This window comes from Phocoena phocoena, chromosome 4 (genome assembly GCF_963924675.1).
Source record: "Phocoena phocoena chromosome 4, mPhoPho1.1, whole genome shotgun sequence".
NCBI lineage: Eukaryota > Metazoa > Chordata > Mammalia > Artiodactyla > Phocoenidae > Phocoena > Phocoena phocoena.
In genome coordinates this window covers 78,616,804-78,677,751 of record NC_089222.1, presented here as the reverse complement: position 1 = coordinate 78,677,751, position 60,948 = coordinate 78,616,804, and the positions used below count along the sequence as shown (strand labels likewise).

Sequence of the window (60,948 nt, the reverse complement as noted above, 5' to 3'; positions counted from 1 at the left end):
AAGTAATGACCACAGGCATTACTGATACTAATCTGTAGTGGCATAGTGAAAATTCCAGATCTGCCACTTACTGGCCACATGACTTTGGACAAATTACATAACCTCTTAGGACATTAGTTCCTATAAAATGGGGATAGTAGTAAGAATTAGAACATGTAGATATATATGTGTGTGTGTGTGTGTGTGTGTGTGTGTGTGTGTATAAACCTTCCCCACAATAGGTGTGCAATAAATGGTAGCTATTATTACCCTGAAATCGATTTCAAAATCTGCTCTAAGCTATGTTCCAGACATTGTGTTCTTAACTAATTTTCACTCATTTGAAATTTTCCAGCATTATACTGTCTCATCCAATGATGTGTTATTCTCACTTCCCTGTGACATAAATGTTCTTTTGAACTAGTCTCTGAGACCCAATCCTTCCTTTCTCTATAGCTTTCTGCTTTGCAGGCGGCTGCTGACGCCTGACACCCACAGGGTTAAACCTAGTTGCTGAAGCCACCCCCTCTTCCCCTCCCAGTCCCCCTTTTCACAGTAGCCTGGCAGCTGTCCCAACTGCCTACCGAAGCCAAATGCTTGAAGAGAGAGAGAGTAAGGAGCCAGCCATGAATCTCTTCCAGAAAAATGAGTTCAAGGAAACTCCTTTTTTACCTGTCTCCCCTGAAGAGGTACCACCTCGACCCCCCAGCTTTCCAAAGAAGCCATCTCCGGTGAGTCTTCAGATTCAGTTCTGTCTCTGGTAGGAACAGACTTACTCCTTTGGTTCTCCTCCTTGGCCCCTGGAGCTTCACGCTGAGTTGTGTTAGAGTATTAAAAACTATTCTCTCTTGGAGTTAGAATTAACCTGTAAACCAAACCTAAACAGAAGTTTCCTTTAACTTAGGAGAGGAAGCAGCAGAAAGAGGTAGAGTTCTTCAGTTGGTATCCAGGACTTGGCTATATTTCATTGTATATTCTGAGTTTCTCTGGGGTGGAAAAAAAGCAATTTGAATGTCCAGGGAAACTTGGCAAGTACTCCTTTCTGGAGAACTGTGTGTGATTGTTCTTTCTTCACCAAAAAAAAATCTCAGCCCTTAGTTTCCCCTGTGCACAGAATCTATGCTGACCACCAAGAGAAGTTTTAGAATAGATCTAGTTTCTGTTACTGTGTTCCAGTTTACAGTGGGAGAAAGGACAGAGAAACAAGGAAGTAATAATAATGTTTTACTTTATACACTTGTTAAAGCACTTGCCAATTCTTATTCAATCCTCATATCAAAATCCTGTAAATGGAGAGGATACAGACATACTAGCCAGTATTTACTGAATTCTTACTACAGACAAAGAGGTAACTGTAGTAGTATTCTAGAGGTGGTAGTTTCTTTGGAATAACAAAACTGAAGTATAAAGCCAAGTATAGTGACATGGCCTGGATCAGTATGTTAACACAGCCAGTGACAGTGTTACATAGCTAGTAGAAATGTGTTAACTAAACTTCAGGTTGCATGATTCTCGAGCTGTGAGCTGGGAAGGTAATAAGACTAATTCATATTGTCTTCCAAGCAAGTTTTTATCATACGTTAATGTATATTAATATTTTGGAGGGTTGTTTTTATATATCCATGTGGATAAAAGAATGAATACATTAATTTATTTAGTTATACATTTTCTGGTCCCAAAGAATTTGAGGCTGCTTACAAAGATGTATGTACATCTTATGAATAAGAAAAGGCAATAAAAATCTCATGATAAGATTCGATTGAACCAAGACACATATCTCCATCCCCTTCTCATATTGACTGGGCTATCATAATGGGTAAGGATTTGAAATAGTACATGATGTTCCTTTTATTCTGACTGATACAGTGCATGAAATAGCGTAGTCCTTTTAATGCCCAAAAGGATTAGCATGAAAATGTTATAGAATCTCTCTTTCATAGAAAGAATGGCCATTTAATTTGACAAGATTTAAGAACTCTCTGCCCAAGGTCAAGGTGATCAGTCATCTTACCTTTAGCAATCTGTACTAGGCTCTGTGCCTGGCTTCAGTAGCCACTGAATGGGAAACCTTCATGTTGCTAGGATTTTTCCCAGCACAGTGAATGGGGCAAGTGGAAACAGAAAGGTTAATCCGCACAGTGGAGCTAAGCAGGATACTGACATGTGAGTGTGACTGCCTGGACATCAAGTGCTCCATAGGCCAACTCTTTGTTCTGTTCCTGAAAATAAGTATGATTATTCTCCTCCTCAGAGCCCCAGGCTTTTCATTTAGTACTTGTGGGAAGATGAACAGGTCCTGGTGTCTAGTATCAAGGAATGCCTGAGCAGTTTCATGTTAAATGAATTGAGGAACAAAGTAATATTCAGAATAGCTTCTCACTGCTAAATCAGCGATGCAAGCACTTTTAGTGTGATACTGGCTGTTTCATGAAGAGCAGGGGCCATTGTTTCACATGACCTATCATGGCAACTTAAAATAAATGATTTTTTTCTGTTGTGGAGCAATCTAATGGTTTAAACAGGGAAATACAGTTCATGCTTGAACCATTGCCTTTTTGTTTCTTAGAAAATCTGTGGCTCCAACTATCCACTGAGTATTGTCTTCATTGTGGTGAATGAATTCTGTGAGCGCTTTTCCTATTATGGCATGAAAGGTAATTTTGTGTCCCTGAGTCCTACTCTTCTCCACTCACTCTCACCCCATGTTTGTAACAACCTATCTCATATGCACTTATTTCCCTTATCTACTCTTTCTGCCTTCATCCAATTGGTCCTTTCCTTTGGTGAAGACTTCCAAAAAATGCCTCACAGGATTTCACCTACTAACTCATACAGGCCAAGAACAGAAAGACCAAGTGGAAATCAGAACACAGCCTATGAAAATATAAGTGGAAAAACTCTCATCATCGACATTCCATTCTTCATTTCTGTTCCTCGGGTCTATGGGTTATATCATTGCTGGGAAGGAGAAGGAAGGGATATTAGAAGCCCCATGTTATCTTTTGGATTGGCCTAAATGATGCTATGTACTCCTCATAGGGAGGAGTATTGCATTTGTATACTAAGCATAGCCCCATTTACTCCCACAACTCCAAGGGGCCCTGCTTCTACTGCCCAGCAATCACCCCTCATCACTTCACTGACAGGAGTGTTGAAGGTCAAGATCAACTTCAAAGACCATATCAAATGTTCTTCTGCTCCATAAATCATTTTAATGCATCTATTTTGTTTTGTCTCTCTTTTTTTGCTTCAGCTGTGCTGACCCTGTATTTCCTGTATTTCCTGCACTGGAGTGAAGACACTTCCACATCTGTATACCATGCCTTCAGCAGCCTCTGTTATTTCACTCCCATCCTGGGAGCAGCCATTGCTGACTCATGGTTGGGAAAATTCAAGTAAGGATGATGGGAGGTCACAGTCCAAGAAGCTGCGCATATTAATTGTGCAGAGACTATCACTTCTAGCCTCTTGCTTCCAAGCAAGAACATGCTTATGTCATCCATGACAAATAAGAATCTCTCTCAGACTGACAATACAGAAAGGTTTTGTCTCTTCATTATCAGTTTTTCCAATATTTCTATACCCTTTTCTGTCAGCAGGGTTTTTTTCTTTTATCTAATTTTAATCTTCCATTCTGTAATTTAAGACTAGTTCTTGTTCTGATCTCAGGTGATAGAGATTGCTACCCACAAGAAAATTTATAATTCAATGTAGTTATTTAATATACTATCCATCTCTTCTCTAGATTGAGTCATCCCAACACTTTTACTATCTTCTTATGAATCCCTCTTTTTAGCTCTTTTACCATCTCTGTTTCTCTTCTCTAACCTTCTGTAGTTTATTTCTTAATAAATATCTTCATGAATTAGACTAATGGTCTATTCAGTTCAGTATCTTTTAAGTCCCTGAAAATAGCACCAAGAGATATGTTTGGAATAGTGTTATTTTTGTCCCCTATAACATCATTCTCATGGGCTAGAGATGGCTCTTAGATATCCATCACTCAAGTATTTTCTGTGGACTTGTCATCTATGGAATTGTCTAAATTAGCATTTCTCAAACTGCATTCTGTTGAAAATTGGTTGTATAGGATCTAATGAATGTTATATGGGAACATAAAGCTCTCATAGTCAAATAAGTTTGGAAAATGCTAGGCTGAATAAAGCTAAAAAGGTATCTTTACTGCATGACTTCTTACAGCCTTTAACTTGTGAACTCATACTATAAAATATCCAAGAGGAGGTTATGGTATGTAGTATTTTCCAAACTTATTTAACCGTGGAATATTTTTTCAGGATTTCTTGTGGACCTAGTGTTCACAAGGAATCCTTGGTTTCTATCTCACTTTGGCCTAGATATATTCATTCTTCTAAAGTTTTTAATCAGCACCCAATATAGCACTACAACCACAACTTAGTACTATACACAGTTTCTTGCCTTGGGAAAGATATGGCAGGTGGCTGAGATCTATGTTTGCTCCTTATGTAGTAGTAGTTACCGAGTCCATCCAGATAGAGGGTTGGCACTATGTGCAGAAAGAAAGTATAAACCATGGTATATAGTCTTCATTCAGTTATAGAATAAAAGACTCACATATATCACGTAGTAATTTTATTTATTTTTAAAACGACTTCCTTTAAGATTGAAAAAGTATAGATCTGAGATTTGGTAAGTAATAGCTTCCTGACTATTTCAGAGGAAATTTAGCAACCTCCACTTGTGCCCTCAATCTCAATCCTTTATGAGGTACTTTTAATTTTTTTTGAATTTATTTTTATTGAGGTATAACTTACATAAAGTACACAAATCCAAAAGCCTTAAATGTACAGCTGGATGAATTTTTACAAATGTATCACCGTCACCTAGATCACTCTCCTTGGTGTCTTTGTACCCTCAATACCTCCATCTCTTTCCTTCAAATTCTTCCTCAGAGACACTCTTGTCCTGTACCTAAAAGCAAGGGCAAATATGAGACCTTTAAACAAACAAAATTATTGTTAACCTTTCTTTTTCTATCTTCTTTGTCTTATTACCACTACCTTCAGATTTTTAAAAGAATCAATTATTATTTGTTGCCTTCCTTTCTCACTCTTCATTATCACTCCTTAGGGTAGAGTAATGTAATGCAGTGCAGTAGAATCCAATTAGATTCAACTTAAGCTGATCGGGTTTAATTCAGTAAATGTTTATTGAGCAACTTCTATTTGTCCAAAGAACCATGAGGGATAAAAAGATGAATAAGACATAATACCTGCTTCATGGTGTTCATATTCAACTAGCTTTAATACAAAGCAGATTACAGTAAGTGAAATAATATATAGTATGTCATCTTTTTATCCTATTGAAATTCTTCTCTCTTAGATCACTGGTAATGATCTCTTTGTTATCAAACCCAGTGGTCTTTTCTAAATTCTTCTTCACTTTGAACATGTTTTAACATTTTAGTCTGTTATCACTCCTAAATTCTTGAAACTTCCTGGGCTTCTCTAACACTGTATTTTCTGGTTCTTTTACTTTTTTGGATTCTTCCTTATTTGGCTTTTCTTTTGCTTTTTGTTTACTTTACTCTTTCCTGAATGTAGGCATTTCCCCAGTGTATACCTTTTTTTTTTTTTTTCTATATATTAATTTATTTATTTTTGCTGTGTTGGGTCTTCATTTCTGTGCGAGGGCTTTCTCTTGTGGCAAGCGGGGGCCACTCTTCATCGCGGTGCGCGGGCCACTCACCGCCGCGGCCTCTCCCGTTGCGGAGCACAGGCTCCAGAAGCGCAGGCTCAGTAGCTGTGGCTCACGGGCCCAGTTGCTCCGCGGCACGTGGGATCCTCCCAGACCAGGGCTCGAACCCGTGTCCCCTGCACTAGCAGGCAGACCCCCAACCACCGCGCCACCAGGGAAGCCCCCAGTGTATACCTTTTACCCTCTTCCCTTTCTCCAGATTCTCCCTTAGCAGGCTCTGCGGTGTCAGTTTTACCTATATGCTAATGGCTCCTCAAACTCTGTAATCTTAACCTGTCACTCAAGCGCCCTTATGCATTATAACTGCATGTTAGCATTCATCTCCTGGATATTCCACCTTATCCTCTCTCCTAGCTTTCCTATACTCCCACATCCAATCAGTTTTCAAATTCTGCCAATTCTATTTCTATAATCTCTCTCACATTCTCCCTCCTCAACACTGAATCCCATGGCCATCAATCACCACTACTCTAGTTTTGGTTTTCATTAGCCTCTAAATTGGGCTATTGAAATGGACATGTATGATGTTTTCATTGCTTCCCATATCTTTTGTTCACAATTGAGTCTATGCACTACTGTCAAATTAATCTTCCTAAAAGAAATCTCTGTTCATATTACTACTCTGCTCAAAAATTTCTGCTAACACACTGTCTACTAATCTCATCCAACTTACCTTTCTGCTCTTATTATCATACTCCCTTTCAAAAATGTACACTAGAGAAAAACAAAATACTAATACTTACCTAATGATAAACAGGGACATTTCTTTTCCATGTCTGTTTGCATAGTTTCTACTTCATGGAATCTCCTTCCTCCCCAGCCTTCTATGTCCAAACCCTTTAAGGCTCAGTTCAAATTCCACCTATGCAGTGGAGTATTCTCTGCCCCTCACCTTTCACCACTAGCCAGAAGTAATCTAAAGTTCTCTGAACTCCTTATTTTTTACCCTCATGTGACATTTACCAAACTCTGTCTTATCATAACTATTGTATATGAATTTAATACCTTCTTCAGACACTTAGAAAACAAAGTCTCATTTATATTTTTATCCACAGCACCTAGAACAAGTGCCTGGTACATAACAGGCCCACAGCACAGCAAGTGTTTCAATTAATAAATTTAGTCACCCTCAGATACTCAAATGTAGGCACAAGACTGAGGTAGGTGTGGGCAGGTGTGAAGATGACTTATTTTGTTGTGGGTATTGTGATTGCTTTTTTTTTTTTTTTAATCTCTACTTCAGCTACTTTTTTAAAATAAATTTATTTATTTATTTTTGGCTTAAAACCAGATTCATTTATTATATCACAATTCTGTAAGTGAGAAGTTGGAGCCAGTCAGTTGGCTCACAGGTCTGGGTGTCTCCTAGGTTGGACTCTGGGTAATAATCTACCACCAGCCTCATTCGTTGTTGGCTGAATTCATTTCCTTGTCATTGTAGGTGCTTATTTTCTTGCCATCATTCAGGTGGAGGTGTCCCCTTTCCTTGACACATGGTTCTTTCCATATTCAGGCTATCAGTATGGTATATCAAACCCTTCTCGAACTTTGAATCTCTTCCCCTTCTGTTACCAGAGAAAAGTCTCTGCTTTTAAGGGCTCATATGATTAGATCAGGCTCATCTAGTTAATCTCACTATCTTACTGTCAATTGTGTCATATAATATAACATAATTAAAGAAGTGACATCTCATTATAGTCATAGGTTCCAGGGATTAGGGTGAGACATCACTGGCACCATGGCATATGACAATAAGGGGTAGTGACAAAGAGCATTCTTATGTCAACATCTGCTTTGTGCCTCAAGAGTAATAGCCTTGATTACCTTTGACACTTGATAATAATAAAAGAAATATTTTAGGTCTTCCCTGGTGGCGCAGTGGTTGAGAGTCCGCCTGCCGATGCAGGGGACACGGGTTCGTGCCCCGGTCCGGGAGGGTCCCACATGCCGCGGAGCGGCTGGGCCCGTGAGGCATGGCCGCTGAGCCTGTGCTCCGCAACGGGAGAGTCCACAACAGTGAGAGGCCCGCGTACCACAAAAAAAAAAAAAAAAAAAAAAATTTAAATAATATGGGCATTTTTATTTGATGATAACATTTTAAATTAATTCCTGAAATAGAAGAACACCAACATTTGTGAAAATATGAGAAAAGTTCTGTCCGTTTATAGTAAAGAAAATATTTCCTCTTTTTGAACAAAGATGATTTTTTGAAGCTGTGTAAAAAAAGAAATAGGATTATAAAAATATCTAAGTCCCAAGGTTCCAATGATTCTGCTAGGTGTGTGACTTTCTGGATAGTTTCCTTTTTCCTAAGGAAGGAGCTATTTGAGCATCGTGTAACTTTCCACCATTAATTCTCTTGGAGCACGAAATTATCACCTCTGTGTATCCTCTGTACTGCATCCAGGGCAACCACACTCACATATTAAGGTAGCAGGCCCAGCATTTATCTATAAATTTAGAGCCTTTCTCACTGTGAAAACATTATGGACTAATAAAAAACATCTAGGAATTGTTATGAGTTGCCTGAGATACTTTCCCCATAAATTTTTAAATTATTACTTAATTTTGATATTTCTTTCTTTGGAAATAGATTCTCTGTTGATTTTACAAGAAACCATAAATTCTTAAGGAGTGATCAGTCAACTGTTTGCTTTGCACTATTTCAAGCAAACGACAATATTACATGACAATAAAGCAGTGAACTTCTTAAATTAGACATGTGCATTAAAACAAACCCTTCCTGGTTGGAAACCCAAGTGACTGTCATTAGCCACTTTAGTATCACAGCAGGTTACACAAATTATTATTACATTTAATTAGCATTCTGACAAATTGAGGAATTCTTTACCTGCATTCAGATTACATACAGAAAATGATTTGAAAGCATTTCCTGCTGTGAAAACACTAAAGCAAATCAAAGAAATCAGCTCCAATCTTATCTTTATCTTGACTGTGTTGGGTCTTCGTTGCTGTGTGCGGGCTTTCTCTAGTTGCGGCGAGCGGGCTTCTCATTGCGGTGGCTCTCTTGTTGCAGAGCATGGGCTCTAGGTGCATGGGCTTCAGTAGTTGTGGCACACGGGCTCAGTAGTTGTGGTGCACAGGCTTAGTTGCTCCGTGACATGTGGGATCTTCCCGGACCAGGGCTCGAACCTGTGTCCCCTGCACTGGCAGGCGGATTCTTAACCATTTTGCCACCAGGGAAGCCCTGTGGTTGCTTTTTAAATAACAAAACTCTTTGGGGATGAATTGGTATCTCTTTCTGAGAGAAAGTGAGTTGGAGAAAACATGAGTAACTTGTTCTATCGGAGTGTGTGTGAGCTCACATGTACAAAAACAATGATGACAGCAACATAAGAATATAAGTATTTAAAACTCCTCTCCTTTTCTTCAGATGTTATCTTCAGGATGAAAAACATCCTATAACATTAGAAACATCTGAATTTAGTAAACAACTTCTATTAAAAGTGCTTCCTCTGTTTGCAGTCACAGAATCATAGCTTTGTTAAGAGAAAATGGGTACCCAGAGTCCCTGACTCTTGTATAAGGAACTCGCTATGTCAGGAAAGAGGTGAACCTTCCTTCAGGGCTACACACAGGAAAGAGTAGCCAGTGGATATACAATGGAAAAGAAAATTTTTAAGCATGGACACTGGATTTTCATTATTTCTATAAACATCTACTGAGAGGGTTAATTACATGCTCAGATGCAATTTTTTTTTTTTTTTTTTGCGGTACGCGGGCCTCTCACTGTTGTGGCCTCTCCCATTGCGGAGCACAGGCTCCGGACGCGCAGGCTCAGCGGCCATGGCTCACGGGCCCAGTTGCTCCGCGGCATGTGGGATCTTCCCGAACCGGGGCACAAACCCGTGTCCCCTGCATCGGCAGGCGGACTTTCAACCACTGCGCCACCAGGGAAGCCCCAGATGCAATTTTTGATGCTTAGTTGCTTTTAAGAGAGAATAACATTTTTAGTCATAGTCCCTAGTGTTGGTTTTTACCTTGTGACCTGTGCCTATTACTCTGGACTCCTGATCATGGCAATCACTAAAAGCCACTCTCTTAAATGTGTTTATTGCCAAATATGCTTTTGGATGTCTTCTCTACAATTTCTAGGGGTTTTTTGAGTGTGTCTATAGCATGTCCTTCCCCCACTATTTTTTTTTTTTTGTCTCATCAGAGCTGACCCTCTTAATGCTAGGTCTCTTCCTCTGCCATCAGAGGAAGTATGTATAATAATATATGCCTACTGCACATACTCCTTCTCAGTTCCTAAGCTTTAATTAATGTCTCTGGCTTTTGATATTCTTACAGTTAAATAAAATTTAAAACTTCTTTCTCTTCCCTTTCCTTTTTCCACATTAACTTGTTCATGATAAAATTGAAGGAATGCTGGGCTGTAAGAAAGTGGAAGTTCTAGACCTAGTCCTAATACTAATTAGAATGTCACCTTAAAAATATCCTTTGACTTCTCTGGATTTCACTTTCCTCATTTGCAAATGGAAGATTGGTCAAGTCTATCTAAAACAGATCTGTGTCCTGTGGTTGGGATTGTAATGACCCCAGTGACTCCATTTCAAATGCAGAATTTCCAAGTCTCTCTTGACTTCTCTCTCCTTCTGTTAAAGTTCTCTGCCATTAGCTTCCTGTCTTATATTCTTCACATTCTAGACTAATTCCCTGAATCTTTCACCTAGAAGGTTGCCTGTTTTCCTTTTAAGGCACTTACACTTCTCTCATTCATTTAGTCCAACAACCTGATATTGCCCTGTTCTCCCAACGCAGACTATCACTCCAGCTCAGACTCCTTTTGTTTTTTCTCTGTGATGATTTAGCATAGATCATCTATTTTGTGTTCATAATTTTTGGCCTTTTTTTCAGTCCCTTTTTATTCCCTTTCTTTCTATTCATTCTTTTTATTCCAATGAAGGAAACTTTTCTCCAGAAGACACTACAAGGCCTTTTGGAAAAGGCTGCCCCTTCCCCTAATATTAATTAGCCCTGGTTTAGTCACTCAGCTTTCTTATCCCCTGCTTCCCATTATAAACCCTCTAAGATCCCTTCCCTGGAGAGCCAACCTAGGAAGATTAGGCATTTAGAATGAGAAATCCACATTCTGAGATTTCTGACATCTCCAGCCTCTCTCTGCTACCTTCATTCCATTCTTTATATTCCACATTAGCATATAACACTTCAAAGTCACAGAAGTAAGCTATATAATTTCCAAGGTTCCTTCTAGTATTAATATTCTACTTATATAGAGAGAGAATACTGGTGTCCTAATACAAATAATACACATTGTATATTTGGTAGTATGCCGTGTTTCAGTGTGTATATCTCTACATATGTTCTTACTGGAATTCCTCACTCTTCTACTTCCTGTTTGTCATTCAGATTTTTTGGAAAAAAAAGCATAACAACAAGTCCCTATCAACTGCATAAGCTATATCACTGGAAAGTCTGTTCAAAGACCCTGGTTCCTTTCTTACCCTTGGGAAATTGTCCATGAGGAAACTGTGGTGGGGATTACAATTAACCCAAGTGTTCAGACTGAACCTGAGAGCCCTTTACCTCTCTATATATCCCAGTGATTGTGTTTAGAGAAAGTTCTTTGTGTTAACCATCCCTTTTTTCCTGTTTGTGTGACATTCTTTCTTGACCCTTATGGATTTCTAGAGCCAAAGACATTCCTTGGAAGAAACCTCAGGTCAAAGTATCCTGTTCTTCTGGTTCTCCTTACTTAAAACATTATCGCTGGCTACAAATCCAACCTGGTCATGACATATCTACACAAGATCAGGGGTACTCGGTGTTTGTGTGGGGTTAGTGAGGGAAAAGAGAGAGCAGGTATGAGAAAGGAATGTCCATTATCTCTAACACTACAGGGTAAATAGTTACTGTCTCTTTTTCTAGACTGTTTGTTTCATTCACCATTATTATTTCTATTTGCATATCTCAGGTAATTCTTTCCTCCTCCACCCCCTCCTCCTGCCGCTCCATTTATCCTGGCACTGAGAACAGTATGAACTCTGAGTCTGTAATTACTCAAATCTCTGAATTCTGTTTGTAGACTGACTGATTTAACTCTCTCAACAGGACAATCATCTATCTCTCCTTGGTGTATGTGCTTGGCCATGTGATCAAGTCCATGGGTGCCTTACCAATACTGGGGGGACAAATGTTACACACGTGAGTAAAATCATGGAATAAACTAAACCACTTTTCCTCCATTGGGCAAGTAAATGTCTCACACATTCATTACAGATGTTTTTCTGTCTTCTTACCAATGATGTCCCTTTATTTTCCAATCTGTTTTAATACCAAATTGGTTAAGGAAAAAACTTTGACCAGTTGAACTCTCCTGCTTTATGTGAGCTCATTTGTTTTTATTAAATATCTGGGGACTAGTAGAATGCCCAGTTAGTATCCTTTTGATAAAAACTCTTCATGTGCTTGAAGACATTAAAACCTTCATGCCCTCCATATTCCCTCACCTATTCACCCATCCACACATTGTACCTTTACCAGAGTTAAAAAAAACTGTCTGTGATATTTCCTTATAATACATTGTAGAATTCATTTTCAAAGCTTGGATTATTTCCATTTATGTGTAGTTCCATATATTCCAGTTTCTCTCTCCCTCTTTATTAAGCTCTTGATGTTTATGATGCCAGAGACTCTGGAAAGATTCTGATGTCTCTTGGTTCAGTCAGTAGAGAAGATTAGAGTTGTTCAAGAAGCAGGTTGTACATATTCATGTTTATACTGTGCCTATTTGTGTATTTTCCAATGAGTTAAGAATTTTGTTTGAAATTTAATAAATATTAGATACTTCCTTATTTTTGTCCCCTCAGAAATCAGTGACACTACTCCTATTAGTTATGACTAGTTTAACATTTTATTTTGTGGTTACTAAGGATATGTGGGATAAGGGTTCACAAGGTCATTCTATTGAAGTGTCCCTTTGACTAAGACAAGATTGAGAACCAGTGCTTTAACTTTGGAGTTCCTTCAGTATCTGCTTCTATCTGTTGTGCACAAGGGGTAAATGAAACTATCAGGGACAAATCTCACCATGTAATGTATACTTTCTGGCAGAAACTCAAGGATTATAAGTGTACCTGAGTCTCCCCTAGGACTGAAGGCATATGGAAAATGCCCACAGTGTAGAAATGTGAAGGAGGTCTTTGCCCTTGTACACATTTTTTTTCTCTTGTAGCTCTATATTTTATTTCTACAGTTGTGTTTAGTATCAATATGGTTAGTACTCTCACCTCTCCATTTCAGAGTCCTATCAATGGTCGGATTGAGTCTAATAGCTTTGGGGACAGGAGGTATCAAACCCTGTGTGGCAGCTTTTGGTGGAGACCAGTTTGAAGAAAAACATGTAAGAGTCCTGTAATTTCTGTGTTTTTCAAGAATGTAGAGCAGGCATCAAACGGCAGGTAACCATTTGCCAAGATTGAAGTGATCCACTAGTCAGATCATATCTGAGGAGCTGTGTTCAGTGCTGGGTACTGGTCATTAATAGAGGGAAAAACTGCAACATTTCAAAGGAAAGTGACCAGGGTGGTAGATGGACTAAAAGATGCTCTTATGAAGAAAGGTTGAGGGAAATGGTGATATTTATAGCCTGGATAAGATAAGAATTAAAGAGAATATCTTAGTTGTCTATAGATATTTGAAGGATATCAGTAATTAAACCAAAGATCAATGGCTGAAAGCTATAGGAAGCTAGCTTCTGGTTTGATGGAAAGAAAAACTTCAAATAGTTGGAAGTAGCGAGTTTACTCTCACTTGAGGTACTTAAGAAGATACATGGTAATTACTTTGGGAATGGGAGGTGATGAGTAGTACGGAGATGATTTAAGCATCTCTAGCTTTGAGATTCTATGAAAGGGGAAAAGGACCATTTGGAATAAAACAGAATGAGTTTCTCTAGATGAACCTGTCTGGATGATCATTCCTTCTTTTCCTAAATACTTGCCACTGTCAGTGGGAGGGGAAAACAGTATGAATAAAGGTAAAAATGGGCCTGTATAAGGAAGCAGTGACAACTAGGCAAGGGAAGTAGTCTATTCTTAGATCAGCCAACATTTCTAGCTTCCTCTTTTTTCCTCTCAGTTTTCTTTTTTGGCTGTCTTCATGTATTATTCCCTCTTCTGTAGCTGGTTACCATGTTTCTGGGTTTTCACTCTGTTCTTTCTCTGTGTCCTGTCTTCCTTCATGTCTCTAACCCTTCAGACCATTTGAGTTATTTTATATTCTTTATCTGCCTGAGGGTCCATAGATCATAATTGCTTGCTGACGTTGGAGAAATAACCAACCTCTGGCAAGTGGGATTCTATGCACAATGAACTATACCCATAGATTGGTGTAATGAGTTTAAATGGGGACCAGAAGAGGAAGCAAAACACACCATAAATAGAAAATGAGGATTGTGCTGATGTGTCAGGAAAAGATCTGGGTGTCAGAATGAAGCACAGAAGTGCACAATGAATAAAGCATCAGCAACTGTATTTGAAAATTGCTTCATTTTGTAACTGCTCCACAAAGATATTTCAATAATAGTACAAACCCACCTCCAGGTTTCCACCAGCCATTTCCAAGCCCACAGACATCCTTTTATACTCTTTGGCAGACTTCCCATAAACATTAGGTAAATTATCCTGTTTGACGGACAATTTACTCCACTGTCCCATGTTCTAGTCCTATTCCTACCACACATTCCATAAAATCAATTACTTAGTTTAATCACTCAATCACTTAATAAATTCAGTTAATAAACATTTATTGTCTGTAGTATAACAGGTACTATGCTAGTGGGGATTACAGAAAATAATAAGATACAATTTCTGCCCTAAAGGAACTCAACCTACAGAAAGAAACAGACATTTAATGCAAAGAAACTAATATTAGAATAGATATGTATAGGACACAGTACATAGGCATAGTGTACAAGATGATCATTTTTGCCAAGATAAAGGGGTAAAAAAATGTTAAAGATGCTTGTACTAGGGTTTGAAAGATAGGGAAATGTTTGTCTGGGGTCAGCGAGATATGTGTTAAAATATCTGATATGATATTCACATACACATTCTCAGAGGCAGTGCCTGAATCTGTCTCTGTGTATGTACCTCTCGCTTAGTCTGAACGTGAGGTAGGGCGTGGAGCTAGAAGGCATATTGCACTGATGATTTGGCCTTTTTTTTTTCAGGCAGAGGAACGGACTAGGTACTTCTCAGTCTTCTACCTCTCCATCAATGCAGGGAGCTTGATTTCTACATTTGTCACACCCATGCTGAGAGGTTGGTATCTTTTCTGAGGGACTCTGTATAAGCTTTACTCAGGCCAGCCAGAAATCTGTTCAAGGCTTCCTCCTGTCCATCTTCTCCTTTTATAAGGGTTTGAAAATCTGAGAGAATTTCTTTTAACCTTGCTTTGTCTGGCCCAAAAGAAGGATTGTGGATTAGGTGATGGGAAGAAAGAGGATGGCTATGTCTATGACCTCAAAAACCTGAGCTTACAGAATAGAACATCAAAGACTTAAGATTCCGAATTAATTTGTTTTGTTTTGTTTTGTTTTCCTGTAGGAGATGTGCAATGTTTTGGGAAAGACTGCTATGCATTGGCTTTTGGAGTTCCAGGATTGCTTATGGTGATAGCTCTTGGTAAGTGCAGTGGGGCAAAGGAAACTAATAGCCACTGATGCCTTCCACATGTAAAGGGTGATGTAAGCACTTTACACAAACTATTTCATTCAGTCCTCACACTAACCTATTAGGTAAGTGTTATTATAGGGGTTTTCCCTAGACGTTGGAGATAAATTAACTGAATAAAGTCAGAAACCTCAAAAAAAAAGTGCCCAAGGTTACATAACTAATAAGAAGTTTCCTAGAGAGCTTTAAGAAAGACTGATCCCTGGACCCTATGTAGGACTAATTAAATCAGGATCTCTGTGGGATAAGGCCTTGGCATCTGTAATTTTTTAAGTATCTAGGTGATTCTAATGTGTAGTCAAGGTTGAGATGTACTGATCTACACTACAGTATATAATGAAGCAAGGAAAATAATTAATCCTTCCTTTTGAACTAGCTTATTTCATCTGATGGTTATTTATCTGGTAATTGAAAGACTTTTAAAATTCGTTGGGCCTTTTAAAGTAGCTTCTAGGTTTAGCCGTTTCTGCCCTGCTCTGCAATGCTCCCAAGAAGTTTGCTCTTAAGCAAAGAGAATAAGAGGAGTTGGATAAGTAGGGGGAAACTGATGCAACTTAGATCAAGTGGCATTCTCTTTACCACAGGGAACCCAGCAATGGAAGTGGAAGGGGGATGTGTGTGTTGCTTAGTTTACACAGCCTAAGGGGAAACTTGGACATGATTGTTTCTAATCATTGACCTGGAAACCTGTTCTCACACTGAGCCTTTGGGTGACACCCCCCACTGGAAGATATCCAGTCCAAACACATAAAGAGCTCAATAGAGGATAAAGAGCCCAGAGACTCAATGTTCCATCTGATTATTTTCTACTGGGGGTTGGGGGGGGGGGCTAATATTATTATATCAGATTGCAATTCCAATTCCAAGGAAATTTATACGTAATTCCTGGAGCCCTGTGATAATACATTCTCTGCTTCCTTCTCCCTTTGAAGCCAAATATTTTCCTGGTTTTCCTCTGATTAGTACTATGTCTTTTTCTCTGGATCATTGCACAATAATATTATTTACATATCAGAGTAATTATGAAGATCAAAAGAGATGCTGTAATGGAAATGTTTAATAAATTATGAAATGTTAAATAAGTGTTAGCTGTCATCATTAGTCAGCTGCTTCAATTTTCTGGGTACTAATAAGTCAGTTCTCTGACTTTTCACTATAATTTAATTTATTCATTTGATTTTTTCACTCATTAATTTGATAGACATTGACTTAATGAGCCGTTTATGTGTCAGATTCTGTGCTAGGTTTTGGGGTCACACTGGTGAATTAGATAGCTACAGAATTCATGCTTTCAAAGAATTTATTTGGTCCAGCAGGAGGAGGGAGACAGATAAGAAAACAGGAAATTTCAATATAGTATGATTACTGTCACAGCTGGTGAAATACAGAGAAAGCTATAGGAACACATAAGAGGGATATCTGACTAAGACTTCCAGGGTCAGGAAAGAAATGATGTGTAAGGTAAGACCTAAAGGATTAGCAGCAATTAATTCAAAGATTAATCAAAGAAAAGATTGAAAGTGAAACAGAAATAGGACACGGTATCTGTAAGACAAGGAGATGAGAAATAGTAGGACATATTTGAAGGCCTTAAAGGAATTCAAATTGCCTGGAGCATAAATGGAAAGATAGAGAGGAGAAATTGACAGAAACTAGATAATGAAGGGCCTTTTAACCTACTAAGGAATTAGAACTTTATCAGGAGACTAGTAGGGAGCTTCAAAAGGATTTTGAATAGAGGAATGATGGTTAGATTTTTATTTTTCAGTGGTATTTCTGACTGTAATGTGGAGAAAAAATGGGTTAAGGGTGAGACAAGGATACCCTTTGTCTTGATTACTGAATTTTGGTACTCCCTTAAATTTTGTGCTCAAAGGTGAGTGCCTCACTTAGCTCACCCTCCTTGGCCCTGACAGAATTGACAAACTTGATATGATAAGATGTGTGAAAGTAAGGGTGAAGAAAAGCCAAGATTGAATGTAGGGCTCTGGCTTGAGCAAATGGTGGATAGTAGGGTCATTAACTGATAATAAGGAAGAAGAGGTTTGGGGCAATACTAATGAATTAGTTTTGGACATGTTACATTTTAGATGTCCTTGGAACATTTAATTGGGAGTATCAAACATTTATTTGGAAATACACGTTTAAAGTTCAGAAGAAATGTTTCAGCTATAAAGATCTGGAGCTATTAATATATGTATAGCAATTAATTCATGAAAATGGATGGAATAACTAAGAGATAATAAGAGTACGGTAAAAAGACAGCAAGGATAGAACCGTGAGGAACACTGGTATTTAAAAGACAGTCAAATGATCTAAGCACCAGGAATTAGAGATAAACAAGTTATGGTACCTATTTGCAAGGAATTTTATTTTCCTGGTAAAGATACAGATAAGTGAACAATGAAGTTCTGTTCACTGTGATAAGTGCAGAAATAATGATATCTACAAGGAAGTGCAGCAAAGGCATGAGTAACTAGGTTGCACTGAAGTTATTCAAGTAAAGATTCACAAAAGAAAAGTTGGGGAATGGCTCTCCAGGTAGGAAAAAAACAGTGCAAATGGAGAGGCAAAAATTGTATTTTGAGAACCAGGGTGATTTCATTAATGCCAGAATCAAATTAAGGGGCAATCTCTATGGCATAAACCTTTAGAATAATGTTTCAAATTTGTATGGGAATGAGTCTTAATGTAACGAAAACTTAATAATGATTATTTTCTCCAATATATAGATTGTCAATTCTTTGTTATGTATTTATATTATTAAATGAGATTATTCAGTGTTGAGCATACCTTTATACAAGCCAGCATTTACTTGTAAGTTCTTGTATTTCCTTTACAATAAAAATGTGTTAAGGGTCAAATTTTGTATTTGAATTAGGTAAAGGGTTCAACAGTTAACAACAAAAAGACAGGCAAAGAGGGGAAACCCACAAATGAGACTAAGAAGGAATGGCCAAAGTGATAGTTGTTCTATCTTGGCTACCAAGAGGATTTCAAGAAGGGACTCATTCAGAGTAACAAATGTTACTGACTGGGAAAGCAAGATAAGGGTGGAAAATGTCCATTAAATATAGTGAAAAGAGGGTCATTGATTTGATGATATCATCTATGGTAGATTGGTGGAGATTCGAGACTAATTAGAGTAAATTGGGAAGTGAATAAGAGGGATGAAAGGGAAGACAGTATTTATAGCTGAAAGGCGACATGGAGTCAAGAGAGGATGTTGAGCATGCTTGAATGTCATTAGGAAGACTCCAGTAAAGAAACATGTTGAAGATGTAGGATAAAACAGTATAATCACTATGAAAGCACACATGGCACAATTGCCTTTATACAGGAGGAGGAACATCAATCACCCTCACCTAAATGGAGAGAGGAGAGGATGGGTGTGGATACAGAAGTTAATAGATTTGGTGGCAAGAAGTTGAGGGGGTTTTCATTTGAAGCTTTCTATCTTCTTTGTGAAGTAAGAGGCAACATCTACTAGTGGGAGGAGATGGTAGAGAAACTCAAGGTCCCTACTCAGCTTCTTTAGTTAAGTGGTCTTGAAATTTAAATGTGAACTTGTCAAGGTCTTCCTTTTATCACTTCACTGTCACTTTTTAGACCAGAATTCCTGAGAATTTCAGCCTCTTTTTAGGATCATTCTTAGTTTCAAGAGCAGTCTATTTCCTGTCCAAAATCTTCCACTTATCTAGATACCTCTTTATCTGCCCACTGGTCTCCCAGGATTAGCATTCTTTTCTCTGAACTATTTTTTCTATCAACAGTAAGAAGGCTGTGGTAGGTAAAGGGTGCTATTTGGAGAAGCTTTGGGAAAACTGAGAGGATAAATAAAGAAAAAGTGGTAGAGTGAATCTGACTGAGAGGAATGGAGAAATTAGAAAGTTAAGATAGAGAAAAGTAAGGTGATTCAGGCATTCTAGGTGTAAGGATATTGGAAATTGCTACTGGTCACTGAGAAAAGCATCTTGGGTAGAAGATCTACTAGAGGGGCATCTGGCTAGAGCTGGGAAGTCCATTCAGGAGGAAAGTACATCTGGGAGGGTACCAAGATGGAGGTTTCTCACGGACTTTAGTTAAATTTAATAAACTTGAAAAAAATTTACTTTTTTATAATTATAAAACTAATATCTCATTGCTGATAAAATAAAGGAGAAAATAAGAAAATTAAATTCACCTATAGATAACTGTGGAGATGTGGTTAAAGGATAAAGATGGGCGTTGAGGGAAAGAGAATGAGCTCAAGAACAGAAATAGAACAGAAAAGAATTTTTCATAGGAATGATAAATAGTGGTTAGAGGATAAGGTGCCAAATGGAGAATAATGAAAGGTAAAGTGGAAAGTGGTAGGTTGAGGGGGAGCTCCATTGCAGACAGGGGCCACCTCTTTTTTATCTTTATTACCAGTAGTATCTAGCAGAGTGTGTAATGCAAGAATGAATGAATGAGGTGCTTTATGGTGGTTAAGAGTATAGATTCTTGAGTCAGGCCTCAGGTCAAAAATGCAGTTTCTGGCACTTTCTTATACAGATTGCTTAATTTCTTTAATCCTTGATTTCTTCATGTGTAAAATAGAGTATTACATATTTTGTCAGGTTAAATCAGTACTGAATGTAAAATGCCTAACACTTTACATATAATAATAAATCTTCAAGAGATCATTAATGATAATAATAACCACCAGGATAATAATGAATTTGGGAAAGCCTTCCATGCCAGGAGTTTGGGCTTGTTAGGTAGGTCCTGGAAAAAGGATTTTAATTTGGCATCAGATAAAAGAAGAAGAGAACAGGACTGAGAAACTAGTTGGTGGCCATTTTGATAATGCAGGGTAGAAGTTATGAGGTCCTACACAAGAGTCACAGCAGTGGTGATGCAAAAGAGGGGGCAGGCAGGAAATGCACTGAAGACAGAGGGTCAGTGAAAGTTGCTAATATGTCAGATGTAGAGATGAAGAAAGAAGAGTGAGAATTCAAAGGTGACTTTCATTTCTGTGATAACAGGAAAGTCTCAACACTGACCATTTTGGCTCCCATAGTTTTTCTAACTCCAAAGTCAGATAGCGTCAGTCATTTCCCTCCCTTTATGAGATGTGCCAGTTACTCCTATATTTCAGCATTCTGTCCTTAGTGTTTACATACTGAATGTGCTAAATGAGAAGCTAAGAACTTTATTTGTCTATCAACTGCAGTTGTGTTTGCAATGGGAAGCAAAATATACAGAAAACCACCTCCTGAAGGAAACATAGTGACTCAAGTTGTCAGATGTATCTGGGTAAGTCCATGAATTGTTTACCTACCTTTTTCAGTCAAAGGGGAAGAGATGCTGTGCTGAGCATATAGGCCTTCAAACATGGCTTCTCTCAATGACCTCTGCTCTACTTCTGTGCCTTTTGGCAAACTGAGATTAATCGGTCTTCCCTCTGTGCCTCTACTTAACCATTAAGTTAAAAATAATGTAATCGTTTTTAAAAATGGGCAAAAGTCTTCTGAAATGTAGTTATGTATGTTACCAACAGAAAATAAGGATAGGTAAAATTAGATTTGAAATATTCTGAAATTCAATGCCTGATGAAATCAAAAGGTTGGAGTAAGTCACTTAAGAGTTATGTGTGTTTGAGGGAAGAGATAATGAATTGGAAAAAGCAGGGGATGTTTTTTTGGTCTCTCCTCTGATATCTACGCTCTGCCCTAGTTTGCCATTTCCAACCGTTTCAAGAACCGTTCTGTGGACATTCCGAAGCGAGAGCACTGGCTGGACTGGGCAGCTGAGAAATACCCAGTAAGCTGGAACTGCAGAAACATCTGATGCCTCCATGTAGTCTTTCCTAATGTCCAAACTGATTCCCTCCTGCTGTATTTGACCTCTTCTCTTACTGTTCTGGGCCACTTCTACTGTAAGCAAGAAAACCCTATCTGGCAATTCAGCCTGTTCCTTCTCACCCCTTCTTGCAGAGGCAGCTCATTATGGATGTGAAGGCACTGACCAGGGTACTATTTCTTTATATCCCATTGCCCATGTTCTGGGCTCTTTTGGATCAGCAGGTAAGAATGGAGACACGAGGGAGGGGACATGGGAATATATGTATACGTATAGCTGATTCACTTTGTTATACAGCAGAAACTAACACACCATTGTAAAACAATTATACTCTAATAAAGATGTTAAAAAAAAAAAGAAGAGTTCTTTTGAAACCTACCCCTTCCTCCAGCCCCTTCCCTCTCAGAGAAAAAGATTTCTTTTAATAGCATCTGTTTGCCCTAGGGCTCACGATGGACCTTGCAAGCCACCAGGATGAATGGGAATTTGGTGAGTAGCAGAGATTTTTCCAGAGAAGTCTATCATTTTCTTTATAATCCATATTAAGGAGAAATTTCTTTGTGTTTTTGCCTGAAAACTGACATAAGATCATAATAGATGTGCCTTTAGCATGAAGATACTGAGTAGGCAAAATAAAGAAAGCAAATCTAGAAATAAAAAGCAGAATCTTTAGAAATCAGAAATGTAAGGATGGAAAGGTTTAAATGTATACAAAGAAGCATTGAGAGGATAGCAAATGAAGTGATAGAGCCTGGGGAAGTGGATGTTTTCTTCCATCTAAGCCTGGCCAGGGAACAGCAGGTTTGATTGCTGTTACAACACAATTGACACCATCTCTTAGGCAGGGCTAACAGCAGAGGACCCAGGGGTGGGGTATTTTGTACATGGATACAGAAATAACGGGAAAATTGTGAACATTATTTCCTCTTTTTCCAATTTCCATTCATTGGCAAAAACGCTTCTCTCATTTGTTCCCACTTCCTAGATTATTGTATTGTTTTTCTATCATCTCAGTTGTGAAGAGGGCAGGGTGGAATGATGCCAGGGTTTTATGATGCCAGTCTGTTTGGAGCCTGCTTAATATAATTTCACCTTTTTCCTTCCCCTGGCTGTCCAGGATTTACCATGTTTGTCCTCTTTTTGACCTCCTGGAGAACAACTTCAGAAACACTGTGTGTCAGTGGGAGTCTTCACCCTAACCATGATGTCTTGTCCGTCATATTACCACCTACGACTGCAGTTACTGAGATTAATAAAAAACACACTGACTTTATTCTCTTTCAAGTTAAAGAAAGCATAGTGAACAGAAAATAAGATTCTCCCTTAAGCCCATCTGCCTTCAGGAGACATAGCCTAAAGCCATTTCCAGTCTCTTTCCCCCCCCCCACCCCACCCCCACCCCTGGCATACCCTTACAAGGATAATAGTGATCCTAAACCAAAGACCTGATGGATTTTACCTTAAGCTTCTCACCTGCTAATTAGCAAGATGGTTGATCTAGGCTTTTTTTTTTGTCTTTAGGCCACCATCTTAATGTGATTTGTTATCATGTTTCAGGGTTTTTTTGTGCTTCAGCCTGACCAGATGCAGGTAGGAGACTTCTCTATAGTCCCGGGTACTTATTTCTTTCCTCATCTACACCATTACCTGTAGTAGTAGGATTACCAACCATAATTTGATGCTTTTTTCCTTGTATGCTGAGGAGAGCTAAACATAGGAATGAAAATATTCTCTTTAAGCCCCACACTTCTCTTTCACGTCCTCTGTTAAGTAAGTAGCTCCTGATCAACTCCAGGGAGACTGAGTTTTGACCTCACAGGGAAAGTATAAGCACTGGATTTTTTTTCCATGTCAAGTATCATGGAAATATTGTCAAAGAAAGTATAAGGCTTTGTTGTGTGAGCAACAAAATCAGAATCTCTGTTTATTGGTGACTCCCAGGTATCTTTTTAAACTCTTGTTCAACAATCCCCAATTCTTCCTTCTCTCATTCCTTTCTCCTGGCCATGACATTTTTCCCTTGGCTGTGGTGCTGAAGAAGATAAGTGAAAATGGGAGGGGAAAGCTCCCAGTTGATTGACAGAAAAACAGGTTCAGAGTGAAACTGGTTCCTTGGGATATTTGGAAGATAATGTGCTATGCAGGGGAAATAGAGTCTTGGGTGTAAAGAGACTGAAGGATGTGGAATCATTCTGTACATAGTATGATGAAAGTGTGTTTGGATGTGAGAGAGAGTGCACACATGCAAATGAGAGCACATGCTCACACTCATGATAGAAGAACATTGTAACTAATCCCTTTTACCATGGTGTTACAGGTACTAAATCCCTTTTTGGTTCTTATCTTCATCCCATTGTTTGACCTTGTCATTTATCCTCTGGTCTCCAAGTGTGGCATTAACTTCACGTAAGTGCTCACTATGCCTATGTTGCTCCAAACTGACTCAACATTTGCCCAGTATGATAAAGAGTCAATATCTTTTCTACTTAGTGATGATTTGTTTTGATTTATCATTTTTCTGCTTCTGTTTATCCATGTTAGATTAAACGCCTGTTAATACTGAAGGACGGGAATTAGATCTAATTAATTCTTATGATAGAGAGTCCAAGCCATTACTGCAGACTTACGTATGTGATGTTGAAGAGTTAGGACTATACTTCATGGGAAGTCAAAAAGTGTGTGAGATTAGGCTCCTAAACCAACTTGTTGCTTTGTTCTTGAAAGTTGCCTCTTCAAAGAAGTCCAGAGCCTTTGAGGATAACTAATCCCTTTAAATCTTCCACTGTCCCTATGAAACAAATGGGGGACCTCATAAGAGTGGGGATAGAATTGTCCCTAATTACTGCTTTCCCCCCCTTCTAAATAGAAGTGTTATTTTTTGTAAAGTTTGACAGAGGAGGGTGTTAAGTTTTCTCTAATTTCTGATTTAATAGCAATTTCCTTTTGGTAACCACTTACCATATTCAGATGACCTTTTGTCATTTACTCATTCATTGAGCAGTTTATTGAGTTCAGCACCAAGTGCTATGCAAATGTAAAAGCACAAATCTTGCTCTTAAGGAGTTTACTCTTTAGTAAGGAAGCTAGAAAATATGCAAGGTTAATTATTGCAACAAGGTGAAATATGTTAAGTGCCCTAAGAAGGAAAGCAAAGTGCCAGGGAAATGCAGAGATGGAAGAGAGAGGCCAGGGTCATGAAAGACTTCTGAAGGAGAGGAAAAGGAGGTAATAATATATAGTGACTGGTATATGGTAAATGTTCAGTAAATCTGGCTATATTACTATTATTTTTGTTATTATGACATAATGGATAAAAAAATCATAAGCAAAGATAGAGGGAAAAATTTGGTGCATTACAGAGAACAATTCAGTATGACTCAAGTAAAAGTAGAAAGAAGGTTATATGAAGGGGAGGCAATACTTTGAGAAGTAATTGGGACCAAATTAGCTAAGCTTAGGGGGTTTAGATTTTATTCTTTAGAGTCTAGAGAGTTTAGCTATAATTGTCTCTTTCTTTCCCCTATAGATCACTTAGGAAAATGGCTGTTGGTATGATCCTAGCATGCCTGGCCTTTGCAGTTGCTGCTACTGTAGAGATAAAAATTAATGTGAGTACAATAAATCTGAAGCCATGAGGGTAGGACCATACCTATTTTGTTCACTTTTCTGACTTGTTCAATCTTGATTTTCTGGGCCCTAAGCACAGTACCTGTTTTAAAGAAGGTGCACAATAAGTGTTTGTGGTCAATGAGTAGATACAGGGGTAAAGCAGCAGTGCAAAATGAAGCCCACCTCCCACCTGAGTGATTCAGAGTATATTGTCAAGGAATTTCCAAACACCGGTATCCAAGATATATAACCATCTCTTAGATAGCTTACCAGACACTCAAACAAATAACTTTTGGCAGATTGAATAGCCACTATTAGGGAATGATGTATGAGGCCACAGCTGAGTCAAAAGTCATGGAGTTTGTTACCTGGCATCAGTGCTTGCTATATTGAGCTGGTGTTTTCCCCCTCCAAACTGCCTTCAGAGTTTTCTAAGCCAAATGCTCTTTAGAGGTAGGAAACTGTGTCCTCCTGACAGCTAGGCTGTCGAGAAAGGACTGAGGTATGTGTTTTCATGGTATCTGAAGGGTTATTTGTTGGTAATTCTAACATGTGTTCTCTGTCCTAAGGAAATGGTCCCACCCCAACCAGATTCCCAAGAGATTTTCCTACAAGTCTTGAATCTGGCAGATAATGAGGTGAAGGTTACAGTGCTGGGAGATGAAAACAACTCTCTGTTGGCAGAGTCTGTCAAATCCTTTCAGGTGACGTATGGACTTGAATGAATCAGAAACACATTCAGATTATGTGCCAAGGCAGCAGCATAATACAGTGGTGAAGAGCATGCACTTGGGGAGTCAAACTGCCCCAGTCCAGTTCCTGGTTCTGCCATTCCCTAGCTATAAGACCCTGAACAAGTTATTTGATCTCTAAGCCTCAGTTTTAGCATCTGTAAAATGGCAATAATTTTTATGTCATAAGCTGTTGTAAGGATAAATATTATATGTAAAGTGCTTAGCATAATGTCTCTCAATAGGTTGTAATTTGTGTTATTATTTCAAACTGCCTTGTAACACACACCCTGTGGAAGAGTTTGGCTTGCATAGTTTCACTACTATATTATACATATTCAGAAATATTCATTTAAAAATATTTTTTAAACAATAAAAGTAATACACATTTATTGTAGAAAATTGGGGAGTATGTCAAAAGATATAAAACCCACCTATAAATCCATCACATGGAGATAATCATAGTTAGCATTTTTGTATAAATGAATAAACAAATTTTGAAAAAGTGTTGAAACACTATATGCTGTATTGACCTTGATTTTTTGTTAACATTAACCATCATAAGCATTTTCCCATGCCCTTAGGTAAACTTTGAGAATGTGATTTTAATGGATACATAATATTCTATTCTGTGGATATAACATGGCTTAGTAAAATATTTCCTTATAGGTATTTAATTTTTTTGTTATTATACATAATTCTATAATGAACATCCGTACTCATAAATCTTTATTCAAGTCTCTAATTACTCCTGTGGTATATTTCTAGAAATGGAATTACTAGGTTAAAGGGTAATGTTGAAAGTATCTAATGAGGTCACCTGCCCTGGGTTACTATGAGATTGTGATGTCCAAGATGGGGTAGAAGGTGAGTGTGACAGGATCTTCATTCTATAGAAAATGCCACACTATTCCAAACTCCACCTGAAGACAAAAAGCCAGAATTTCCACTTCCAACTGAAATATCACAATTTGTCTGTCTACACTGAGCATTCTGTGGAGGAGAAAAAATGGTACACTCTGATCATTCGAGAAGATGGGAAAAGTATTTCTAGCATGATGGTAAGTTGAGGAATGGCCTAGTTTCCAAATTATCTTAGAGTACAATGACTGGGCTCATCAATATCTTACCAAGGATATGAATGATGATCAAAGTTTCTGATTATCAGTTCCCTCTTGTCAGCTGTAACTGATGTTTACTTCCCTCTATTGTAGGTAAAGGATGAAGAAAACAAAACAACCAATGGGATGACAGCCATGAGGTTTGGATGCCAAGGAGACCCAGGCCTCTCTGTTCTCTTGAATCTTGGGTCTCTTCTGATCTGTGGGGCTTCACATGAAGAGACTTCACATTCTACTTGTCTTGTACAGGGATTCTCTTCCTAGAATGTCAAGAAAATTAGTGTCAGAAGGCATTTCCCAGGGCAGTGAGAAGCATAGATTCAAAACCAAGTCTTTTGGCTTGCTTTCTCATGTGGTATTCAAAGATGACCCTGTATTTATGTACGCCTCCTGTGCTCTGCAACATAAATCTCTTCTGCTGAATTTTATCCACTTATCTTGCTCTTAGGAAAATAACTGAATTCTTTCCTCTCTGTGATCACCAGAGAGAAATTTAGAAGTAAGCAAATAATCCTCCCTTCGTTATTGGTAGTTGAATATCTTTTATAGTTACTGTGTTTTTTAAGTAAAATTTAAAATAAACCTATAGGGGCCTCATGGTTTAGTAAAGGCAACACACTTGAAGTCAAAAGACTTGGTTTTGAATCTAGATAAGGCTGAAGGTCTTGTTAGACAGCCTGGGACATTTACAGAAATGGAACCTTGAAGGGGTCACCTGCTCACTGGGGCAGGAATCTGACATGAAATAGACAGATGCATGTGCCTATGGCCATCAAGATTAGATGGTTGCTGTTGAGAATAGCATTTTAGAGGAGAGCTTTCAATAAAAAGTTTGAATTTCACTGAAGGGTGGAACAGTCATAATAATCTGCTTTTGCATATGCAGCTTCAGAAAAAGTAAACAGATCAAAAATAAGTAAGACAACAATGAGGATAGGACTTCCCTGGGTCAGAGAGCAATGGGAACCTCCAGGAAGGATGAAAGGGAGCAATTTCTAGGTTAGTGCAGGATGATTGAATGTCCAGAAATCAATACCAAGGATTTTAGAGGGAACTGCCCTTCTAATCCCATGGGCCAGGGACCAATGCAAATGCTACCAGAAACCCAAACTGAGGGAGAAATTTAGCAGCCCGGGTTCAAAAGACTAGAAAGATGGTTCTGGAAGAGTCCAGGGTTATCTGCAGACCCAAAACAATGATAGCTCAACCTACTGTGGGCTGGAAGTCTGAGTTTTGCATAAGTCAAATCAGACTTCATTTGTAAGAGGATAAAGTATCAGTTTTATATAAATACTGGTACGTATTTATACATATACATATATATATATATATATATATATATATATACACACATACACACACACATAATTATTTTTCTTAGTGGAGTCTCAGTTGATGAATTACACCATTAGAAGACGGAAAGAAATTAGGTGCACCTAAGGTAGGTTAGTAAGGAGACTCAGACTGCCATGGGTGATCACAATAGTGTCATCCCAGCTGAAATCAGGTGAGAGTGTGGCAGATAAAAAGCTAATACCTGAGGAAAGAAAAAGTTAGGGACAGCTAAGACTACTGATTGCTTCTTACATGTGAGCTCATTTATTCACACAGTTAACAATATACATCATGTACCTTTTATGTGCCAGCCACTATTCTAGGCACTAGGCATATAGCAGTAAACAAAACAGAAAAGGCCCCTGCCCTTTTATCAGGTGGGAGAGTCTGTCTGATCTGTAACAATGTCTCTACCCTTAGGTTTGTTAACACTTTGCATGAAGAGATCAACATCTCCCTGGGTACAGATACCTCCCTCGGTGTTGAAGCAGACTATGGTGTGTCTGCTTACAGAACTGTGCAAAGAGGAGAGTAAGAGCATTACCCTTGTAATTTTACTTTTATCAACAACTGTTTTTTAAATGCTTTCTTTGCATATAGGTGGGAGGATTAGGTATATCTCAGCTAATTTTAAATATACACAGATTCCTGCTCTCTTTCAACCTTTGCCTCCTTCCCTCAGTCTCACCTTTTTCTGCATAGATATATTGAGACCATGCTTGTTGTAAAGGCCATACTGTATAGTCAACAAGGCCATCTCTGGGAGGTTTGCCAGTTTATTACTGGCTCCCACTCCTACCCTTTGGTAACTCCTATTAATACCTCGTTCAAGCTTATGCTTTCAGGTTCACTGTTTTATGCTGTTCCACTAATTCATAAAACTTAGAAGAGAAAAATTCTTAAAATTTAGATGAGAAGACTTAGAGACTGAAGTTCACAAAAGAAGACAATTTGTGCCTTCTGCATTCAGGTTTAAGGTTTAAAAAAAAATTAGCCAACAGACAATGAAAAGCTCAGATCAGGGGTAGAAAAAACCTGGCATGAAAATAATTCACTCTGAGACTTCTCTCCTCAAAGAGAAATGGTAGCTTTGCTGATTGATTCACCATCAGTAGAGAGATGAAATCTCTCTTTCCTCCAGAGATGGGAATGCTTTTCTAAACTGTAATGTCGATTCTAACCTAAAATTGTCCTGTTCCAGATATTCTGCAGTGCCTTGTAGAACAAAAAATGAGGACTTTTCACTGAATTTGGGTCTACTAGACTTTGGTGCAGCTTATCTGTTTGTTATTACTAATGTAAGTAGCTCATGGCCACCCTTACTCTCTCCTTCCATATATCTGTATCTATATTTATGTCTGTATAACTATATCATATCTATATATATAAATCTATATCTATCTGAATCTGTATCTGTCATGGGACCCAAATAAGACTCTGTGGCAAGACAGCATCACATACTTATTTCTAGTGAACGGTGATAGTTTCTATAGTGACTTTAGAAAACCTACTAAGGTCTCCATGAGGACTTAAAAGAGATAACATTGGCAACAGGCACAGGGTCTTGGGGAATGGTAGACATAATTTATCTTGAGTCATTGCTATGAGGTGACATGGTTTGCTGCAGTCTCATTATGGCCCCAAGAAAACAAAAATTGTTTAGGTCTTCTTGACTGACTCCACATGTGGGTCTCCTAGCTCCTTGGAAACTGATCTGCTAGCATATCACAGTCTGAAATACCAAGACTGGTAACAAATGTCAGTCTCTACACAAAGTTTGGGGGCTGAATTAACTGTGCTCCATCAAAAGCAATTGTCTCAGCACTCAGGACATGACACCTCTGAATTTTAATTCTGATGTGAATCTTGCTTCTAATTTTATTTCAATACTTTTTTTTTTTTTTTGCGGTACACGGGCCTCTCACTGCTGTGGCCTCTCCCGTTGTGGAGCACACGCTCCAGACGCACAGGCTCAGTGACCATGGCTTATGGGCCCAGCCACTCCACAGTATGTGGGATCTTCCCGGACCGGGGCATGAACCCATGTCTCCTGCATCGGCAGGTGGACTCTTAACCATTGTGCCACCAGGGAAGCCCTATTTCATTACTTTTGACATTGTATTAAATATAAAAAGAAGACAGTGAATAAGGAAAAGATGGAAAATTTCTAGAAGTGTGATGAGAATAATCTGTAAAGTTTTTTTAATTTTAATTAATTAGCATGATATCTTTAGTATGCCATTTTTTATTACAGCTTTATTAAGATATAAGTCATATACCATACAGTTCACCCACTTAAAGTGTATAATGGTTTTCAATGCATTAACATATTCAATATATATTGTATATTCAATACATATATAGAATATATTTTCAATAATATATGTTCAATGGTTTTTAATAAATTCACAGAGTTGTGTAATTTTAGAACATTTTCATTATTCCAAAAAGAAGCCCCATATTCATTAGCAGTTACTCACTATTCCCTCCCATACCCTCTAGCCCTAGCAACCACTTGTTTACTTTCAGTCTCTATAAATTTGCCTATTTCGTATAAATGGAATGATATAACATGTGGCCTTTTGTATCTGGATTGTTTCATTTAGCATATTTTTTAAGGTTCATTCACGTAGCATACATCAGTACTTCATTTCTTTTTATTGCCCAATAATATTCCATTGTATAGGTATAACACATTTTATTCATGTATTCATCAGTTGATGAACATTTGGTTGTTTTCACCTTCTGACTAACATAAATAACGTTGTTACGAACATTCATGTACAAGTTTTTGTGTGGACATATATTTTCACTTCTCTTGGGTGGAGTTGTTGGGTCACATGGTAACTCTATGTTTAACCATTTGAGGAACTGCTAGACTTTTCCAAAGTGAACGTACATTTAACATTCCCACCAATAGAAGGTGGCAATTTTTCTACATCTTTGCCAACACTTGTTTTTCTATCTTCTTAATTATAGCCATCCTAGTAGGTATGAAATGGTATTTCATTGTGGTTTTTATTTATATTTTCCTGATGACTAATGATGTTGAGCACCTTTTTATGTACTTTTTGGCCATTTGTAATCTGCTTTGGAGAAATGTCTATTCAAATTCTTTGCCCAATTTCTAATTGGGTTGTGTTGAGTTGTAAGCATTCCTTATATATTTTAAACATAAGTCCATTATCAGATATATGATTTGCAAATATTTCCTCCCATTCAATAGGTTGTCTTTTTAACTTCCTTAATGGTGTCCACTGAAGTACAAACATTTTTAATCTTTATGATGTTCAGTTTATCAATTTTTTTCTTTGGTTGCTTGTGCTTTTGGTGTTACATCTAAGAAACCATTGCCAAATCCAGTGTCATGAAGATTTATGCTCATTATTTTCCTTTAAGAGTTTTATAGTTTTACCTCTTATATTTAGGTCTTTAATCCATTTTGAGTTCATTTTTGTATATGATGTGAGCTTGGGGCTTAACTGCATTCTTTTGTATGTGAATATCCAGTTGTCCCAGCACAATTTGTTGAAGACTCATCTTTTCCCGTTAAATGGTCTTGACATTCTTGTCAAAAGTCAATTGACCAGAAATGTGAGGGCTTATTTCTGGATTCTCAGTTCTATTCTATTGATCTATATATTTATTCTTGTGCCAGTACAATAATCTCTTCATTACTGTTATTTTGTAGTAAATTTCAAAATCAAGAAGTATGAGTTTTTCAACTTAGTTCTTCCCTTTAAAGATTGATTTGGCTATTATGGGTTCCATGAATTTTCATATGAATTTTAGGATCAGCTTAGGATCAGAAGCCAGCTGGGATTTTTGAGAGGGATTGCACTGAATCTGTAGGTGATTTTGAGGAGTTTTGCTATCTTAACAATACTGTCTCCTGGTCAGTGAACATGAGATGTTTTTCCATTTATTTAGGTCTTCTTTAAGACCTAAATTTTTCAACAATATTTTGTAGTTTTTAGAGTATAGGTTTTACATTTATTTTGTTAAATTTGTTCCTAAGTATTTTATTCTTTATTTTGCTGTTGCTAATGTAACCATTTTCCTAATTTCATTTTTAGATTGTTCATTGCAAATATGTAGAAATACAATTGATATTGATCTTGTGTCTTGCAACCTTACTGAACTCATTTGATAGTTTTAATAGTTTTTTAGTGGATCCCTTAGGACTTTCTACATACAAGATCCTGTCATCTGCATAAAGAAGCTTTACTTCTTTCTTTTCAGTGTGGATGACTTTTATTTCTTTTTCTTGACTAATTGCTCTTGCTTGAACCTCCAATACAGTATTGAATAGAAGTGGTGAGAGTAGACATACTCTTAGGGGGAAAGCATTCATTCTTTAATCACTAAGTATGTTAGCTGTGGGGTTTTCATAGGTATTTATCAGGTATCAGGTTAAGTTCCCTTCTATTCCTAGTTTGTTGTGGGTTTTGTTTGTTTTTTACTATGAAGGGGGGAGGTTGAATTTTGTCAAATGCTTTTTCTGTGTCTATTAAGATAATCATATGGTTTTCTATTGATATGGTGTATTATATTAATTGATTTTCTGATGTTAAACCGACCTAGCTGTATTAGTTTTCTAGGGCTGCTGTAACAAAGTACCACAAGCTGAATGGCTTTATCAACAGAAATTTATTTCCTTATAGTCATAAAGGCTAGAAGTACAAGATCAAGGTGTTGGTAGAGCTGGTTCCTTCTGAGAGCTGTGAGAAAGAATCTGTTTCGGGGCTTCCCAGGTGGCACAGTGGTTGAGAGTCTGCCTGCCAATGCAGGGGACGCGGGTTCGTGCTCCAGTCCGGGAGGATCCCACATGCCGCGGAGCGGCTGGGCCCGTGGGCCGTGGCCGTTGGGCCTGCGCGTCCAGAGCCTGTGCTCTGCAACGGGAGAGGCCGCAACAGTGAGAGGCCCGTGTACCAAAAAAAAAAAAAAAAAAGAATCTGTTTCATTTAGCTTCCTTTAGCTTCTAGTGGTTTTCTGGCAGTATTTGGTGTTTCTTGTTATGTAAAAGAATCACTCCAGTCTCTGCCTTCATCTTCTCATGGAGTTCTCCCTGTATGTTTGTCTATGTTCAAATTTCTCCTATGAGGACACCAGTCACATTAGATTAGAGCCCACCCTAGTGACCTCATTTTAACTTGACTACTATCTGTAACAACCCTATTTCTAAATAAGGTCACATTCTCAGGTACTAGGGGTTAGGACTTCAACATATGAGTTTTAGAGGGACACAACTCAACCCATAACACTTGCATTCCTGGTGTTTTCCTTCTGTCTCTCATATACTGCTCAAGATAGAGGCTATATATTTTGTTTCTGAATGCCAGGATAATAAGCATCTAGAGTACGGATCATATATTAGAGGCCTAAGGGCCCAGTTCCTCACGTAGTCCTGTTTTGTTTGGTCTGTACAGTCTTGACAAAAATAAAAATAATTATTATTAATTGACAATATTTAAAATTCAAGTGATTTTACCTAAGAAACTGTATTCCTTATATTTCTTAAAAACAAAATCAGAAGATTCTATAACAGGTATTACCATGTCAGTTGGCTGGTGCTATAGTGGCTGTACACTTTAGATGGGGTTGGGCTGTCCAGTTCACCATAGTCCCTATCATTCCCATTCAGCCTGCTTTGTTTAGTTAATTACCTGCCTGTGGGTATTTGAGAATGTGACCTTGATTTACAAGCTTAGGTCACAGTCTTCTCTTAGGCTAAGAAAACCCAAATATATGCCCAGGTATTGTTCACATTACCAACTAAAACAACATTTGCCTTACTACACTTCGAACGCAATGGCTTTTGACTCAGAGAATCAAGGGCATGTGGACATCAAAGACTCTTGATTTTAGGGACTTTTGACCTATATGTTTTAGCTCTGCTATTTTTATCTCATGATATATCCAGATATTACACTGGCTATTTAAAAACACTTACTACCTAATAACTGGGTTTTACTCCAACAAAAATACATAATTCCAAAAATTTAATTCAATTATTGTAAGAAATATTAGTAAATATAATCTATTTAAAATAAAACCAACTACAGCTAAAAACCTGCATGTAATAAAAGTAATTTTAGACGAAAAAAGAATTGTAGAATCGTGTATATTGGTAACATTAATAACAAAAAGTTGACCCTGAAAAGATTTCTTTTTGACCAAAATTTCACAGAAAAATTGCATCTTTTTGACAAAATTTGAATGTGTAAGATTTGAGTTCAAAAATAATGGCTAATAAATAGAATTCAACATAGCAAGTGGTATTTGATATGGATTTTAAAACATTGATCAAGAAAATCTTCAATGTAAGGGTTACCAAGAAAATAACTCATTTTGATAAAAGTAATTTTAGTAAAATAGATATTTAAATGGAAAATGTTAGAAATAGTTTAACTGTATTTACATAGAAAATTTAACAAGGAGTTAAACTTTTCTTAAGTACATGCTCTTCTGAAAATTCATTGTGTTTGTATAATTCAGATGCCATTTTACATTTAAAATGTTGGCCAGGATCAAAATACCCAGTAGGTCAAAATGGTGGGAATCTAAAGTACAGTATCAAAATAGTCTACCATTTAAGGGCTCTGCAGTAATGGTATTTGATTGACTGAAGTCAGGCAAGTGAGTTCAGTGTTACTGAAAGGAATTTCAAAAAACTGAAATTGTGTAGAAATTGCTTGGTAGCACAAGGATGAAAATACAATGAGGGGATGGATATAAGACCATAAAATGTTTTAGGCCAGGAATATTTACTTGAGACTCCTGACAAGCCCATTTCTTCTTTCCCTCACTAAGAGCACCGGTCAGGGTCCTCAGGCCTGGAAGATGGAATATATCCCAGCCAACAAAATGTCCATCGCATGGCAGCTACCACAATATGTCCTTGTTACAGCTGGGGAGGTCATGTTCTCTGTCACAGGACTTGAGTTTTCTTATTCTCAGGTAGGTTTTTGCAAGTGGAAAGTGGAGGTGGAGCTGTTGCTCAGAGGGTGGAGTTTTAATCCTGGCACTGCCTTAATTAGGTATGTGACCCTGGCCAAGGTCTCCATATTTTTTGGCCTTAGATTCCTTATGGTCCTGAACAGAGTATCAACTTGACTCCTAGGGTAATGGCAGGCTGCATCCCTATGCTGTTTGGAATCCAGAAAAGGATACTTAAATACTAAGAATAAGGGCTATGGAATCAAACTGCCCACATTCAGATTTTGGCTGCATACCTAATGTGTAACCTTGAGCAAGTGTATCTCTCTAGTGCTATTTTTCTTTATGTATAAAATAATAGTAATAGAACTTATCCCTTAGGGTTGTAATGAAGATTATGATACAATGAATTAAAATATTCAGTTAAGAGCTCCATCTTATTGTTACTCTGAACATTATTACCATCCCCTGAATCAATGTGATAGCTGAACTTAGTAGGGGAAGTTTTTGTGGGAGAAGTTTTCTGGTTAGATGCATGGGGCATGAGGGTGGTGTAGGGAGTTTGTTTACTAACAAATTTGTGTCCTCTGTAGGCTCCCTCTAGCATGAAGTCTGTACTCCAGGCAGCCTGGTTGTTGACAGTTGCAGTTGGGAACATCATCGTGCTTATTGTGGCACAGTTCAGCAGCCTGGTACAGGTATGGACCTAAGGGAAGCAGAAGCACGTGTCTATCCAACTTCCTCTGCTCTCTCTTCCCCCTCCCCTCTGTCTCCCACATTCCCCACTCAGCCCTCTGACTTGAGATGGATTAGATACCCACAGACTTTGCCAGAAAAATAGACATGTAAGTGGCAATAATGACTACCATAGGCCCATGCAAGGAAAGGCCAGTGAGCCCTGTCTTCTGCCAAAGCTCTTCCTAAACAGGTGACCCTGGGTAAATCTGCTCCCCAGTCCTCATCCTATAAAGATCCCTTTAGTTTCAGGTTCTCCATATTCTTCTCTTATATGTATTTCTTCCTGCAGTGGGCCGAATTCATTTTGTTTTCCTGCCTCCTGCTGGTGGTCTGCCTGATCTTCTCCATCATGGGCCACTACTATGTTCCTATAAAGCTAGAGGATATTCAGGGGTCAGCAGATAAGCAGATTCCCCAAATCCAAGGAAACATGATCAACCTGGAGACCAAGAAGACAAAGCTCTAATGACTCCCTGGACTCTGCCCAGACCCCAATTCCTGACTCTGATCTTGGCCATCACCATCTTTAAGCATTTCTTACTCCTACTTGGTTAGAAGAGAGTAGTGGTGTCATATCTGAGCTAATCTCCTCTATTTTTCTTCCATGATAGAGGCAGTTCTAGGACTGGGTTTTTCAGTACATTATAGCAAGTCCCCTGAGACTCTATGTCTTCCCATCTCTCAGTGAACTCGGTAAACCTTGTGTAGTGTTGCTGAAGCTGGCCTGCTACCTCCAAATGGCCATGAAAAACACAAATTTAAGCTTGAGGTTAGTCTCTGTGGTTATCAAAGTTATGTAGGAATTGTTTTACCTGCCATTTAGAACTGATGACCCCACTTTTTGAAGTGCTGATTTAGAGGCAACATTGCAGAATAACAGAGAAATGGTATTTCAAGTTTCTTCATTAGCAGTGTAATTGTACTGTGTATAAGGACCTCAAGAATTGGTATGTCTGGTGTGATCTGGTCCAGGGCCTGGCTTCTCAGGTATCCAGATTTGATAAGACCGTAGTTAATTTTTCAGTACAGATAGTAGGAAACAAAATGACATTTTATTAACACATAGGAGAAGATATATCTTTCTGATAATTACAGTATTTTATCCACTAACCCAAATCCCCTTTCTCAGTACTGATAGATATTTGGAAACCAAATTAAAGATAGTAAACATGGCTCTGGAAAAGAGAACAAGTATAAATTGCAGAAGTCCTGATGAGCCATTTCTTCTACAGTGTACATTCTTCTTAGGGACTACAATGTTTAAGCCCTAGAGTACGCCCTCCTGTGGACAGCTGTGTAGACACTAATAATTTTCCACCCCTGCCTTTTCAATGTTGTTGGGCCAGCTTTGTCTTATTATTACATCATCTTGCTTATTGCAACAAGTATTTAATAACAACAGTATTTTTATGAATATAATTTCCTTTTTTATTAGTACTTCCTTTGGCCTCAAAGTAGTGGATCTGTTTTGATAATTTTTCCTGTTTTACTTTTCCCAAAAATTTTAAATGCCATTTCTTCATTTAGGCCTAGATTTTCCTGTTTATTAAAAAAAAAAAAGTTATATTAATACTCTAGGTTTGAGCTTCTAAAATGGCAGTGCTCCATGGGGGACATGGTCCCATATCAGGATTCTAACAAAATGTGGGGGTTGAGGGAAGGAGTGGTAGAACATGACAGGTTTTTGTTTGTTGCTGTGTTGGCGAAAGAAGTTGAGAAATATTACCTTGCACACAATGAATGAATCAGTGGACAGACACGGGAATATCATGACTCTACAGTGTATTGCTGGGGAAAAGTTCAGAACAGTTGTCCTAGAGAGCCTCATTTCCATTGGTTTTGCTCCATTATTCTCATCTAGAACTGTGTTGAGTCAGTCTCACGTTGTAAATGTAACAAGGAAAGTTGCTTAAGTTTCCCAAGCTTTAATACTCTAGTCTTAGTTACCAAGTTTTCCGAAGTACCGAAGTGACAGCAACACCACCCAGTTTCCACAGATATCTTAATGTGAACCTGACTGTGCTTCTTCAGAAGATTCTCTGTTCATTTTTGAGCAGCTTTAACTCAATCTGTTCTATGAACTATTGTTTCAAGAGATAGTAACAGTGCTCTGTGAATAAAAGTTTTTATGGATAAATAACTTTTGGAAATGAAGCATAAATATCTTCTTCTTAACATTTGCATATTAAGGATTCTGAGATATCCTTCAGTAAAGACACAAGACACTTTGTTTAGTTTCACATGGTATATAGTGTTCTGCAGAACACTGACTTGGGGAAAGCTGGCAGGAAATTCTTCCTTGTGTTGAACTGAAAGCTTTCTCTTTGGAACCTCCTACCATTGGTTCTTTCCTTTATGGCTAACAAGAATAAGCATAAACCTCTCTTTTATGCAGCAGAATTTCTGCTATTTGGAGAGAATTTTCATGTCGACTCCTCAGTCATCAAGTAAGTATTCATCAAGCTAAAGATTCTCAGTTTTTTTTCATGGCTCTTCACAGGGCGTAGTCCAGTCCTTTCACAACTGTTCTTCCACTTCTGAAAAATATCCTTTCCCTGAAATGTAACAGTGGGTCAGAATCCCTCTTAATATGTGATATCTGAAGCCAAATATGTATGACATTCCAGAATTGGTTGGACCAGAAGAACTACAACCTGCTTTTCTCCAAACAATACACTTCTGTTAAGGTAACCTTAGGTAACATTAGATGTTTTTGGCAACTGCATCACAATGTAGGCTTACATTTTAATCACATGGTTGGTTAAAACCTCAAAAATTTTTAAGAGAGTTATTTTTTTATTCAAATACATCTTTGAGTTTCACTATATGCCATTCATTGAGTTAGGTGTTGGAAAAACAAAGATGAGTAATCTGCTATACCTGTGTGCAAGGTTACCTCACTTATCTTGACTAGCTGTCAAGATCTGAGAGAGTACACAGGGCTTGAGGAAGTAATGGAATACTGAGGAAGAGCAAGAAGGACAGTATGACAGGACTGGAGTAAGTAAGGTGTAAAGAGGTAGAGGATGCAGTCCCAGGAAGCTAGGGACCAGATTATGTGGGGCCTGTGGCCATGATAAAACATTTTGATGTTATTCTAAGTGAGATGTGAAACCGTTGGAGGTTTAGAACATGGGGATGACATAATCTGACATTCTCTAAGATCAGTTTGGCCGCTAAGTAGAGAATTGTCTGTAAGCAGGAAGGAATGGAAGCAGGGAGTCCAATTAGTAGATATTTATAATAGTCCAGGTAAAACATGATTGTTATTTGGCCAAGGTGGTAGCAGTGGAGGTGGGGAGAAATGGCTTGACTTGGAATAAATTAAATTATCTTTAAGGTAGAACTGACATGAATTGAATATGGTTTGCATATATGATTTGAAAGAAAGAAATCAGTGCTGACTCTTAGATTTGAAGGCTTGAGTAATGAGGATGAATGATGGTGCAATTTTCTGAGAGTAGGGAAGACTAGGGCAAGAATAGATTTGGGGTGTAAAGTAACTAAGAGTTTTGTGCATGTTGAACTTCAGATGCCAATAAGGTATCCAGTTGGAGATGTTGAGCTGGCAGTTTTATGAGTCTGAAGTTCAGTTAAGAGCCTGGAGCTGGATATATAAACTTGAGAGTCATCAGCATATAAACGGTATTTAAAGGCGTGACACTGGAGCAGATATCCTAGGAAGTAAACGTATACAGAGAAGAGGTTCAAGGTCTAGTCCAACGTCTTTGCCAATCTCTTCTACCACTAGGCACATATATCCATTATTTCTATTCTGGTTTTTGGATTGCCTGGGAGTGCAGGAAAAAGTCACAAGACTATGATTATGTAGTTCCAAATTCTACATCATTTACCCATTTTCCAAATTAGGAACTTAGGCATTTTCCATGATTCCTCCCTCTGCCACTTCACACATACTCAGTTGATCAATAAGTCTTGGAGATTCTACTTACTTAGTAGGCTTCGAATCTGTCCACTTCTCTCCTTTCCCACTGCTGCTCTACCAGTTAAAGCCACCATCATATCTGTAGATTATTACAACAGCCTTTTAAGTTTACTTTTCGGCCTCCAATTTTTCCTACATTACTAGCAATATGATCTTTCTTACAATGTAATTCATATTGCTTTATTGCTTAAAAGCACTTCATTGCTCCCTATTCAGTCTAAACTTCTAATTCCTCAACAAGGCCATCTGACCTTGTCCCTACCTACCTAACTAGTCTCATCCTGCCACTGGCCCTTGTCAGGTTGCACCCCCCCCACACACACACACACACAGATCTGATGAGATCTTAATTGGGATTTTATCACATCTATAGGTCAGTCTGGGGAGAGTTGGCATCTTTACCATGCTGAGCCTTCCCAACCTTGAATCGTTCTTTTTTAAATGTCATTCCTTTTACTTTCTTTGGGTTTAATTTGCTTTGCTCTTTCTAACTTCTTGATATAGATACTTGGGTCATTTATTTTTCTTTTTTTTATAATATACACATTTAGGATAATAGTATATAGATACTTGGATCATTTAGTTTTCTTTTTTTATAATATACACATTTAGGATAACAGTAGGGTTTTTTTAATAGTTTTTTAAAATAAGTTTATTTATTTATTTATTTTTGGCTGCGTTGGGTCTTCGTTGCTGCTCACGGGCTTTCTCTAGTTGAGGCGAGCAGGTGCTACTCTTTTTTTTTAAATCTTTTCCCACATTGAGCCGGTCTTTATTTGCATCTGTTCATTTATTCATTGCTTTATCCATTCAACACATTTTTTCTTTTTTTTCTTTTAACATCTTTATTGGAGTATAATTGCTTTACAATGGTGTGTTAGTTTCTGCTTTATAACAAAATGGATCAGCTATACATATACATATATCCCCATATCTCCTCCCTCTTGCATCTCCCTCCCATCCTCCCTATCCCACCGGGCACAAAGCACGGAGCTGATCTCCCTGTGCTATGCGGTTGCTTCCTACTAGCTATCTATTTTGCATTTGTTAGTATATGTAAGTCCATGCCACTCTCTCACTTCATCCCAGCTTACCCTTCCCCCTCCCCGTGTCCTCAAGTCCATTCTCTACATCTGCATCTTTATTCCTGTCCTGCCACTGGGTTCTTCAGAAACTTTTTTTTTTTTTAGATTCCATATATGTGTGTTAACATACCATATTTATTTTTCTCTTTCTGACTTATTTCAAAGTCTCTAGGTCCACCTACCTCACTACAAATAACTCAGTTTCATTTCTTTTTATGGCTGAGTGACATTCCATTGTATATATGTGCCACATCTTCTTAATCCATTCATCTGTCGATGGACACTTAGTTTGCTTCCATGTCCTGGCTATTGTAAATAGCGCTGCAATGAACATTGTGGTACATGACTCTTTTTTTGAATTATGGTATTCTCAGGGTATATGCCCAGTAATGGGATTGCTGGGTCATATGGTAGTTCTATTTTTAGTTTTTTAAGGAACCTCCATACTGTTCTCCATAGTGGCTGTGTCAATTTACATTCCTAAAACAGTGCAGGAGGGTTCCCTTTTCTCCACACACTCTCCAGCATTTATTGTTTGTAGATTTTTAAATGATGGCCATTCTGACTGGTGTGAGGTGATACCTCATTGTAGTTTTGATTTGCATTTCTCTAATGATTAGTGATGTTGAGCATCCTTTCATGTGTTTGTTGGCAACCTGTATATCTACTTTGGAGAAATATCTACTTAGGTCTTCTGCCCATTTTTGGATTGGGTTGTTTGCTTTTTTGATATTAAGCTGCATGAGCTGCTTGTAAATTTTAGAGATTAGTCCTTTGTCAGTTGCTTCATTTGCAAATATTTTCTCCCATTCTGAGGGTTGTCTTTTCGTCTTGTTTATGGTTTCCTTTGCTGTGCAAAAGCTTTGAAGTTTCATTAGGTCCCATTTGTTTTTTTGTTTTTTGTTTTTTGTTTTGCAGTACACGGGCCTCTCACTGTTGTGGCCTCTCCCGTTGTGGAGCACAGGCTCCAGATGCGCAGCGGCCATGGCTCACGGGCCCAGCTGCTCCGTGGCATGTGGGATCTTCCCGGACTGGGGCACAAACCCGTGTCCCCTGCATCGGCAGGCGGACTCTCAACCACTGCACCACCAGGGAAGCCCTATTTTTCTTTTTACTTCCATTTCTCTAGGAGCTGGGTCAAAAAGGATCTTGCTGTGATTTGTGTCACAGAATGTTCTGCCTATGTTTTCCTCTAAGAGTTTTTTTTTTTTTTTTTTTTTTTTTTTTGTGGTACACGGGCCTCTCACTGTTGTGGCCTCTCCCGTTGCGGAGCACAGGCTCCGGACACGCAGGCCCAGCGGCCATGGCTCACAGGTCCAGCCGCTCCGCGGCATGTGGGATCTTCCCGGACCGGGGCACGAACCTGCGTCCCCTGCATCGGCAGGCGGACTCTCAACCACTGCGCCACCAGGGAAGCCCCCTCTAAGAGTTTTATAGTGTCTGGCCTTACATTTAGGTCTTTAATCCATTTTGAGTTTATTTTTGTTTATGGAGTTAAGGAGTGTTCTAATTTCATTCTTTTACATATAGCTTTCCAGTTTTCCCAGCACCACTTATTGAAGAAACTGTCTTTTCTCCATTGTATATTCTTGCCTCCTTTATCAAAAATAAGGTGACCATATGTGTGTGGGTTTACCTCTGGGCTTTCTATCCTGTTCCATTGATCTGTATTTCTGTTTATGTGCCAGTGCCATATTGTCTTGATTACTGTAGCTTTGTACTATAGTCTGAAGTCAGGGAGCCTGATTCCTCTAGCTCCATTTTTCTTTCTCAAGATTGTTTTTGCTATTCGGGGTCTTTTGTGTTTCCATACAAATTGTGAAATTTTTTGTTCTAGTTCTGTGAAAAATGCCAGTGGTAGTTTGATAGGGATTGCATTGAATCTGTAGATAGCTTTGGGTAGTAGCGTCATTTTCACAATGTTGATTCTTCCAATCCAAGAATATGGTATATCTCTCCATTTGTTTGTATCTTTAATTTCTTTCATCAGTGTCTTATAGTTTTCTACATACAGGACTTTTGTCTCCTTAGGTAGGTTTATTCCTAGGTATTTTATTCTTTTTGTTGTAATGGTAAATGGGAGTGTTTCCTTATTTTCTCTTTCAGAATTTTCATCGTTAGGGTATAGGAATGCAAGAACTTTCTACGCATTAATTTTGTATCCTGCTACTTTACTAAATTCATTGATTAGCTCTAGTAGTTTTCTGATAGCATCTTTAGGCTTCTCTATGTACAGTCTCATGTCATCTGCAGACAGTGACAGTTTTACTTCTTTTCCAATTTGGATTCCTTTTATTTCTTTTTCTTCTCTGATTGCTGTGGCTAAAACTTCCAAAACTATGTTGAATAATAGTGGTGAGAGTGGACATCCTTGTCTTGTTCCTGATCTTAGAGGAAATGGTTTCATTTTTTCACCATTGAGAATGATGTTGGCTATGGGTTATTCATATATGGCCTTTATTATGTTGAGGTAAGTTTCCTCTATGCCTACTTTCTGGAGGGTTTTTATCATAAATGGGTGTTGAATTTTGTCAAAAGCTTTTTCTGCATCTATTGAGATGATCATATGGTTTTTCTCCTTTAGTTTGTTAATATGGTTTATCACATTGATTGATTTGCATATACTGAAGAATCCTTGCATTCCTGGAATAAACCCCACTTGATCATGGTGTATGATCCTTTTAATGTGCTGTTGGATTCTGTTTGCTAGTATTTTGTTGAGGATTTTTGCATCTATGTTCATCAGTGATATTGGCCTGTAGCTTTCTTTCTTTGTCTGGTTTTGGTATCAGGGTGATGGTGGCCTCGTAGAATGAGTTTGGGAGTGTTCCTCCCTCTGCTCTATTTTGGAAGAGTTTGAGAAGAATAGGTGTTAGCTCTTCTCTAAATGTTTGATAGAATTCACTTCTGAAGCCATCTGGTCCTGGGCTTTTGTTTGTTGGAAGATTTTAATCACAGTCTCAATTTCAGTGCTTGTGATTGGTCTGTTTATATTTTCTATGTCTTTCTGGTTCAGTCTCGGTCAGTTGTGCTTTTCTAAGAATTTGTCCATTTCTTCCAGGTTGTCCATTTTATTGGCATATAGTTGCTTGTAGTAATCTCTCATGATCCTTTGTATTTCTGCAGTGTCAGTTGTTACTACTCCTTTTTCATTTCTAATTCTGTTGATTTGAGTCTTCTTCCTTTTTTTCTTGATGAGTCTGGCTACTGGTTGGTCAATTTTGTTTATCTTCTCAAAGAACCAGATTTTAGTTTTATTAATTTTTGCTATTGTTTCCTTCATTTCTTTTTCATTTATTTCTGATCTGATCTTTATGATTTCTTTCCTTCTGCTAACTATGGGGATTTTTTGTTCTTCTTTCTCTAATTGCTTTAGGTGTAAGGTTAGGTTGTTTATTTGAGATGTTTCTTGTTTCTTGAGGTAGGATTGTATTGCTATAAACTTCTCTCTTAGAACTGCTTTTGCTGCATCCCACAGGTTTTGGGTTGTCGTGTTTTCATTGTCATTTGTTTCTAGGTATTTTTTGATTCCCTTTTTGGTTTTTTCAGTGATCTCTTGGTTATTAAGTAGTGTATTATTTAGCCTCCCTGTGTTTGTAGTTTTTACAAATTTTTTCCTGTAATTGATATCTAGTCTCATAGCATTGTGGTCAGATAAGATACTTGATACGATTTCAATTTTCTTAAATTTACCAAGATTTGATTTGTGACCCAAGATAGGATCTATCCTGGAGAATGTTCCATGAGCACTTGAGAAAAATGTGTATTCTGTTGTTTTTGGATGGAATGTCCTATAAATATCAATTAAGTCCATCTTGTTTAATGTATCATTTAAAGCTTTTGTTTCCTTATTTATTTCATTTTGGATGATCTGTCCACTGGTGAAAGTGGGGTGTTAAAGTCCCCTACTATGATTGTGTTACTGTCGATTTCTCCTTTTATGGCTGTTAGCATTTGCCTTACGTATTGAGGTGCTCCTGTGTTGTGTGCATAAATATTTACAATTGTTATATCTTCTTCTTGGATTGATCCCTTGATCATTATGAAGTTCCTTCTTTGTCTCTTGTAACAGTCTTTATTTTAAAGTCTATTTTGTCTGATATGAGAATTACTCTTCCAGCTTTCTTTTGATTTCCATTTGCATAGAATATCTTTTTCCATCCCCTCACTTTCAGTCTTCATGTGTCCCTAGGTCTAAAGTGGGTCTCTCATAGACAGCATGTATACAGGTCTTGTTTTTGTATACATTCAGCCAGTCTATGTCTTTTGGTGGGAACATTTAATCCATTTACATTTAAGGTAATTATTGATATGTATATTCCTATTACCATTTTCTTAATTGTTTTGGGTTTGTTATTGTAGGTCTTTTCCTTCTCTTGTGTTTCTTGCCTAGAGAAGTTCCTTAGCATTTGTAGTAAAGCTGGTTTGGTGGTGCTGAATTTTCTTAGCTTTTGCTCTCTGTAAAGGTTTTAATTTCTCCATCGAATCTGAATGAGATTCTTGCTGGGTAGAGTAATCTTTGTTGTAGGTTTTTCCCTTTCATCACTTTAAATATGTCTTGCCACTCCCTCTGGCTTGCAGAGTTTCTGCTGAAAGATCAGCTGTTAACCTTATGGGGATTCCCTTGTATGTTATTTTTCCCTTGCTGCTTTTAACATTTTTTCTTTGTCTTTAATTTTTGATAGCTTGAATGTGTGTCTTGGCGTGTTTCTCCTTTGATTTATCCTGTATGGGACTCTGCTTCCTGGACTTGCTTGACTACTTCCTTTCCCATATTAAGGAAGTTTTCAACTATAATCTCTTCAGGTATTTTCTCAGTCTCTTTCTTTTTCTCTTCTTCTTCTGGGACCCCTATAATTCGAATGTTGGTTTGTTTAATGTTGTCCCAGAGGTCTCTGAGACTGTCCTCAATTCTTTTCATTCCTTTTACTTTATTCTGCTCTGCAGTAGTTATTTCCACTATTTTATCTTCCAGGTCACTTACCCGTTCTTCTGCCACAGTTATTCTGCTATTGATTCCTTCTAGAGAATTTTTAATTTCATTTATTGTGTTGTTCATCATTGTTTGTTTGCTCTTTAGTTCTTCTAGGTCCTTGTTAAACGTTTCTTGTATTTTCTCCATTCTATTTCCAAGATTTTGGATCATCTTTACTATCATTACTCTGAATTATTTTTCAGGTAGACTGCCTATTTCCTCTTAATTTGTTTGGTCTGGTGGGTTTTTACCTTGCTCCTTCATCTGTTGTGTGTTTCTCTGTCTTCTCATTTTGCTTAACGTACTGTGTTTGGGGTTTCCTTTTTGCAGGCTGCAGGTTCATAGTTCACGCCATTTATGGTGTCTGCCCCCAGTGGGTAGGGTTGGTTCAGTGTGTCATGTAGGATTCCTGGTGGAGGAGACTAGTGCCTGTGTTCTGGTGGATGAGGCTGGATCTTGTCTTTGTTGTGGGCAGGACTGCGTCCGGTGGTGTGTTGTGGGGTGTCTGTGACCTTATTATGATTTTAGGCAGCCTCTCTGCTAATGGGTGGGGTTGTGTTCCTGTCTTGCTAATTGTTTGGCATAGGGTGTCCAGCACTGTAGCTTGCTGGTTGTTGAGTGGAGCTGGGTCTTATCATTGAGATGCAGATCTCTGGGAGAGCTTTCGCTGTTTGATATTATACAGAGCCAGGAAGTCTCTGGTGGACCAGTGTCCTTAACTCAGCTCTCCCACCTCAAAGGCACAGGCCTGACACCCCACTGGAGCACCAAGACCCTCTCAGCCACACAGCCAGGTATGTGGGGAGTTTCTTGCCTTTTGGAAAGTCTGAGGTATTCTGCCAGCGTTCAGTAGGTGTTCTGTAGGAGTTGTTCCACGTGTAGATGTTTCTGATGTATTTGTGGGGAGGAAGATGATCTCCACATCTTACTACTCTGCCATCTTGAAGGTCTCTCTCTCTCTAATCTTCTTGAATCTGTAAGTTAACATCTTTCATCAAATTTTTCAGCCTTTGACTATTTCTTTGCATATTTTTTCAGCCCTACTCTCGTCCTCTGCTTCTGGGGCTCTCATGACATAAACGTTAGATCTTTTGTTATTGTCCCACATGCTGCTGAGGCTCTGTTCATTTACTGTTGTTGACTGGATAGCTTCTATTAATCTGTTTTTGAGTTTACTGATTCTTTATTCTGTCATCTCTAGTCTACTGTTGAGCACATCTAGTGAGTTTTATTTCATTTATTGTAATTTTCAGTTTTATAATTTTTAAAATTCGGAGCTTAGAGTGCCACATAGCTCCACCTCATACTTCCCCTTCCACCTCATTGCTAGTGGGTGGGTGTGTGAGTTCAGTTCTCTGCTGAGCTCCACTTAAACTAGGGATGGAAAGATGGTGAGAGTGGAGAACGTGGACCACCAATATGTCCCAGTTCATTCCATCTCGTTGCTGCCTGGTAGAGGAAGAAGTTCAGCAACCCCCTGGACCCTGCTGACACAAGGGCAGCAAGGAAGAAGAGTGCTGACTAGCACCACCTTCAAGGGTTGTGAAGGGTTGGAAGCTCAGCTCCTTGCTTAGTCATGCTGACACTACCCCAGTGGTGGAACTGGAGTACTGCCTGCTATCACTGACCTTGCATACACCACCCTGATGGGAGAAGCAGAATGGTAGCAATGGTTGAGGGATGAAAATTCAACTCCCTGCTCAGTCCCACAGACATTACAGTGGAGGAGACAGTTTTCCATTGGTGTTTGGATGGAGTATTGGTATTGCAGTGTTTTCTGTTCTGCTAATCTGCTCTTCTTCTGGTTCCTTGGCTGGGTGAACAGTCGTTATGGAGGACTCTTTTGACTGCACCTGTTAGTGGTTGCAGTTTGTAGGCTTCTCCAGCACGCTGCCTGAGATAGATAGGAAACAAAAGGAAACCTAGGAATTCCTGTGAGTTTACTTTCTAAAAACCCAAACATAATGTGATTTTTGTTTTGTTGTCCTTTCCTTTCTTCCACAGACTATAGTGGAGGGTGGAGGTCTTTGTAAGGGTGAGATTAATGCTTGGTATGGCATCTAGGGAGGGTTTATAAGGTCTTGTGTGGTCCCTGAGAAATTATGAGTCCTGTATGGTGGCACGTAGACCATGTTGCAACGTGTAGCTTGAGCAGTGGCATGTGGCCTCCTTCCTAGGCTATGCCATAACAAACAAAGCCAGCAGAATTTACTTTTAACATGTCTGGTTTCTGCATTGCTCTGGTGCCTTCTGAGACACTAGGACCTCTAGAAGAGGTGGATTTAGTTCTAACTAAAGGTAAGTTTCTTATTGCTCTGGTTAGAGAGACAGCTTTGTAGTATTACCAGAAGAAACATGGACTCTGAACTAGCAAACACTAGTTTGAATCTCTATTTACTACTGTGGGTCCTTTTGCAAAGTTTCTTAATATCTCTGAGCCTTGGGTAAAGGGTGATAATAACTGTCCATAGAGTTTCTCAGAGAAGAGAATAAAATAAAATATGTGCAAAGCATTGGGGATACAGTAGGTACTCCATAAATACTATAGTCTACTACATTAAGTTTTAATCTTTAGGAAAGAAAGTTCAGATCTTCAGTAAGTTAGAACTTATTGGTATAAACCTGCCTTGGGCTAACTTCATCTATATTCTCTGCAATATCCAATTATAGAAATTCAAAAAGGAGCCAGAATTCTACTAATGAAGCACAGCAGGTTCTGCGTCCATGATATTCAATTCCCTAAAGACAAGGATCATATCTTATATTTCTTTTACATTTTCCACAGGATCCTCCCTGCCCAAACCTCTCTCTTAGAGAACCTCACCAGCCACACCCAGAAGAGGGGAAGCCCTAGGTATTAAGCAACTCTGCCATCCTTGGAGATTGGACCAAGGTGGAACATTGGCCCAAGTAGGGCTCATCAGAGTCTCTCAAGAATTTAGAATTGAGACAAAGGTTCAGAGAGCCAAATGGAATAGGACACTCAAACTGAAGGGTGTGTGGGTTTTGGGGGGTCAGGGGTGGTGGCAGCATGGTAACTTTTGTGTAAGCAGAAGTTACACAGGGGTGAGATTAGAATCCTGTAAAAGAATGTGGTTAGCTGAGAGGACAGATGAGCAAAAGAGAGAAAAGCTTAAGTATGAAGACACACAGCTTGGAAGGAAAACAAAAAGAGACAAAAACAGACAAGAGGACAGACATCCAGGGAAAAGTGAGAAAGAAAAGGGGACAGGATATCAGGAACACAGGGAATTGGAATGCTCAACCTAGAAGAATTCAGATGACTCTAGGAATCTGTTAGCTATAAACACCACTGAGCCTCTGTTGCCAGAAGTAGCCGCTTTACACCTGATTGATGGTGCCAGCCTTGCCTGAAGACCCTGTAATGACCCTACTTGAGGTGATTACCAGGCAAGTGAGTGCCAGCTTTCCTCACACACTCCCCAGCTCTCCTTCACTGCTTCCACATCTACAGCTAGAGGCAGATCCTAAAATGCATGTGGGCCAACTACACAGTCAAATTTGGAAGCCAGAGGCCTGCATGGTAAAAGAGTTGCAAAACTGCACTAATGTTTATCAGCAAAACCCCAGAGGAATAAACATGGAACTGAATTATGAGGGTACCACACTAGAAATGGAGGAAAAGAATTTCAGTTTGGCTAAAAATGATTATATAGGTGCACTTATCAGAGAGTCTGCATTCAATGTGCTATCACATGCAGTTGGTAGAGTTCTAATTATTTTATCTTTTTGTAGACTGAAAATTGGATTCACTTCTCACCTAGGCTGAGTTGAGATGCCAGAAATCCCTTATAGAGGAAGGAATAGAAAGATCTAGGGAGATGAGAATGCCAGTGTGGATTTATGTACTACCCTCTAAGCCATCCCAACCCTGTCGTAAGAACATTGAGAAATGCATTAATGAAGGTAGTGCCAACGCATTTGAAAAGCACCACAGTGGCTACCTTCTGTAGGTCAGAGATGAAGGTGAAAAATACTGGTATTGAAATAGATTCTGTGATTTCAATAAGGATGATGGCAGCTTGGGATGGAAGAGATAATAAGTGGCACCAAATTGCCAGAAACAACTTGGAGCTGGTTATTTTAGTAGGCAGAAGAGCTGGTGTGGGTAATCAATTTGGTTTGACTCACAGGAACATTTGGCATTGAATAACTGATCATAGGGTCACTAGCGCTGAAATTAGGAGGGTCATCATGCTTACCTGGGTAAAGAAAAATTTCTCTGAAGTAAAGGCCCTTTGGTGAGCATTTACATAGGACACAGATATTCTCACACTCTGAGTTCATTCTTAGAGATCCCGTCACATACCTCTTTTTCCAGACCAACTTGTTACCAATCCTCATTATCTTATTCCTTTCATGTCCCTGACTATCCTGCCAAATCATTAGCCCCTGTCCATGCATTACTATAGAGCTGCTCCACAGGCCTGCTTTCCTGTGGGCAAAATGGGCAATGAGATGTCCCGTTTAAAATTATGCCCATTGGATGGAATTTCCATTTTATTTTGCTGAAGGGCCACTCCTTGGTGGGGCTGCTGCATTGCAGAAGTCATCTCCAGCTGTCATGCAAAACCATCTATGAACTAGGCTCAGATTTTTTTCTTTTCAGTCAACTGGCCATGGAGAGCACTTCGTACGGCTTAAGCATAGTATGAGGGCAGGATGGCAATGCAATGGGAGTAGCACACCAGGAGTGAGAACTACCTGCTCATCCAATTTACACTTGCTCAAGCCCAGTCCCAAATATACCACGTGACGCAGGAGTGTTACTGGGCATGCCTGACTCTGTGGCTTGGTAGATCGGACACCCAATTCATGTGGGGCAGCTGTTGTTTTATAGTCAAGTGTGTGTTCAGTCTCTACCACAGCCCAATAGGAAGCCAAGAGTTCTCTCTCAAAATAAGGATAAGAACTTTTCAAAATAGGTGTGATTTTACTCAAAAACCCTATGGGCCTCTACTCTGAATCTCCTATCAGGGCTTTCACAGAGTCCATACAGCATCTTGATCAGTCATAGGTATTTTGCAAACCATTGGACTCACTGGTCATAAATAATCATCTATCATTCAAACTAGGAATGTCTTGAGAGTAAAGGGGGTGCTAGTAATAAATATGCTGGGACAACAGGCATAAATTAAAACTATCCTGAGATACATGGCCATCCAGTCATAAAAGCCAAGTGATTAATTTGTTTACTAGGTATTCATGACCAGCCAGAGTACACATTGCAAGATGAATCCAGGAAAATTTGATAGAAAGCTCTCAATTCTAAGATATTTTGGATTAGGCTATTGGATTTCAAGGTAAGAAATCTTCAAGTATTCAGGCAGAAAAAGGAAATATTTAATCAGTTCTTGAACTTTAGCATGCACTAGAAGCACCTGGATGGTTTATTAAAACAGATTACTGGATTCTATACCCCATGTTCCTAATTCAGTAGCTATAAAATGGGGACTGAAAATTTGCATTTTAACAAATTCCCAGGTGATGTTAATGCTGCTGATCCAGGGACCATACTTTAAGAACCACTGATCTACTGAGAAGAGAAAAAAAAATCCCCACAGACTGTCCTCATGTTTTTCCACAGCAACATTCAATACCAAAAGATAATGGAGCAGTTGTTACAATATTCTAAAGAAAAAATTATACCAAAATATGGTTGAATTTTTAGGGCCACTGATAGTTTTCATAAACTTAAGGAAGATTGTATGAGAGGTAACCTCTTGCACAAGCTGTGTGATGATGAAATCCAGATAAGATGAATAAAAATAAAGAACTCGGGAATGGAGAAGTTGTGTTAAATATAAAACCAACACTGACTAATTGTGAGAATGATGATTGTAAAGCAGATTATAAATATAAACTTTGATAAAATAATACTTATGTATATGGAGACAGAATATCTCATCTATAAGGATGAAATATGTAAACCAAAATTTGAGCCTCTCTTTAAGACAGGCATCACCTTTAACTTAAAAGGAGACTAAACAAGATCAATAACAGGTCCTAAAAGTACTTTTTTTTTTTATTCAGACACTATGTTGTAAATCACTTTTCTGAAAATGGAATCTAGAGGGTACAGTATATTTATGAGCTGAGTGTCTAAAGAAAGGTTGAATTTACTAATTCAGGTTCAGATGAGGTCTTCAGGAATACAAAACCTGACTATGCTCTATCTTGCCTACAATTTCTCTGTGGTATTTACCTGCTATTCAGTGTAAGGAATTAAGACTCTTGTGCTGTCAAACTGTCTAATGACTCAACTGAAATGTAAATCTTTGTTTCTCAAGAATTGTGAAATATGTTTGAGATAATGAAAAGAAGTCTGAATGCCTGGCTAGTTCCTGTCTTGATGTATGGGATCTTAAAATGAACTCTAAGAACTCTGTGTCCATGACACTACCCCAAGAAAAGTGCAGCGTTTTACTCTACAGAGTTGTAAAAGACCAGAACAGCTTTTGACTTTTAAGATGGCCATCCTTCTGCAGAAGTTAGAAAATATCTTGAACAAAAACTGTGTCTTTTTCAGGTTTTCTAAAATAAATGTAACCGGGAACTTTGTTTACTTTTACCACAAGATTAAGTTGGGAGGTGAGGAGTGGAGAGATTAGAGGAAATATGAGAGTTGCTAGCATTCTCATGTTTATACCAGGTAGTCCATTTGAAATCAACTGCTCAGCATTCTTCTTTGTCTTTTTTCATAATCTGGAAGGACTCTTTAAAAAAAAAACAAAACTTGAACGATTTGAAGTTTAACAAATCCTCTAGTTTCACTTCAATTTCCTTCTGTTAAAGTAGGAAAAACTTTTAATTAAAATTAGAATTTAATTTTTAATTAAAATATTTAATTAAAATTAGACATTTTAAAAGGATTTTTATCACTATATATGCAGAGAAAACATTTTGAAATGATATTTATGTACTATACTTAAGATTTTTATTGAGGCATAGTAGATGTATCATAGAATTCACCCCTTATAAGTGTACAATTGAATGATCTTTAGTAAGCGTATAAAGTTGCGCAACCATCACCATAATCCAATTTTAGAACACTTCCATCACCTCAGAAAGGAACCTCTTGTCCACTTGCAGTTAATTCCTGTTCGGACCAATCTCAGGCAACCCCTAATCTACTTTCTGTCTCTACAGAGTTGTCTTTTCTGGATCATATGATATGTGGTCTTATGCATCTGCGTTCCTTCACTGAACATATTGTTTTTGAAGTTCATCCATGTTGTAGCATGTATCACTTATTTGTTCTTTTTTTACTACTGAATAGAATTCCACTGTATGGATATACCATATTTTGTTCATCCATTCACCAGTTGATGGAAATTTGGATTTTTTTCTACATTTTTAGTTATTAAAAATAAGGCTCCTATGAACATTCATGTACAAGTCTTTACATGAATATATTATTCCTCTTGGGTAGATGCCAGGGAGTGAAATTGCTGGGTCATATGGTAAATTTATGTTTAACGTGTGTTTTAACATCTTTATTGGAGTATAATTGCTTTACAGTGGTGTGTTAATTTCTGCTTTGTAACAAAATGAATCAGCTATACATATACGTATATCCCCATATCTCCTCCGTCTTGCGTCTCCCTTCCACCCTCCCTATCCCACCCTCCTAGGTGGTCACAAAGCACTGAGCTGATCTCCCTGTGCTATGTGGCTGCTTCCCACTAGCTATTTTACATTTGGTAGTGTATATATGTCCATGCCACTCTCTCACTTCATCCCAGCTTACCCTTCCCCCTCCCCATGTCCTCAGATCCATTCTCTACATCTGCATCTTTATTCCTGTCCTGCCCCTAGGTTTTTCAGAACCTTTTTTTTTTTTTTGAATGTGGTTTTTCTTTAATTGACAAAAGGCATTTCAAAGTGGCGACATCATTTTACATTTCTATCAGCAATTATGAGGATTCCCATTTCTCCATGTCTAGGCCTCCACTTATTATTGTCTGTCTCTTTTATTATCATCATTCTAGTGGGTGTGTGGTTTTAATTTGTATTTTCCTCATGACTCATGATACGATAAAGAGCATCTTTACATGTGCTTATTAGCCATCTTTGTCTTCTTTGGTGAAATCACTATTCAAATCTTATCTATTTTTAGAAATTGGGTTCTTTGTCTTATTGAGTTATGAGATTTCTTTATATATTCTGGTTAGAAGTATTTTATTAGAAACATGATTTGTCACTATATTCTCTAAGTTTGTGGCTTGTATTTCCATTTCCTTAATGGTGTCTTTTGAAGTGAAAAAGTTTTAAATTTTGATGAAGTCCAATTTATAAATTTTTCTTTTAAGGATTATGCTATTGGTGTCATAGCTAAGAACTCTTTAAGTAAACCAAGGACACAAAGGCTTTCTACTACCTTTTCCTCTAAATGTTTTACAGTTTTAGCTCTTACACTTAGGTCCACTGTCCATTTTGAGTTAACTGCTTTTGTGTGCCATGAATTAAGGGTCTAAATCCACTTTTTGGCATGTGGCTATTGGCAAATGACCCAGCAGCATTTGTAGAAAAGACTATCTTTTCCCCATTGAATTGCCTAACTAGCTTTGCCAAAAATCAATTTACCATAAATATAAGATTTCTGGACTCTCAATTCTGTTCCGTTGATCAGTATGTCTATCCTTATGTCAGTACCACGCTGTCTCAATTATGGTAGCTTTATAGTACATTTTAAAATGGGAAGGTATAAGTCCTCCAATTGTATATTTCAAGATTGTTTTGACTATTCTGGTAATCAGTCTTGCATACCTAGAATAAATCCCACTTGTTCGTGGTGTATAATTATTTTTGTGTATTAAAATATTTGGTAATATTCTGTTAAGGATTTTTGCATCTAAGTTCATGAGGGATGTTTGTAGTTTTCCTTTTTTTTTTTTTTTTTTTGGTCATATCTTTGTCTGGCTCTGTACTGTCTTCCTGAGTGAGTTGGGAAATGTTTCCTCTTCCATTTTCTGGAAGAGATTGTGTAAAGTTAGTTTGAACTACCCTATAAAGGTTTGATACAATTATCCAGTGAGACTATCTGGGCCTTGAGATTTCATTTTGGAGAGTTTTTAATTAAAAATTCAATTTCCTTCATGGTTATAGGGCTATTCAGATTGTCTATTTTATCTTACTTGAATTTTAGCAGTTTGTGGTTCTTAAGGAATTGTTCCATTTTTTTTCTAAGTTGTCATATTTATAAGCATACAGTTGTATGTAGTACTCCCTTATTTTTTTTTAATGGCTGCACTGTGTGGAATGATATATCTGATTTCATTCCTGATATTGGTGTTTTGTGTTCTATTTTTGTCAGTCTTGCTAGAGGTTTACCAAATTCATTATTTTTTTGAAGAACGAACGTTTTGTTTCCTTGGGGTTTTGTTTTCAGTAATTTTTTCCTATTTCCAATTTTATTTTCTGTATTATCTCATTCCTGCTGCTTGCTTTGGGTTTATTTTGCTCCTTTTTCTAGTTTCTGGAGGAAAGAAGTTATTGATGACACCTTTCCTCATTTTAAATGTAAGCATTTAGACTTATAAATTTCCCTCTTGATACTGCTTTAGTTGCATCCTACATACTTTAAGTTGTGTTTTAATTTTTTATCTAGTTCTACATACTTTTTAATTTCCCTTGAGACTTATTATTTGACCCATAATTATTTAGAAGTGTGTTGCTTAGTTTCCAAGTGTTTTGAGAGTTTCCTGTTGTCTTTCTTACAGATCTCCAGTTTGATTCCACCATAGTCAGAGCACACATACTTTATGAGTTCAATTCTTTTATATTCGTCAAGATTTGTTTTAGGTGTTTTTTTTTTCCTACTTGGTCAATGTTTCACAGGAAATTGAGAAAAATGTAGTCTACTGTTGTTGGATGCTCTGTTTTATATGTGTTAATTAGATCCTGATGATAGTGTTGTTCAGATCTTCTATATCCTTGTGATTTTTTGCCTAACAGTTCTGTTGGTTGCTGAATGTGAGCAGCGTTAATATTCCCAACTATAATCATACATTCTTCTCTTTCTCATTTCAGCTTTAACAGGTTTTGCTTCATGTATTTGAGGCTCTGTGGTTTATACACATTAGTATATCGTGTCTTCCTGGCAGATTGGGCCTTTCATCATTATATAATATCCCTTTTTTCTCTGATAATTTTCTTTGCTTTGAAGGCTACCTTATAAGATATTAATATTGTCACTGCTTTTTATTTCTCTATTATTAATGTGTACATAGTCTATCTTTTCCCATCCTTTTACTTTCAACCTACCTGTGGCTGAATATGAAGTGAGTTTCTTATATGCAGCATATAGTTGGATTTGGTTTTTTAATTTTTTAATCTACTCTGCTAATCTCTGTCTTTTGATTGGTATGTTTAGACCATTTACAATTAAGGTAATTATTGATATGTTAGCACTTTACGATGCTATTTTATTATTTATTTTCTACTTGTTTCCTTTGGTTGTTGTTGCTCTTTATTCTTTTTCTTGCCTTTCTGCAGGTTATTTGAACATGTTTTAGGATTCCATCTTAATTTATAGCACTTTTGAGTTCATCTCTGCAGTTTTCATAGTGGTTGCTCTGGGTGCTACTTGTAACTCTGTACTTGGTATCACAGTGTTTACCATTTAAAATGAAATATAGAAACCTCACTTCCAATTAGGTCTCTTTACCTTTCCCACCTTTACATATCATTGTTAACACATTGTATAACTTCTATTTCTTTTGTGAGATTTTTTTTCCTTTTGGGTTTTATAAATCATATTTTATTGAAACAAATTATAATGCCATCTAATACTCAAAAAATGTCTATTGTATGGACTCATATTTCTGATCTTTCTATTGTTTCTTCTTGCGTTCTGATGCTTAAGTTTCCTTTTATCATTTTCTTTCCATTTGAAGAACTTCCTTTGTCCAGTCTTTCCAGGATGTATCTGCTAGTCACAAAATCTTTTAGTTTTCATTCATCTGTGAATGTTATTTTCCCTTCATTTCTGAAAACTAGTTTTGCCAGATATAAAATTATGGGTCAACAGTTAGTTATTTTCTTTCAGTGCTTAAAAAGATATTTGGCCATTTCCTTTTTCATGATTTCACATGAGAAATACATTCAAATTGGTGTTTCCCTATAGGGAATGCATTGTTTCTCTCTGGCTGCTTTCAGGATTTTTTTCTTTGTCTTTAGTTTTCAAAAGTTTAATTATGATGTGTATTGCATGGATTCTTTGGGTTTATCCTTTTTAGAGTTCATTCAGCTTCTTGGATCTCTATGTTGATGTCATTCATCAGATTTGGGAAGTTTTAAGTCATTGTTTCTTTGAATGCTTATTCATTTCCCCACTGTTTCTCCTTTACTTTCTGGGACTCCAATGAAATGAATGTTGGATATTTTGTTATTGTTCCACAGGTCCCTGAGGCTCTGGTCATTTTTTTCCCAACCTCTTTTCCATTATTCATATTGGGTGAATTCTACTGTTCTGTCCTCATGTTCACTGATTCTATTCTTCATCATCTCCAGTCTTCTGTTGAGCCCATCCAGCAAGTTTTTAATTTCTATTGTATTTTTCAGTTCTATAATTTCCACTTGTTTTTTTCATAACTTCTATTTCTTTTCTGGGATTTTCTATAGTTTTATTTAAGACAATTTGTAATTGTTATAGCATCTTTATAATGTCTGCCTTAAAATTCTTATCAGATAACTCCAACATCTGATTCATCTCAGTGTTGGCATCAGTTGATTTCACTTTTCATTCAAGTTGTGATTTTCTAGGTTCTTGATTTATATCCTGGACATTTTGTCTATTGTGTTAGGACAATCTGGGACCTATTTAAATATTTTATTTTACAGGAATTTACTCTATTTAGGTTTAACACATGAGTCTTAGCCTACTTTTGTGGGCTGTGATTCCAACAGTTTAATTTTCAGAGACTTTGTGACTGCCTGAGGGAGGCAGGTGAGGAAATCCTTCTATTAGTAATCACCTGCCCCCAAGCTACCCAGGTTTCTCTGGGCAGGAAGGAGAGATAAAGTGATTTCTGGGACCAGGCTGCTAGCTATAGGGCTGCTAGCTGTGACAGGTTCTTTTTCATGATTCCACCAGTCAGCCCTAATGTCTCTGGGCAGAGGAGGAGAGTCTCTGGCCCTTGGGGACAAAGAGGCTTCCCCAGGTGGGCCACCTGCTTTACCTGGGTGTCTCTTACTGGTTCCTCCCATCCACATCAGTATCTCTCCATAGAAGAGAGGAGTCTGTGGCCCAGCAGGGTAGGAGAATGCTTCCCCTGGTCACTTATTTTTGGCAGGACTCCCAGTTGTTCCCCCTTGCCTGAAGTTGTCAGAGGGACTCCCACTACATCTAGGGGGAAGAACAAGCTGCTGGACTACTTTCTGTTGCCAAGTGGGAAGCCAGAAAAACATCAGGTCTGGGTGGCTGCCTTCTGTTGGTTGGGGGACACAAGATGCCCTGCCTCTTTGTTGTCATCTGGTCCTAGGTTCCCAAACCAGATCATCTTTTTCTTAGCACCCTTCAGAGTCACCTTTTGCTTGTCTCTTGTGTCATTTCTAGGATATATAAAGTTGTGCTTAGGGAGGAGGAGCAGGGAAAAAGAGGTCTATGCCATCTTGTCCAGACCAGAAGTCCCTCAGCTACTGAATTATCCATTAAAGTTTTATTTTTTCTGTTTTACCAATTTAGACGCAGTTACATTATGGATAGTAAAAATCCCAAAGACACCTTTGCACAGTGCAGGTATTTAACCAATATTCTCTAACATGTAATTAATGAGACTGGGAGAAACAACGGATGTTAATACAAAAGGATCTAAAATGAGCTTAAGGCCATACACATAAAGATATTGTTGAGGAACACGCGCGCACACACACACACACATGCACGCACTTCCTTTCAGGCCATCTACTTACAGTCTGCTTAAGGAGAGTCTCTACATGAAGCACAAATGGATTGATGAAGCCACCAGAAGGGGCTGAGGAAAATGAGAGAGAGAGGTAGGGCCTATTACAGAGAGGCACAGACCCTTCCTCCTGGGGCACTGAGTAGTAAAACCTGCCTGGATGCCTTTGCTTGGGGAATAACTTTGCAAGGCTGAGTAGTACCAGGAGAAAGGTCGCTCCAAAATTATCAGGTTGGCCTGGCTCTTCTCTGAGCTTTAGTCGGGAAGAAGGCTTAATTTCATCAAATGCATCAAAATAGATATTTGGGGCAGAATCCTCAGGCCAGTAGCTTTCACTTACTTCTTCTTTACTTATGTACTGTGTTGTTCCCAAGAAGCATTTAAAGTGGTTTCAATGCAACCTAAGTGCCCATCATCGGATGAATGGATAAAGAAGATGTGGCACATATATACAATGGAATATTACTCAGCCATAAAAAGAAACGAAATTGAGCTATTTGTAATGAGGTGGATAGACCTAGAGTCTGTCATACAGAGTGAAGTAAGTCAGAAAGAAAAAGACAAATACCGTATGCTAACATATATATATGGAATTTAAGAAGAAAAAAAAAATGTCATGAAGAACCTAGGGGTAAGACAGGAATAAAGACACAGACCTACTGGAGAACGGACTTGATGATATGGGATGGGGGAAGGGTGAGCTGTGACAGGGCGAGAGAGAGTCATGGACATATACACACTAACAACGTAAGGTAGATAACTAGTGGGAAGCAGTCGCATGGCACAGGGATATCGGCTCGGTGCTTTGTGACCGCCTGGAGGGGTGGGATAGGGAGGGTGGGAGGGAGGGAGACGCAAGAGGGAAGCGATATGGGAACATATGTATATGTACAACTGATTCACTTTGTTATAAAGCAGAAACTAACACCATTGTAAAGCAATTATACCCCAATAAAGATGTTAAAAAAATAGATTAAAAAAATAAATAAAAATCTACCCATAAATGATGGAAAAAATAATAATAAAGTGGTTTCAATGGATGCACGTTATATAGGAAAATATAAATTAGATATAGGCAAAAAGAAGAAGAAGAAAACAAATGACAGGAATAAGACTGGTGCAAAAGTGCTTCTCTGCGACTTTCTACACACGCAATAAATAGCCTGTGAGAGGGCACATTGCTGGAGTATTTCCTGTGCCGTCTCTGAGTGAACCCTCAGAGGCATTCAGGACCAGGCTTGGGGGCAGTAAAGTGGACTCGTAACATGGAGGGATCCTCTAGATATGCTATAGGGGGAGACAAGTTTCCATGGAAATTTCCCTATAGTACTCCATAGATTTTCTGCTCCTAAGAGGAGCAGGAAATGTTTGATTTCCTCTTAAAGATTCCTGAGTTCTCACTTTGAGAATGGCCACAGTTCTGAGCAGTGTAACCTAGTTGAAGACTCAGGCTACTAAGTTCCTGAGGGATCACATCCCAGTTAGAATTCATTACAAGTCTGACTATCTAAATATGCAGAGTGTGTACCAAGGCTAAAACTACAGTCATTAATTCCTCAAAGTTTGTTTATAAAATTCTTCTATTTGATTCTCAGAATCTAAGCCAAAACTGTTAGATACAAACTTGCGGTGTCCATCTCAAGTCAGCTGGAATGGCCCCTCCCAAGTCAGCTGGAAATCTAGGTGATGCTGATGACATGCAGGAGCTGAGAAGTAGCCACAGAAGCAGTGCTGTGCCTGGTGACTAAATGACCACACTCCTTCCACTATGGGAGCTCTCTCTCTCCTGGGGAATAGAAGAATATACAAAAATCCAGTCAGCTGGGCTCTATTGTCTATGTATACAATACACGAATAGGCTTGATTCTGGTGCAAATCCTCAGTGAGTGGTGGCTGCTGGGACAGCAGCTCTGAATCTAAAAATTATTTCTTGACTTGTCATGAAGCCAGTTTCTCCCCTTGGCTTATGTTTCTCATCTTTCTACCTCGCTGGAGCCTCCCTCAAACACCTTTAATTTCTGAAAATTTCTTAGAGTCTCATTCACTCTGCTTTTTGCTGATTTTTAACATCTTTAAGTCTCTCTTAGATCGAAAAACAAGGTACCCTGTTCCATTCATCAGTCCCTCTCTCTATCATTTATTCATGAAGATATGGCCCAGTTTTCCTTTTCCCATTTATATTCTCCTGAACCATTTGTTCTTAGCCCTTATCTAAAAAGTTAAGCTTCACACCTTGGTATTTCTCTGATATTATTTGTTCAGATCACTAATTATCTTTTCCTG

General features: G+C 38.2%; 1 protein-coding gene across 2 annotated transcripts; it reads left to right on the top strand.

Annotated features, from left to right (window-relative positions):
- The first annotated feature begins 584 nt into the window (after window positions 1-584).
- On the top strand, window positions 585-36,204 carry SLC15A2 (solute carrier family 15 member 2). 2 transcript variants are annotated; one of them, XM_065876544.1, is made up of 22 exons: window positions 585-710; window positions 2,546-2,633; window positions 3,233-3,374; window positions 11,812-11,904; window positions 13,003-13,102; window positions 14,933-15,023; window positions 15,309-15,386; window positions 20,632-20,714; window positions 21,135-21,221; window positions 21,395-21,484; window positions 21,705-21,749; window positions 22,818-22,850; window positions 23,578-23,666; window positions 24,787-24,868; window positions 25,439-25,573; window positions 26,497-26,661; window positions 26,815-26,861; window positions 28,477-28,587; window positions 29,258-29,354; window positions 34,870-35,016; window positions 35,589-35,693; window positions 36,023-36,204. In XM_065876544.1, the coding sequence occupies exons 1-22, from the start codon at window positions 606-608 to the stop codon at window positions 36,197-36,199; spliced, it is 2,190 nt and encodes a 729-aa protein (XP_065732616.1). In that variant the 5' UTR covers window positions 585-605; the 3' UTR covers window positions 36,200-36,204. The 2 variants fall into 2 exon arrangements, with proteins under 2 accessions (XP_065732616.1, XP_065732617.1); XM_065876545.1 differs by lacking the exon at window positions 11,812-11,904 and having other exon boundaries at window positions 606-710; window positions 36,023-36,199.
- The last annotated feature ends 24,744 nt before the right edge of the window (window positions 36,205-60,948 follow it).

Bases quoted from the DNA above. Each gene is read 5' to 3' on its own strand.
- SLC15A2 (XM_065876544.1), top strand. From the start codon at position 606: ATGAATCTCTTCCAGAAAAATGAGTTCAAGGAAACTCCTTTTTTACCT. The intron at 15,024-15,308 runs GTTGGTATCTTT...GTTTTCCTGTAG, and splicing joins TGTCACACCCATGCTGAGAG to GAGATGTGCAATGTTTTGGG. The intron at 24,869-25,438 runs GTGAGTACAATA...CTCTGTCCTAAG, and splicing joins CTGTAGAGATAAAAATTAAT to GAAATGGTCCCACCCCAACC.